Source organism: Ranitomeya imitator, chromosome 4, assembly GCF_032444005.1.
Source record: "Ranitomeya imitator isolate aRanImi1 chromosome 4, aRanImi1.pri, whole genome shotgun sequence".
NCBI classification, from domain to species: domain Eukaryota; kingdom Metazoa; phylum Chordata; class Amphibia; order Anura; family Dendrobatidae; genus Ranitomeya; species Ranitomeya imitator.
This window is the reverse complement of record NC_091285.1, coordinates 290934828-291006916: the sequence shown is the minus strand read 5'-3', so window position 1 is coordinate 291006916 and position 72089 is coordinate 290934828.

Genomic DNA, 72089 nt, shown 5'->3' with positions numbered 1-72089 from the left:
CAAAATTGTAGCCCTGCACCAGGCTGGGAAGACTGAATCTGCAATAGCCAACCAGCTTGGAGTGAAGAAATCAACAGTGGGAGCAATAATTAGAAAATGTAAGACATACAAGACCACTGATAATCTCCCTCGACCTGGGGCTCCACGCAAAATCCCACCCCGTGGGGTCAGAATGATCACAAGAACGGTGAGCAAAAATCCCAGAACAACGCGGGGGGACCTAGTGAATGAACTGCAGAGAGCTGGGACCAATGTAACAAGGCCTACCATAAGTAACACACTATGCCACCATGGACTCAGATCCTGCAGTGCCAGACGTGTCCCACTGCTTAAGCCAGTACATGTCCGGGCCCATCTGAAGTTTGCTGGAGAGCATTTGGATGATCCAGAGGAGTTTTGGGAGAATGTCCTATGGTCTGATGAAACCAAACTGGAACTGTTTGGTAGAAACACAACTTGTCGTGTTTGGAGGAAAAAGAATACTGAGTTGCATCCATCAAACACCATACCTACTGTAAAGCATGGTGGTGGAAACATCATGCTTTGGGGCTGTTTCTCTGCAAAGGGGCCATGACGACTGATCCGGGTACATGAAAGAATGAATGGGGCCATGTATCGTGAGATTTTGAGTGCAAACCTCCTTCCATCAGCAAGGGCATTGAAGATGAAACGTGGCTGGGTCTTTCAACATGACAATGATCCAAAGCACACCGCCAGGGCAACGAAGGAGTGGCCTCGTAAGAAGCATTTCAAGGTCCTGGAGTGGCCTAGCCAGTCTCCAGATCTCAACCCTATAGAAAACCTTTGGAGGGAGTTGAAAGTCCGTGTTGCCAAGCGAAAAGCCAAAAACATCACTGCTCTAGAGGAGATCTGCATGGAGGAATGGGCCAACATACCAACAACAATGTGTGGCAACCTTGTGAAGACTTACAGAAAACGTTTGACGTTTGTTGTCATTGCCAACAAAGGATATATTACAAAGTATTGAGATGAAATTTTGTTTCTGACCAAATACTTATTTTCCACCATAATATGCAAATAAAATGTTAAAAAAACAGACAATGTGATTTTCTGGATTTTTTTTTCTCAGTTTGTCTCCCATAGTTGAGGTCTACCTATGATGTAAATTACTGACGCCTCTCATCTTTTTAAGTGGTGGAACTTGCACTATTGCTGACTGACTAAATACTTTTTTGCCCCACTGTATATATATGTCAGTGAGAATCATATATGTATATATATATATTAATATTTCATACCGCGCTAGATAGACATGGTTTACCTACAGTAAACCATGTCATATCCCTTTTTTTTGCATATTCCACACTACTAATGTTAGTTGTGTGTATGTGCAAAATTTGGGCGCTCTAGCTATTAAATTAAAGGGTTAAATTGCAGAAAAATTGGCGTGGGCTCCCGCGCAATTTTCTCCGCCAGAATGGTAAAGCCAGTGACTGAGGGCAGATATTAATAGCCTGGAGGGGGTCCATGGTTATTGCCCCCCCCTGGCTAAAAACATCTGCCCTCAGCCACCCCAGAAAAGGCACATCTGGAAGATGCACCTATTCTGGCACTTGGCCACTCTCTTCCCATTCCCGTGTAGCAGTGGGATATGGGGTAATGAAGGGTTAATGTCACCTTGCTATTGTAAGGTGACATTAAGCCAGATTAATAATGGAGAGACGTCAATTATGACACCTATCCATTATTAATCCAATAGTATGAAATGGTTAAAAACACACACACACACACACATTATTTCAAAGTATTTTAATGAAATAAAAACACAGGTTTTTGTAATATTTTATTATACTGGTAATCCACCTGAAGACCCTCGTTCTGTATAAAAGGTAAAATAAAAAAACAACAATGTCCCATACCTTCCGATGATCAGTCTCGTCCCACGCTGTAAATCCATCTGAAGGGGTTAACTAATTTTACAAGCAGAAGCTCTGCAGCAACTGTACTCCTGCCTGTAAAACCCTGGGGAATGAATGGAATGTAGGTCAATGACCTGTAGTTACCTTTAGTCGCGGTGATGCACCCTCTGCTGGATGTCCTCATAAGAACTCGAGCGTGGGAAAATATTCAGAAAAGTTCCCAGGCTCGAGTTCATATGAGGACATCCAGCAGAGGGCGCATCACTGTCTCATATCATGTCAGGTTTGAGAAGGAGATAGGAAAAGCCAGCAATTGAATTACCGGCTTTTAAGCTATCTAGTGCTGTATGATATAAACTGATATATACTGACATATATATATACAGTATATACATATATATATATATACATATATATATATATATATATATATATATAGACAGTATATATGTTTTTACGATTTTTTGATTTTTTGAGCACATGGATCCATTGTATGTCCGTATGTCGGTTTTGCAAGCCTGCGAGAAAATCTCGCAGCATGGATGCCATACGGATTACATATGGAGGATGCCATGCGCAAAATACGCTGACACACCCTGCCTACAGAGTACTTACGGCTCACCATTTTTTGAATTTTGTGGCATATTATGGCCGTAAAATATGGACCGTATTTTTATACGCTGAGTGTGAGGCCGGCCTTACTCTAAGATTGAAGTTACTCATTTAGATGAACTATTGCAGTAATGTTAAATAGCATAAATAATAATTATAGTTATTAATTAATTATTGTTTTCAATCTAATATAAAGTTTTTGTTTTCTTTTATGCTATAGAAATGGATTTTATCATACATTCATGCAGTGCCGTAACTATAAACTTCGGGGCCCCGGGGCAAAACTTCATAGTGGGGCCCCTCAACATTTCAATCACTAGAGGTTGGGCGGAACGTGGTGAAGCCTGCTACGGATTGTTGTATACAACACACAGGCTTCACCACGTTCCGCAAGACCTTTAATAGATTTTGTTTATGATGCAAGTTTTCGAAGTTAAAAATTCAGTGTATATGTTTTAAAATTAATAAGGTGAATAATTCCAAATATTGCACAATTTTCAAATAACTGTATATGTTTATTAAATATTAAGCAGTTTTAAACAGTTTATATTTAAACTTGGTTCACTTAAGCATAACATTACTTAACCCCTTCACGACATGCGCCGTACTAGTACGGCGCATGTTGTGTCTCCCCCTTTGATGTGGGCTCCGGCAGTTAACCCACAGCAAAGTCACGACAAGTCAGCTGTTTTGTACAGCTGGCATGTGAACGCAATAGCGGCGGGTGAAATCGCGATTCACCCGCCGCTATTAACCTGTTAAATGCCGCTGTCAAACGCTGACAGCGGCATTTAACTACCGCTTCCGGCCACGCGGCCGGAAATGAGCGCATCGCCTAGCCCATCACATGATTGGGGGTCGGCGATGCATCAGGATGGTAACCATAGAGGTCCTTGAGACCTCTATGGTTACTGATGCCGGCCTGCTGTGAGCGCCCCCTGTGAGCCTGCATTTCAGCTACATAGCAGCGATCTGATGATCGCTGCTATGTAGCAGAGCCGATCAAGTTGCACCAGCTTCTAGCCTCCCATGGAGGCTATTGAAGCATGGCAAAAGTAAAAAAAAATGTTTTTAAAAATATGAAAAAAATAAAAAAAAATATAAAAGTTTAAATTACCCCCCTTTCGCCCCATCCAAAATAAAACAATAAAAAAAATCAAACCTACACATATTTGGTATCGCCGCGTTCAGAATCAGAATCAATAAAAAAAAGCATTAACCTGATCGCTAAACTGCGTAGCGAGAAAAAAATTCGAAACGCCATAATTACTTTTTTTGGTCGCCGCGATATTGCATTAAAATGCAATAATGGGCAATCAAAAGAATGTATCTGCACAAATGTGGTATCATTTAAAACGTCAGCTCGGCACGCAAAAAATAAGCCCTCACCCGACCCCAGATCACGAAAAATGGAGACGCTACCGGTATCGGAAATGGCACATTTTTTTAAAAAATTTTTAGCAAAGTTTTGAATTTTTTTCACCACTTAGATAAAAAATAACCTAGACATGCTAGTTTGTCTATGAACTCGTAAGGACCTGGAAAATCATAATATCAGGTCAGTTTTAGCATTTACTGAACCTTCACTTTTTTTGCAATTTCACCATACATGGAATTTTTTTCCCGTTTTCTAGTACAAGACATGGTAAAACCAATGGTGTTGTTCAAAAGTAAAAAACAAAAGGGTCGAGGCGTGAAGGGGTTAAACATTACCAATTTGTTCAGTTTTAAACAGCTACTTAAACATTTGTTTCCTAAAGGTACCTTCACACTAAGCGACGCTGCAGCGATACCGACAACGATGTCGATTGCTGCAGCGTCACTGTTTGGTCGCTGGAGAGCTGTCACACAGACAGCTCCCCAGCGACCAACGATGCCGGTAACCAGGGTAAACATCGGGTTACTAAGCGCAGGGCCGCGCTTAGTAACCCAATGTTTACCATGGTTACCATCGTAAAAGTAAAAAAAACAAACACTACATACTTACCTTCAGCTGTCTGTCCTCCGGCGCTCTGCTTTCCTGCACTGACTGTGAGCACAGCGGCCGGAAAGCACAGCGGTGACGTCACCGCTCTGCTTTCCGGCTGGCCGACGCTGACACAGGATGCAGGAGTGCAGAGAAGCAGAGCGCCGGGGACAGACAGCAGAAGGTAAGTATGTAGTGTTTGTTTTTTTTACTTTTACGATGGTAACCAGGGTAAACATCGGGTTACTAAGCGCGGCCCTGCGCTTAGTAACCCGATGTTTACCCTGGTTACCAGTGAAGACATCGCTGAATCGGCGTCACACACGCCGATTCAGCGATGTCTGCAGGGAGTCCAGCGACAAAATAAAGTTCTGGACTTTCTGCAGCGACCAACGACATCACAGCAGGATCCAGATCGCTGCTGCATGTCAAACACAACGATATCGCTAGCCAGGACGCTGCAACGTCACGGATCGCTAGCGATATCGTTGTGAAGTTGTTTAGTGTGAAGGTACCTTTACTTTCAGAGAAGCGAATTTGTCTATTACTTTGTCAAAGTTGATCTGTTGAGCTTGATCATTTTCAGTTGAAAGTAAAGCTAAGCCAACTCTCTGTGATCTCCAGACTAACATATTGTTACAAATCTTGTGCTAGGAGACTCTCCAGGTCAGTGCTGGTTTCCATTCATTGACAGCTGGCAGAGCTCCTGGAAATTATTGAAATGATAGTCTCTCCTGTCCTCCGGGTGACATTGTCTGACAGGAATATAGGAGCTGGGTATATTATGAGAAATTAAAGTATTAAAATATAATTTTTTACCATCAGTATGGGGCCCCTTGGGTGGTTGGGGCCCCGGGGCAGTGCCCCGGCTGCCCCGATTGTAGTTATGGCCCTGCATCCATGTTTTATGCAGTGTTGAATTCTTTAGTGATTTTTTCTTTCACAAGTATCACACAAAGCAACACAAACAGAATTTAAAGGGTGTACTACAAAGATAAGCAACATCGCCACCTTGTGATAATCATTTACTAAAAGTAAAAGCTTCTTTTATATAGAGATAAGTGTGACAAGGTGGTTTTGCAGGGTTTTTTTGTGTGTAACTCAAACTATGAATACCCACTACATGCATATATGCTGACTATGGGGACATTACAAGAGGGGCTGGCTGTGGGGACATTGCAACAGGGAACTGGCTATGGGGACATTACAAGAGTGTTTGTGGGAGCATAACACGAGGGTGCTGAATTGGGTGCTGAAGGGACCTTATATTTGGGCTGCAGTGAACATACTGTATAGGGGACTGTGCGGGACATTATTACTATATTGGGTGGATGTGGTGAATATCATACTGTGTGGAGTGCTGTGGGGGACATTATACTGTATATACACTGATTAGCAAAAGGGTAACAATGTTTTGAACTTTTGATTTTCAGGCTCCATATCTCTCCATCCACTACAGCTTTGAATGTGAGGCTAACATCATTTTATAGGCAATCATCTCACCAATCTCATACATAAATTTGACATGCAGCTATTTAGCATATGATTAGTTATGCAGATACTTGTCATGTCACTGCATTGTTACTGTTTTGCTCATAAAGATCTAAATTTTCATTTTGATTATTTTGTTAGTATTTTATAAATCCACCTTTGGCTTTTAACACTGCCTGAATCCTTCTGGGCATGCTCTCAATCAGATTCAATGAAAAAACTGGAGAAGAAATAAGCACAAAATAGGGTCTTATCCGGAGGGTATTCAAGATATATATTTCAGATGGTGCTCACCTGGTGCTGCTCTCATTGAGGCATGAAAATTCAGACAGATTATCAGCTGCAGCAGATCCATGGTCTCCTAACCTGGAATACCCACTGCACCCCTGAATCCATGCACCTCTCTCCCTCTGTTCTACCTTACCTGCTCTTCAACTTCAAACCTCACCTAATAACATATAATATAAGCCGACTGCTCTTCTTCACCCACCTGCTTTCCCTTTTTCTTCTCATTCTCACTGCTGGCGACATATCCCCCAATCCTGTCTCCCCGCCTCATACATCCCACTAATCCTCACTCCCTATCCTTCTCACACTAAGAGAAACTACCACAACCCTTCACACTTAAAATCTGTGCCACTGACCCCCACCCCTGCTTCCTCTCTCTGGGGCACTTTGGAATGCCCGCTTTGTCTGCAACAAGCTCCACGTGATCCACTATCTCTTTACTTCCTGCAACCTTTCCTTCCTAGCCCTCACTGAGACCTGGCTGATGCCCCCTGACACGGCCTCCCCAGCTGCACTGACTTACGTGGCTTCGACTTTACCCACACTCCTCGCTCTGGCAACAGACATGGTTAGGGTTTCTATCTTTCCAAAAACTATTACTTCAACTCTATCCAACCCCCACCCTCCCTTATCCTCCCTTCTTTCGAGGTTCACTCTGTCCGTATCTACTCTCCCTTTAATCTCCAAATGGCTGTCATATACTGACCACCGGGCTCAGCCACTGCCTTCATTGACCAATTCTCCACCTGGCTTCTTCACTTTTTCTCTGCTGACATCCCCACCATCACTTTAATATCCCTGCTGACACCCGCCAGCCAGCAGCCTCCAAGCTCCTGGCCCTTACTTCATTGTTTGGACTTACTCAGTGGTCCTCCACAGCCACCCACACAGACAGACATACGCTAGACCTCATCTTCACCCTCCTCTGTTCTTTATCTAATCTCACAACCTCTCCCTTCCCCCATCTGACCACCATCTACTCACCTTCTCATCCTTGTCCTCCTCACCCGCCCCCCATGTCCAGCCGCTACCACATCCTCGCAGAAACCGTGCACACCTAGACATTCACAGACTCTCAGACTCTCTCCTACCCCTGTCCTCCATATCTTCACTCCATGACATGGACAGCGCCACCACTTTCTATAACTCCACCCTCACATCAGCCATAGACTCAGTTGCTCCTCTCATGCATGGCAAAGTGCTACAAATCAATAGGCAATCCTGGCATAACAACCTCACAAAAAAACTCTGCCAAGCATCCAGGGTCGCGGAGGAGCGGCGTTGGAAAAAAACACGCCTGCCAGACGACTTCAATGCTTTCAAACAAGCTACATTTGCCTTCAAACTAGCCCTCACTTCTGCTAAACAGACCTATTTCACAAACCTTGTATCTTCACTATCCTACAACCCAAAACAACTGTTCAGCACATTTATCTTTCTCCTCTGCCCACCACTGCCAGCTCCAACTCCCCTCATCTCTTCTGAGGACTTTGCCACCTACTTCAAAAACAAGTTCGACCAAAGAAGGCAAACCTTTACTGTTCCAACACCCCAACCACTCCATATACCAGACCTCTACCCTTCCCTCATAACTTCCCTCTCCAACATCACTGAAGGAGAACTTACTTGCCTCCTTTCCAAATGACACCTCACCACTGCGCACTTGACAGCATCCCTTCCCACCTGCTCCCCAACCTCACTAACATGCTCATTCCAGCCCTAACCCATCTCTTCAACCTATAGCTCTCTTCTGGTACATTCCCCTCTGCCTTCAAACATGCCACCATCACACCCATCCTCAAAAAAGCTAACCTTGACCCAACTGCTATGCCCAGCTATCGCCCCATATCACTGCTCCCGTTTGCTTCCAAACTCCTTGAGCAGCATGTCCATGCTCAACTTTCCTCCCACCTCTCATCTAACTCTCTCCTTGACAACCTCCAATCTGGCTTCCGCCCCTCTACTCCACCGAAACTGCTCTGACCAAAATTACTAATGACTTACTGCCTTACTTACTGACTTACAGCCAAAGCTAACAGACAGTTCTCCATCCTCCTCCTTCTCGACCTGTCCTCTGCTTTCGACACAGTCGACCACTGCCTACTGCTACAGATTTTTTCTTCCCTTGGCATCAAAGGCCTTGCCCTGTCCTGGATTGCCTCATACCTTTATGACCGCACATTTAGCGTTTTACACTACCGCCTCACCCCACCCTCTCTCTGTTGGGAGTCCCTCAAGGCTCTGTCCTAGGGTCCCTACTTTTTTCCATCTATACCCTTGGCCTAGGACAACTCATAAAGTCCCATGGCTTCCAGTACCACCTATATGCGGATGACACTCAGATCTACCTCTCTGGCTCAGATGTCACCACTCTGCTGTCCAGAATCCCAGAGTGTCTGTCAGCCTTATCCTCCTTCTTCAACTCTCGCTTCCTAAAACTCAATATAGACAAAACCGAACTCATCATCTTTCCCCATCTCACATATCCCCCCTACCTGATCTATCTATTATGGTAAACAGCATCACTCTCTCTTGTACATGCCCTCATCATCTCCCACCTCGATTACTGCAACACCCTCCTCTGTGGCCTCCCCACTAACTCCCTTCACCACTCCAGTCTGTCCTCAACTCTGCTGCTTGGCTAATCCACCTCTCTCCTCGCTACTACCCTGCTTCTCCCTTCTGCAAATCCTTCCACTGGCTCCCAATTCTCCAACAAATCCAGTTCAAACTACTAACACTTATCTACAAAGCCATCCACAACCTGTCCCCTCGCTATATCTCTGAACTAAACTCCCACTATCTTCCCTCATGTAATCTTCGATCCTGCTAAGACCTTCTACTCTCCTCCACATTTATTCATTCCTCACACAACCGCTTCCAAGATTTCTTCAAAATATCCCCCATTCTCTGGAATTCCACGCCTCAACACGTCCGATTATCCACCACCCTTGGATCCTTCTGATGGAACCAGAAAACCCATCTCTTCAAGAAAGCCTACAGCCTGCAATAACCATTCTGCCACCTCACAAACCACCCAAGCTGCCGCCTCACCAACCATCCGAGCTGCCGCCTCACCACCACCAGAGCTGCCGCCTCACCACCACCAGTGCTGCAGCACCCCTGACTTCCAGTCTCTTCCCCATTATCCTGTAGAATGTAAGTCCACAAGGACAGGGTCCTCTCCCCTCTGTACCAGTCTGTCATTGTAAATTTGTTTACTATTAACAATATCAATAACCTGGTATGTAACCCCTTTTCTCATGTACAGCACCATGGAATTAATGGTGCTATATAAATAATAATAATAATAATAATAAATAATAATAATCACAGGAGTATGAGCAACATTTAGCCTGGCATGGTTAAATAATGGCTCCAGGAACATTATATAGAAATGATCCTACCACTGGTTTCACGTTTCATCCATCCAGTACTACAAGTGAAATTGGATGTCACATAAGACATCAATATTGTCTACAATAGAGTTGAGCGACTCTTACTTTTTTAGGATCGAGTTGGGTTTCGCGAAACCCGACTTTGTCAAAAGTCGGGTCTGGTGAAGTCGGCCGATTATTTCGAAAAGTTGTGGGCCGACCGAAACACGAAACCCAATGCAAGTCAATGGAGAATCAAAGTCGGCAGTGAGTGGAGGACAAGAAAACACGTACAGTGCCCATTTTAATGCCAAAAACATCAATTCTTATTTCTTAAGCTTGTCAATCTTAATTTACTTTATAATAATAGTTAGGCATTGAAAACAGGGGGTCATTTGGCTAAAGTTGTGGGGGAGTAAGGCTGGCTCAAGATTTTCGTGGGCCCAGGAAACGTGGGATACATCATGGCAGTGGAGCAGGGAGAGGTAAGTATTTCAACTTTTCAAGTGCTATGATCCTGAGCAAGCAGGGGGGGCCCACTCGTTAGCTCTTGGCACTGGCACAGGGCCCCTCATAGTACGGCGGTGTGTTTGATGGCGGGTGGCGCCTCCCACTGCCAGAGACACGTTTGCGTGCTATGAGGGGCCCTGTGCCAGTGACGTCGCCAATGAGTATGCCTCCCCACCTGATGAAGGAACCTGCACTTTCATCTGCACCTTCCTCTTTGTCCCCGTGTAAGGTAATATAGTATGCGGGAAGGGGAACCTGACTTTCAGCAGGGTCAGATTCAGGCTGTGTAGAGTGCAAGGGGAATGTAGTGGTCTGGGTCAATGTACCAGCAGACTCATCTAGCAGTGGCTGGGCAATGGGCAGGATGAGGAGGAAACACAGATATAGGCCCAAATTATAAAGTAGGCTAAATGCAGTTCAAAATTGGTAACAGGACTAAACAGGCGGCATAGCTTTGTTCAGTGGAGGACAACTCTAATGAGTGGCGCAGACACAGTTAGTAGGCCCAAAATAAAAACATAGGCTAAAAGCAGTTCAAAATTGGTAACAGGACTAAACAGGCGGCATTGCTTGGTTCAGTGGAGGACAACTGTAATGAGTGGTGCAGACACGGTTAGTAGGCCAAAGTACAAAAGTAGGCTAAAAGCAGTTCAAAATTGGTAACAGGACTAAACAGGCGGCACAGCTTTGCTCAGTGGAGGACAACTGTAATGAGTGGCGCAGACAGGTTGTAGGCCCACAATAAAAACGTAGGCTAAATGCAGTTCAAAATTGGTAACAGGACTAAACAGGCAGCATTGCTTTGTTCAGTGGAGGACAACTGTAATGAGTGGCGCAGACACAGTTAGTAGGCCCAAAATAAAAAAATTGGCTAAATTCAGTTCAACATTGGTAACAGGACTAAACAGGTGGCCTAGCTTTGTTCAGTGGAGGACAACTGTAATGAGTGGCGCAGACACGGTTAGTAGTTAGTAGTTAGTAACAGGACTAAACAGACGGCATAGTTAGGTACTGAGGTGGGCTCCTCTGCTGAGTAGCAGACAGTGGTAGTAGGTGCAACGTATTAACTGGTCAAAATGGAGGCCAGGGCCCCTGTATATTTTAGCTACCTCAGCCTTTGTGCAACGAGGAACAGGAAGAGCACTGCCAGAGCCCTGCAAAATGACCTCCAGCAGGCCACAAATGTGCATGTGTCTGCGCAAACGGTTAGAAATCGACTCCATGAGGATGGGCTGAGTGCCTGATGTTCACAGATGGGTGTTGTGATCACAGCCCAACACCATGCAGGATGCATGGCATTTGCCACAGAACACCAGGATTGGTAAATTCGCCACTGGCACCCTGTGCTCTTCACTGATGAAAGCAGGTTCACACTGAGCACATGTGACAGACGTGACAGAGTCTGGAGATGCCATGGAGAGCGATCTGCTGCCTGCAACATTCTTGAGCATGACCAGTTTGGCAGTGAATCAGTAATGGTGTGGGGTGGCATTTCTTTGAAGGGCCGCACAGCCCTCCATGTGCTTGCCAGAAGTAGCCTGACTGCCATTAATTACCGAGATGAGATCCTCAGACCCCTTGTGAGACAATATGCTGGTGTAGTTGGCCCTGGGTTCCTCCTAGTGCAGGACAATGCCAGACCTCATGTGGCTGGAGTGTGTCAGCAGTTCCTGCAAGATGAAGGCATTGAAGCTATGGACTGGCCTGCCCATTCCCCAGACCTGAATCCAATTAAACACATCTGGGATATCATGTCTCGCACCATCCACCAACGTCATGTTGCACCACAAACTGTCCAGGAGTTGGTGGATGCTTTAGTCCAGGTCTGAGAGGAGATCCCTCAGGAGACCATCTGCCGCCTCATCAGAAGCATGCCCAGGCATTGCAGGGAGGTCATACAGGCATGTGGAGGCCACACACTACTGTGCATCATTTCCTTGTCTTGAGGCATTTCCACTGAAGTTGGATCAGCCTGTAACTTCATTTTCCACTTTGATTTTGAGCATGATTCGAACTCCAGACCTCCGTGGGATATTAGTTGTGATTTACGTTGATAAATTTTAGGCTTTATTGTTCTCAACACGTAATGAATAAAGATTTACAACTGCAATATTTCATTCAGTGATATCTAGGATGTGGGATTTTAGTGTTCCCTTTATTTTTTTGAACAGTGTAAAATTTGGGCATTAGTGTACATGCTTATATAACATGACATGTACCTGTCATGTAATTCAAATAAAGGCATTCTCCCGATGATGCCAGTCACACTGGCGAAACATGTTGGGGAGGCTTAGGGCAATTTTTAGATAGCACTATGCAGTGTAGTTTGTGATGGAAAAAAATATGTTGTATGGGTAGCTGCTGCACCTTGAACCGTATGCTTTTATTTGAATATACTATTGTGACAAAGATAACCTTATAGGACGTTAGTTCAATTATCCAATGATGCATTAATGTCCCTATACACTACAATGACATTTGCAACTTTTAATGTTATCCTTTAGTAGTTCAATAAAAGTTAATATTTTGGTCTTTAGTTAAGGATTATTTGCCTTTTGGCAATTTGTTACTTATATTTGTTACCCTACGCTGGCTTTGGACAGCATTTTGTGTGTTAATGTACAGTTGCCCACACATGAACTTGGGATTTTTTCCACAACAGTGGTATTAATTATAGAATCAAAGACAGTCTATAATATATGTTACAAATACTTAAAAACTTATTAATGTAATGCACATTTTAATAAGTATTAAAGTATTAGTCAAATACATAACTGACCATCTGTGATTCTATACCGACGCTGTATGTTCCTTTCTAGAATACTTAAGAATTCAATGGTATGGTGCTTACTGATTCAGCAGAAGATCATTCTTAAATTTACGGTATTTTGTATTTTGTCTAATCTTTACATATTTCACTCTTGCAGGTAATGACATGGCCTCCTCACGAAGACAGTGTTTGAATCAACCCGATTGCTTTTGCTACATTTGTTGAGAGTATACATTGAGGAAACAAACAAAATCCTTTTCTGATTGTGAAAAGGGCATACCTAAGCTATTTCAAAGTAAAACTAGAGGACTAAAATAAGACATGGGCTCCTCAGTGGCCTGTAAAACTAGTATGGAGCACCTTTGGCAGTGAACAAATGGTACAAAGAAATGTCTGAAATTCAGTATATCTACGGTTGATATCTTCTTTCTGTCTCCTTGGCTGTACAATGAGTATCAAGGTGCATTTTCTCCACGGTCACTTGGATTGTTTTCCAGAAAAAGATGATTCTGGATTACTGCTTTTCTATTAAAAGTGTTTGTCCTGGTGCAAGTCGCTGTAAGAAATCTTACTATATACGGTTTGTGTCCTAAGGAAGAAGTCTGGAATGACTTTGAAATGTGTTTAATGAAAAACCTGGAATAAAAAATTCTTTATTATTATATTTCCATCTGGATCTTGATTTCCTACCAGCAGCACGGATAAACGACATTTAGCTCCTTTTTTTCCCCTCTTTCCAGGTTTGAAGACCTGCGTATTCATGGTTCTGTGTCACAAAACCTTATCAGATTAGCATAGTTTTATTTGACATAATTGTTTTTCTCAGATAAAACTCTATTTGCTCGTTTTATGGTTCTAGCTTCCTCGGAAGAATAATAAGGGCAGATTTAGCATCAGCGCCAAAAACTGACCAAAAATCAGGTTAAATATCTCAGGCACCAATTTCTTGTTCTCTTATCGATCTGCTCACCTCTAGTGTCTACACCACTAGGCATTTATATGATACTAGATGGTGGCCCGATTCTAACGCATCGGGTATTCTAGAATACAGTGGGGCAAAAAAGTATTTAGTCAGTCAGCAATAGTGCAAGTTCCACCACTTAAAAAGATGAGAGGCGTCTGTAATTTACATCATAGGTAGACCTCAACTATGGGAGACAAACTGAGAAAAAAAAATCCAGAAAATCACATTGTCTGTTTTTTTTTAAATTTTATTTGCATATTATGGTGGAAAATAAGTATTTGGTCAGAAACAAACAATCAAGATTTCTGGCTCTCACAGACCTGTAACTTCTTCTTTAAGAGTCTCCTCTTTCCTCCACTCATTACCTGTAGTAATGGCACCTGTTTAAACTTGTTATCAGTATAAAAAGACACCTGTGCACACCCTCAAACAGTCTGACTCCAAACTCCACTATGGTGAAGACCAAAGAGCTGTCAAAGGACACTAGAAACAAAATTGTAGCCCTGCACCAGGCTGGGAAGACTGAATCTGCAATAGCCAACCAGCTTGGAGTGAAGAAATCAACAGTGGGAGCAATAATTAGAAAATGTAAGACATATAAGACCACTGATAATCTCCCTCGATCTGGGGCTCCACGCAAAATCCCACCCCGTGGGGTCAGAATGATCACAAGAACGGTGAGCAAAAATCCCAGAACCACGCGGGGGGACCTAGTGAATGAACTGCAGAGAGCTGGGACCAATGTAACAAGGCCTACCATAAGTAACACACTACGCCACCATGGACTCAGATCCTGCAGTGCCAGACGTGTCCCACTGCTTAAGCCAGTACATGTCCGGGCCCATCTGAAGTTTGCTAGAGAGCATTTGGATGATCCAGAGGAGTTTTGGGAGAATGTCCTATGGTCTGATGAAACCAAACTGGAACTGTTTGGTAGAAACACAACTTGTCGTGTTTGGAGGAAAAAGAATACTGAGTTGCATCCATCAAACACCATACCTACTGTAAAGCATGGTGGTGGAAACATCATGCTTTGGGGCTGTTTCTCTGCAAAGGGGCCAGGACGACTGATCCGGGTACATGAAAGAATGAATGGGGCCATGTATCGTGAGATTTTGAGCGCAAACCTCCTTCCATCAGCAAGGGCATTGAAGATGAAACGTGGCTGGGTCTTTCAACATGACAATGATCCAAAGCACACCGCCAGGGCAACGAAGGAGTGGCTTCGTAAGAAGCATTTCAAGGTCCTGGAGTGGCCTAGCCAGTCTCCAGATCTCAACCCTATAGAAAACCTTTGGAGGGAGTTGAAAGTCTGTGTTGCCAAGCGAAAAGCCAAAAACATCACTGCTCTAGAGGAGATCTGCATGGAGGAATGGGCCAACATACCAACAACAGTGTGTGGCAAATTGTGAAGACTTACAGAAAACGTTTGACCTCTGTCATTGCCAACAAAGCATATATTACAAAGTAACATAGTAACATAGTAACATAGTTAGTAAGGCCGAAAAAATACATTTGTCCATCCAGTTCAGCCTATATTCCATCATAATAAATCCCCAGATCTACGTCCTTCTACAGAAAAGGGGGGGGGGGGGGGAGAAAAACTTCCACTCAACAATCGGGTCTAGAAAGTGCAAAAAATACTTTATTTGGAAATACATAGAAGTGGTGGCAGCAGCAGAAAACCACCAATATAACAAACACCAGGCACTAGGTACCCACACTGGCCACAATGATTAATTCACAGATGTACATATATATGTAAAGAGAAAAGTGGAGATGTCCTGACCACATACTACTCCACGTACATAAGTACAAGAAAAGGGGAAGAGTGTAACCTCTTAGTACCATTCCCGGCTCACAGTGGAGCTACACGTATAAAGAAATAGAGATGGCAAGAAGCAGACAGAATACATCACCGTATGGTATGAGCAAGTGCTGGCCAGTGAGGGTCCCGGCGCCCGCCCCAATGCGCGTTTCGGAACACCTTCGTCAGGGGGCACGCAAGACAGAAGAAGTGCGGGGATTAAAAAGGCCACAGACCGGAAATGGAGGGTACGCTAAAAACCGGAAGTGCTATGCAGTCACTAGGCAACCATAGAGCGTCCACAGCTTACACAAGTGAGTACGAGGAGGAGTCACATGATAACACTGGGGCCGGAAAGGCTATGCAGTAACTAGGCAACTATACAACGTGCAGAGAACAACATACACACATGAATACGAAAAGGGGTCACATGTAAATATACGCGACCCACCGGCACCGTTCACTATGGGGACCACCGCTACAAATAGAGCGTGCATACATAGGCTAGATTAACCGATGCGGATCGCCATGTGAACAAGGGGCACAGAAGAATAGCAGCCCAGGGGCCGAAACAGAAAGGAATACTATTAGAGACTCAAGAGTCAAAGGGCAGTATGAAACTGGAAGTGTGCAGGGGAATCACGTGGGGCCCCACGTGATCTTACCAGCAACACCCACCATGAACACCGCTGCCCCAGATGGAAATAATATAGACAAGGGACAGAAAAAAATAGAGAATCAGCAGACATAAGGGAAAAGTACGGACCACAAAAACCCCCAATACCACTATGGCACAGAATACATCCGATGACAAGTCAATATATGGCGAATTAAGAAAAAAAAAGTATATGCATCACAAAATATATATAATACTAAACGCCATAACGATAACACATCCATTGATGAGAACAAATAATGTAATCATTCTATGCACACTAGCTTATACAAAAAAGGGGGAATATAAGATCCAAAAATACCCCATTATCGAATATCATATAGCTGACTACATTCCATATCTTAGGACTAATAATATTTCACTTTTTCAGAAGTCCATGCGGTAACAGTATATCTATTATAAAGAAAAAAAGAAAAGAAAAAGAAAGAAAAGTAGGCAGTTGGTATATGTCCCAGAAGGTAAGTGTGGTATCTTGAAATACTCCATTATCCGGCACCAAAGTTCATGTAGCTGGCACACTCCCATATCCTAGGTTGCACGGTATCAAGCATGTCACTTCAGATAGCGATCCATAAAGTGGAACAACACCAGTCATCAGGCCAACGTGATAAACACTAAGTCTAAAAGGTATAAAACGAAAATTAAAAACAAAAGACAGGTGGCTGTCCGCAAAGGACATACACATTCACATTACTGAGGTAGGAAAGGAGCAAAACTTAGATGCTCATTGAGCCCGAGGGGGCAAACAGTCCGAAGTGTCCATATCCACCTTGATTCGAGGCATGCCAGCCTCACGGAGAGTTTTCCCCCTCGAATCCCAACATTAAGGGAATCGATGCCCCTGAACCTAATAAGGTTCCCATTACTTCCATGAAAGAGTTTAAAATGTTTTGGAAGGGTGTTTAAAGTAGAAATATCCGTGCAGCTAGCAGCAGCCTCGATCCCACGGACGTGTTCACGTATCCTGATTTTAAACGGGCGAGTTGTTAAACCAACATAAATTAGGCCACAGGGGCATGTGGCGTAATATATGACGTACCGTGTATTACATGTAATCACTTTCTTGATCTTATATACTTTGCTATTCCCCGAATCGGAAAAGACATCAGTCCGATCCATGTTGGGGCATGCCACACATTTGCCACAGGGGGCGGATCCACATCGACGGGTGGCATTATCCAGAAATGTGGTTCTGGGAATCCCCTCATAGTGACTACGTGTCAGGTGGTCCTTGAGGTTCCTAGCCCGCCTAAAGGACATAAGTGGATGTTCCGGCAAAATTTTAGAGATGGTGTTATCAACTTTAAGTATAGGCCATGACTTCAGAAGGGCCTCACGAATCTTGGATGCTTGAGAACTAAAATTAGTTATAAATCGTAGTTTCTGACCAGAACGTGAGGCATCCCTCATAGAGTTATCATATAGAAGAGATGTACGTGTAGTGGCCTTAGCTCTATTGTATGCCTTTTTTATGGATCTCCTGCTGTAACCACGATTAAGAAATCTGGTTTGTAGTTCTTCAGCCTGTCGCTCAAAATCTATCTCAGATGAGCAGATCCGGCGCAAGCGAAGAAACTGCCCCGTGGGTACAGCCCCGATAACATGCGACGGATGGCATGACGACGCATGTAGCACGGTATTGGTTGATGTGGGCTTACGGAAAAGATCAGTTTGGACGAGACCAGAGGGATCCCTCCTAACTATGACGTCAAGGAAGTCAACCTGCTCAGCGTCCCACTTAAAAGTCAAATGAATGTTAAGATGGTTGTCATTCAGAGACGTCATGAAGGCGAGGAGGTCCTCAGATGCCCCCTGCCAGATCAAAAATACATCGTCGATGTACCGGGTCCAAAAAAGGACCCGGTCCATCGACGCGTATCGATCAGACAGGAAGAGGTCCCTCTCCCACAGCCCCAGGAACAGATTAGCATAGGACGGTGCGAACGCCGCCCCCATGGCTGTTCCCTGGAGCTGCAGGAAGAAGGACCCCTTAAAAACAAAAAAATTGTGCGTCAAAGCAAACTCAAGTAACGCCAAAATTAATTTACAAAAATCAGGAGAAGAGCCGGATAGGCCAAGGAAAAAACGAACAGCATTAAGCCCATCTAGATGTTTAATACTGGTATATAATGATTCTACGTCTGCTGTCGACAAAATGGTATCATCGTCCAAATGGACTGAATCTACCTTTTTGAGCAGCTCTCCAGTGTCCTTCAAAAAAGATGGCAAATTTTCAACCAGAGGTTGTAGATGGAAATCGATCCACTGGTTGACTTTTTCAAGGAAGTTTCCATTCCCTGAGATGATCGGTCGACCAGGTGGCACCCTGGCATTTTTATGTATCTTGGGAAGAAGATAAAAGGTTGAGACTGCCGGTTCGGACACACGAAGTGCCAATGAAAGTTCCTTAGTAATAGTCCCGCTATCAACGGCAGAGTCCAGGATGTTGTTTAACTCAGAGCAAAAAGCCGACAAGGGGTTAAAGGTCAATTTGCGATAGCATACGGTGTTATTCAATTGCCGAAAGGCTTCTTTTTCATACATCGATTTTGGCCAAATGACCACATTACCCCCCTTGTCGGCTGGCTTGAGGACAACATCCTGGATACTCTTTAGATGTTGCAGCCTCAACCTTTCCTCACGATTGAGGTTATCTCTCCCAAGATGTTGCGGTATTTTAAGAAGGTCCTGGGTGACCACCTGGACGAACAGATCAATGTGAGAACATGTAGACAGGGGAGGAAACTTCCTTGAACGTGGTCGAATAGAAGATGGGATCTTACCTCCCTCAGATATGTTCTCACTGGAGAGCTCCTCAAGCACCCTTAGCGCATCCTGCTCTTCTTCTGTAGGAAATAAACGGTGTAAATCATTATCAAAAAAGTGGCGTTTAAATAATAATGAGCGAGCAAAAAGGTGCAAATCTTTAATAACCGAAAAAACATCAAAACCCGCCGTAGGGGAAAATGATAGACCTCTACTCAACAAAGAGATATCAGCAGAGGAAAGCGTATGGCTACTAAGATTAATCACCTTGTTGTCCTTCCCTGTGTGGTCTGGTGAACGTGGAACATGTCTCTTATATGGATGGTAACCCCGTGTTCTATTCAAGGTTGTCCCGGAGCGTGTTGTCATAGAGGAGACATCCGACTGCCCACTCAGAGAGGACAAGGAAGTAATAGATGGTGCTTGCTTCAATGGATAGCCCATTTTTGCCTTCTTCCAATGATATACCATATTCTGTTGGTAATCCCTCTGGTCGCGTCCAAATTTACTGATTTGCGTATCATGAATATTTTTAACCGTGGAATCGAGGATTTTCTCTAAGCTGGAGTCAAACGCACGGATTTTCTCAGGCGGGCAACCCATACGTAATTCGTCCTGAGAGGAATCAATAAACTTGTCCAATTCTCCGATACTTGTAGTGTTGTAATCAATTAATAATTTCATCAGTGAAGATGAACAGATGTTACACGTTTCCTCCCAATTTGAGACAAATTTAGTATCCTCTACAGGAAAGGTGGGGATCACTCGGACTCGTAACCCCCTGGGGATCATGTTACCAGCAAGGTATTTCTCAAGGAACGCTCTGTTCCACCATAGTTTAGTACGTTTCAATAATGCATCTTGAATAGAGGAACAGAGATCGTCCCATTTATGATCCTCAGAACGTGAAGCACTACCACCACCACCATATACTTGTTCCATTTGGCCTAGCCAGGTTTTTTCTTTTGCTTTATAATCCATTTTGTCACCGTAAAAACCTGTGCAAAACACAGCAAACATACAATAATAAAGAAGGAGAACGGTGACTGGCGGCAGACAGTACCAGTGCATGGTCACAATCATTGTGACCATGCACTGGTACTGTCTGCCGCCAGTCACCGTTCTCCTTCTTTGTCCTTCTACAGAACCTAATTGTATGATACAATATTGTTCTGCTCCAGGAAGACATCTAGGCCTCTCTTGAACCCCTTGACTGAGTTCGCCATCACCACCTCCTCAGGCAAGCAATTCCAGATTCTCACTGCCCTAACAGTAAAGAATCCTCTTCTATGTTGGTGGAAAAACCTTCTCTCCTCCAGACGCAAAGAATGCCCCCTTGTGCCCGTCACCTTCCTTGGTATAAACAGATCCTTAGCGAGATATTTGTATTGTCCCCTTATATACTTATACATGGTTATTACATCGCCCCTCAGTCGTCTTTTTTCTAGACTAAATAATCCTAATTTCGCTAATCTATCTGGGTATTGTAGTTCTCCCATCCCCTTTATTAATTTTGTTGCCCTCCTTTGTACTCTCTCTAGTTCCATTATATCCTTCCTGAGCACCGGTGCCCAAAACTGGACACAGTACTCCATGTGCGGTCTAACTAGGGCTTTGTACAGAGGCAGTATAATGCTCTCATCATGTGTATCCAGACCTCTTTTAATGCACCCCATGATCCTGTTTGCCTTGGCAGCTGCTGCCTGGCACTGGCTGCTCCAGGTAAGTTTATCATTAACTAGGATCCCCAAGTCCTTCTCCCTGTCAGATTTACCCAGTGGTTTCCCATTCAGTGTGTAATGGTGATATTGATTCCTTCTTCCCATGTGTATAACCTTACATTTATCATTGTTAAACCTCATCTGCCACCTTTCTGCCCAAGTTTCCAACTTATCCAGATCCATCTGTAGCAGAATACTATCTTCTCTTGTATTAACTGCTTTACATAGTTTTGTATCATCTGCAAATATCGATATTTTACTGTGTAAACCTTCTACCAGATCATTAATGAATATGTTGAAGAGAACAGGTCCCAATACTGACCCCTGCGGTACCCCACTGGTCACAGCGACCCAGTTAGAGACTATACCATTTATAACCACCCTCTGCTTTCTATCACTAAGCCAGTTACTAACCCATTTACACACATTTTCCCCCAGACCAAGCATTCTCATTTTGTGTACCAACCTCTTGTGCGGCACGGTATCAAACGCTTTGGAAAAATCGAGATATACCACGTCCAATGACTCACCGTGGTCCAGCCTATAGCTTACCTCTTCATAAAAACTGATTAGATTGGTTTGAGATGAAATTTTGTTTCTGACCAAATACTTATTTTGCACCATAATATGCAAATAAAATGTTAAGAAAAACAGACAATGTGATTTTCTGGATTTTTTTTTCTCAGTTTGTCTCCCATAGTTGAGGTCTACCTATGATGTAAATTACAGACGCCTCTCATCTTTTTAAGTGGTGGAACTTGCACTATTGCTGACTGACTAAATACTTTTTTGCCCCACTGTATGTATTTATGAATGTATATAGCAGCCACATAGTATATAGCACAGGCCACATAGTAAATAGGAGCCATGTAGTATATAGCAGACAAATACTACGTGGCCTGTGCTATATACTATGTGGCTGCTATATACATACATATTGTAGAATACCCGATGCATTAATACAGGCCACGCAATATATAGCAGTGGTTACGCAGTATATAACACAGCCACGTACTATATATCACAGCCCACGCAGTATATAGCAGCCACGCAATATATCACACAGGCGACGTAGTATATAACACAGGCCACGTAGTATATAACACTGGCCACGTAATATATAGCACAGCCCATGCAGTATATAGCAGCCACGTAGTATATAACACTGCCCACGCAGTATATAGCAGCCACGTAGTATATAACACTGCACAAGAAGTATATAACAGTGGCCACGTAATATATAGCACAGCCCACGCAGTATATAGCACAGCCCACGGAGTATAGAACACAGCCCACATAGTATATAACACTGCCTATGTAGTAGATAGCAGCCACGCAGTATCTAGCACAGCCCACGTAGTATACAGCAGTGTGGGCACCATATCCCTGTTAAAAAAATAATTAAAAAATACTTATATACTCACCCCCTGGGATCCACCGAAGCTCCGGCGATACGCGCGCGGCTGCCGCCATCTTCCGTTCCCAGGATGCATTGTGAAATTACCCAGATGACTTAGCGGTCTCGCGAGACCACTAAGTCTTCTGGGTAATTTCGCAATGCATCGCCGGGAACGGAATATGGCGGCAGGCGCGTGCGGCTCAGGCGGACTACGGAAGGTGAGAATAGCAGGTTTTTTGTTTTTTTATTATTTTTAACATTACATTTTTTTTACTATTGATGCCACATAGGCAGCATCAATAGTAAAAGTTGGGGACACACAGGGTTAATAGCAACGGTTACGGAGTGCGTTACCAGCGGCATAACGTGGTCCGTTACCACCAGCATTAACCCTGTGTTAGCGGTGACCGGAGGAGAGTATGCGGGCGCCGGGCACTGACTGCGGGGAGTAAGGAGCGGCCATTTTCTTCCGGACTGTGCCTATCGCTGATTGGTCGTGGCTGTTTTGGAGAGCATGGGAGAGCTAGTGCCGACACCGCGTGAGTGGATCCAGCAAGGGAGGTGAGTATAGGCTTTATTATTTTATCTGGGCCAAGCGTGGGGTATGGCAAGAAGTTGCCCAAGTAGTGGATAACTTCTTTAAAGGGAACCTGTCAGCATTTTTTGCCGATATAAGATATGGCAATCACCTTTCAGGGCATATATACAGCATTCTATAATGGTGTATACAAGCCCCCAACCAGACCTGCAAGAGAAGAAAAAGAACTTTTATTATACTTACTTAAAGGGTGGCCCAGTCTGAGGAGTGTCACTGGTCTTGATCCATGCGCCTCCTATCTTCTTGCGATGCCAACCTCCTGCTTGATTCATGTGGATGATGTGTCCCTGCATCATCCACACTGTCTCCTCGGCAATGCGCTCTTGCGTTGTTGAGGGCAGAGCAAAGTACTGCAGTGCACAGGTGCTGGGGCTCTTTGACCTTTTCCGGCACCTGCGCTCTGCAGTACTTTGCAGCCTTTTTCTGGACAACTCCATTTTGCCATGTGATTATCGAATCTCTCCTGATGAACCCGTGTTTGGAGGAAATGCGTCGAGAGTCTCTCTGTTTCATGTGAGGTGTCATCCCATCGGGACCCTCAGCCGCCTTTGTACCACAGATTAGTAGATAAGTATAACTTGCTTTTTATCAAAGGGGCACATTCTGTACCCCTTGGCCTACTTCTGTGAGTTGGTTATATGTCGCCATATTATGACATCTGAATTTTGGCTAGTATCTTTTGAGCATGTTGTTCTAGAGGAGTACCAGTTAAGTTCCAATATTTATATGTGGCTAATGATATGGTGTTAAGATGATACCACTGAGTACCTAGACACTTATTATGTATGCATCTGGTAGTATGCACATGGGGGTTGAATGAAATACCCTGTCTCCTTACTTACATCACATGTTTTGTGGTTAGTTCCAATATGCATATGATATCATATATTATTACATGATTGTGACAAGCCGCCTGGCCTTCTATTTCTTACTATCATCTTATAGGGCTTGTTAGGAGATTAGGGACAGCCATCACACGAGCGGGGGTGCCATTCTCTTGTTTCTTTGGGTGCCAACCTCCGCAACTCTATAGGAGTTCTCTGTAGTGTCTAGGGAAATATCACCCATATCTGCACTTCTATTGACTGAGTGAATGGCAACACTGTGTTGTCACTGGTCCAAGTGTTATGAAAGGCAATTCAGTACCACAATGGACATAGCGGTCAGAGCACATACAGTGATCTGACAATAACCCAAAATCATAGAACGAGCTCTGAGACGTGGGAACTCTGCAGACCACAATCCCTAATCCTCTCCAAACAACACTAGAGGCAGCCGTGGATTGCGCCTAACTCTGCCTATGCAACTCGGCACAGCCTGAGAAACTAACTAGCCTGAAGATAGAAAATAAGCCTACCTTGCCTCAGAGAAATACCCCAAAGGAAAAGGCAGCCCCCCACATATAATGACTGTGAGTTAAGATGAAAAGACAAACGTAGAGATGAAATAGATTCAGCAAAGTGAGGCCCGACTTTCTTAACAGAGCGAGGATAGGAAAGATAACTTTGCGGTCTACACAAAACCCTAAAGAAAACCACGCAAAGGGGGCAAAAAGACCCTCCGTACCGAACTAACGGCACAGAGGTACACCCTTTGCGTCCCAGAGCTTCCAGCAAAACAATTAGACAAGCTGGACAGAAAAAATAGCAAACAAATAGCAAAGAAGAACTTATCTATGCAGAGCAGCAGGCCACAGGAATGATCCAGGGAAAAACAAGTCCAACACTGGAACATTGACAGGAAGCCAGGATCAAAGCATTAGGTGGAGTTAAGTAGAGCAGTACCTAACGACCTCACCACATCACCTGAGGTAGGAAACTCAGAAGCCGCAATACCACTTTCCTCCACCAACAGAAGCTCACAGAGAGAATCAGCCGAAGTACCACTTGTGACCACAGGAGGGAGCTCTGCCACAGAATTCACAACATCCAAGGTACTACTATATGATATTTGAAGGTGGGCTTACCGGTCTATTTTTTATAGAGGCTATTAGTGGTTTGGCAGAGATTATCCTAGCCTTGTTAGGGGAGGATATCCCCCTATCATCTTTTATAACCCAAAACCATATAGGCTATTCTACATTAGAGTGTTTTTACCTATTTGTTCTATTTGTTCTTTAATGATATTTAATAAAGATTATACAGTTTTACGGGTTTTCTTTTCTATAAACTGGTTCTTTCCCTTGGTAGTTATTTAATTTGTTAGAAGATTCTGCCCTCAACAGGACAGAGAAGTACACTTGCTCAAGAGCATGGTGCGGAGGAGACTGTGGATACGTCATCAACATGAAGCAAGCAGGACGGAGATTGTAAGAAGATGGGAGGTGCCGGACCAAGAAGAGCGACACCCCTCAGATTGGATCACCCTGCAGGTGAGTCTAATAAAAGTTATTTTTCTTCTCCTACAGGTCCGGTGGGGGGCAGATATACAGCATTATAGAATGGCGTATATCTGTCCTGAAAGGTGATGGCCGTATGTCTTATCGGCCAAACCTGGTGACAGGTTCCCTTTAACCATTCTATTAATTCATATCAACTATTTTAAAAACATTATCATGTTCTCCCTGTAGAGCATCTGCAGTGTTTTGGCTAGAAATTCCTAAGACCTAAGCTATTCCACATTATTTCATCAAGACCTTGATTTATACTCTAATAGTTTTTACTTTAAGTGATGCCTTCTTATGGGACCTCTGTTCTGATGTGTTTCAAACAAGTTATCTGCCAAGAAGCAAGGCATTCCAGGATAAATATAAAATGTGATTCCCACTTTTGTAGAGCTATTAAGTGTTACTTGTAACAATGATTTAAACATGTATGAAGTCCCATAAAAATCCCACAGAATAATCATTGGGTCTTATTAGCGTTGTATATAATTACTCACTTTTGCTGTTGCATGGGTTTCAGCTTTCTTCATTTGCTACATTGTGCTGACTTCAGTAAAAAGCTATTTCCACCAGAAGGCATTCATTTTAATTCTATTAGGAGTAACTATTTCCATAATAATTATGACAGGCATTTTAATAGATGTTACAAAACTTATGATTAAACAACTTTAAAGAGGATGTCTGAAACCTAACTGAATTTAATATGATTCTCTATCTATTTGATATGAAAAACTAAGCAGTTTTCTAAAACACTTTAATTAAAATATCCCTACCCTTCTCTCTCTACTCTAAGTTTCTATCTGAGTTTTTTCTTAATCTGACATTTCATTTGAAGTTCCTGGCGTGCAATGAGGATTCTTAATTGAGACGTCATCAGAGGTCTGGCGTTGCGGTCATAGTAACATAGTAACATAGTAACATAGTTAGTAAGGCCGAAAAAAGACATTTGTCCATCCAGTTCAGCCTATATTCCATCATAATAAATACCCAGATCTACGTCCTTCTACAGAACCTAATAATTGTATGATACAATATTGTTCTGCTCCAGGAAGACATCCAGGCCTCTCTTGAACCCCTCGACTGAGTTCGCCATCACCACCTCCTCAGGCAAGCAATTCCAGATTCTCACTGCCCTAACAGTAAAGAATCCTCTTCTATGTTGGTGGAAAAACCTTCTCTCCTCCAGACGCAAAGAATGCCCCCTTGTGCCCGTCACCTTCCTTGGTATAAACAGATCCTCAGCGAGATATTTGTATTGTCCCCTTATATACTTATACATGGTTATTAGATCGCCCCTCAGTCGTCTTTTTTCTAGACTAAATAATCCTAATTTCGCTAATCTATCTGGGTATTGTAGTTCTCCCATCCCCTTTATTAATTTTGTTGCCCTCCTTTGTACTCTCTCTAGTTCCATTATATCCTTCCTGAGCACCGGTGCCCAAAACTGGACACAGTACTCCATGTGCGGTCTAACTAGGGATTTGTACAGAGGCAGTATAATGCTCTCATCATGTGTATCCAGACCTCTTTTAATGCACCCCATGATCCTGTTTGCCTTGGCAGCTGCTGCCTGGCACTGGCTGCTCCAGGTAAGTTTATCATTAACTAGGATCCCCAAGTCCTTCTCCCTGTCAGATTTACCCAGTGGTTTCCCGTTCAGTGTGTAATGGTGATATTGATTCCCTCTTCCCATGTGTATAACCTTACATTTATCATTGTTAAACCTCATCTGCCACCTTTCAGCCCAAGTTTCCAACTTATCCAGATCCATCTGTAGCAGAATACTATCTTCTCTTGTATTAACTGCTTTACATAGTTTTGTATCATCTGCAAATATCGATATTTTACTGTGTAAACCTTCTACCAGATCATTAATGAATATGTTGAAGAGAACAGGTCCCAATACGGTCACTACCATCTGCTTTTGTTTCCATCCTCCATCATGGACAACCCCTTCAGCGGATTGGCTATTCTCTGATATACTAAACATGCGCCAGTTTTCCATACTGATGCCTGCTCAGTACGCTGTCTCTTCTCGATGCTTTGTTACTTTAATTGCGCACTGACACTTGCCAGCTATAAAGAGAAGAGACCAGCCAGCAAGAGAGAACTTTGTTGAGGGTTTGTAACTTCTATTTAGAGTTGGCAAGTGAGTGCACTGTCAATGACGAGCCATTAAGAGAATGCTCTCTTGCCAACTCATCACCTCTGGCATGGGAGCGCACTGTTAGTACACAATGATTATAACAGCAGTGAGCAGGGGAGCCCAGCCCCGTAGGATGGCTTGTTTGAGAATCCCCAGTGCATGCTGGAATACGTAAAATAAACATTAACAGATGGTCAAAAAACACTAATAAGTAATTAAAGTAGAGAGGGAAGTATAGGGATTTTTAATTGAAGTATATGGGAAAATTTCTTTGTTTTTGCATTAACTAGAGATTAATATTAAATTCAGCTGTTTCAGAGAACTCCTTTTATTCACAGTTGTACTGGGCAAAATACATAATAAATAGTAAAGTTTTAGTAATACCAGTTCTTATTGGTGGCTGAAATTGATCAGTGAGAACCACAGAATGGTACAATTAAAAGTCTACCCTTGAAGCTTATCAAAGAGTATCTGTTTGATACTGTGAAAAAAATTACCATAATAGTTCTTAAAAAGAGTGTAAAAGACACAACGTTATAGCAAAGTCAGGTCTGAACTTCTGGTCGTAAGATACCAGCAGGCTTTATGGGATACTATTACCTTTTGTGATCCCCCTTACTGTTATGGAGAGAACATATGCTTTTAACTGACTAATAACTATAATAACAATTATATCAATAATTAACTGATTTGCAAATAATGCTATACTGATGTTTTATTTAAAAAATTCAGTATATCTCGATAGCATGTATTATCTCGAGCTTTGACATTAAGGCTAGTTTCACATTTGCGGTAGGATCCGCAGCGTTTAATTCGCATCCGCAAGTGCAGGAAAAAAACGCATAGAAACACGTACAAATGCGGCATTTTTTAGATGCATGTGGGGAATGCATGCAGTTAAAAAACGCCGCGTTTGTACGTGTTTCTATGCGTTTTTTTCTGCGTTTGCGTTTTTGGTGCGCATGGTGAAAAATTTAGCAGGAGAAAAATCTAGATAACCAGACAGCGCCAATGGGACTACAGAGGGCGTGTATTATGGGATCTCTATATATAGACCCTTGAACAGCTGAAATCTTCAGATTTTGCTCCTGTATGCTGTGTCATACTGGATCTTCGCATGGAGAGCTTTTATTTCAACCTAGATTTAAGCATCAAGCTGTTTATTGCCTGTGCGTTTGCTTGGGAGCAAGACAGAAATCGCTAAAGATTGAGAAGGAGACGGCGTAGGCGTTTTTGGAGACACCCCATTATTGAATTACGTGAGAGACGTGGAGCCTACCACACGCTGTATGGCGAGCTTAATGCCAACCCAGAGAAATTCCATGAATATACAAGGATGTCGCAAGACTCGTTCCGGGATTTGCTTGCTCGTGTCCAAGGAACCATACGGAGACAGGACACCCAGCTCCGTAGAGCGATTCCACCAGAGGAACATCTGCTAGTTACATTAAGGTGCGTTCCAAATCCAAACCAATGACAGTCCAAATTTTGGGTGTTCTGACATGTATTTTTGGGGTATTTTCCTTTCTGTCTTTAGCATAACCAGAATATAATAGATTGTAAAAAAAATTTTCTTACAGATTTCTGGCAACCGGAGAGAGTTTATCATCCCTCCACTTCCAATACCGGCTTGGAATTTCCACCCTGTCTGGAATAGTTGCGGACCCCTGTCGGGCTTTGTGGAATGTTCTCCGGGATGAGTTTATACCCCTACCCACTTTGGACATGTGGCTTGTAATTGCAGGAAAATTCTGGAGTGTGTGTGATTTCCCCAACTGTTTGGGAGTGGTTGATGGAAAGCACATCCGCATTATAAAACCAGCCAGAACAGGATCGGAGTACTTCAATTACAAAAAATATTTTTTTGTTGTGCTCATGGCAATAGCCGATGCAGACTGTCGCTTCATCGCCGTGGACATTGGAGCTTTTGGCCGTGGCAATGATTCCCAGACTTTTAAGAACTCTGATATGGGCCGCCGTGTGTATGGCAAAAATTTTAATTTTCCACGGCCACGACCTCTTCCCAACACTCAAGGTCCACCGATGCCATTTGTTATGGTTGGGGATGAGGCCTTTCAGATGTGTGAAAACCTACTGAAGCCATGTTCCAGTCGGGACTTGAACCAGACTAAAAGTATCTTTAACTACAGACTGACCAGGGCCCGAAGAACAGTAGAGTGTACCTTTGGCATTCTAGTCTCAAAATGGCGCATTCTTGCATCAGCCATTAATCTAAAAATGGAGACAGTCGACGAGGTGGTCAAAGCCTGTGTGGTTCTGCACAATTACATAATGGCTAAAGGTACTGTCACACTAGACGATATCGCTAGCGATCCGTGACGTTGCAGCGTCCTCGCTAGCGATATCGTCCAGTGTGACAGGCAGCAGCGATCAGGTCCCTGCTGGGAGATCGCTGGTCGGGGAAGAAAGTCCAGAACTTTATTTGGTCGCTGGACTCCCCGTAGACATCGCTGAATCGGCGTGTGTGACACCGATTCAGCGATGTCTTCGCTGGTAACCAGGGTAAACATCGGGTAACTAAGCGCAGGGCCGCGCTTAGTAACCCGATGTTTACCCTGGTTACCATCCTAAAAGTAAAAAAACAAACACTACATACTTACCTACAGCTGTCTGTCCTCCAGCGCTGTGCTCTGCTCTCCTCCTGCTCTGGCTGTGAGCGTCGGTCAGCCGGAAAGCAGAGCGGTGACGTCACCGCTCTGCTTTCTGGCTGCCCGGCGCTCACAGCCAGACCAGAGAAGCAGAGCGCCGAGGACAGACAGCAGAAGGTAAGTATGTAGCGTTTGTTTTTTTACTTTTTAGGATGGTAACCAGGGTAAACATCGGGTTACTAAGCGCGGCCCTGCGCTTAGTTACCCGATGTTTACCCTGGTTACCGGGGACCTCGGGATCGTTGGTCGCTGGAGAGCTGTCTGTGTGACAGCTCTCCAGCGACCAAACAGCGACGCTGCAGCGATCCGGATCGTTGTCGGTATCGCTGCAGCGTCGCTATGTGTGACGGTACCTTTAGGAGCGACCCAACATTGAACTCGATGAACCAGTTGCACACCCACTGCCCGACTACCATCATCACCCGCTGCGGTCAACTGCTGAAGTTGGTCACATGCGGGACCAATTTGCTGCCTTTTTTGATTCTGATATTGGACGTGTGCCATGGCAGGACAATGTTGTGTAAATGTCCTGTTGTAATTTTATCTGTACCATTAATTTTCTTAAATGTTAATAATATTTCTCATTAATAAACTTTATTTTTTGTTGTCTTGACCATGTCTCCTATGTACAGTACAGACCAAAAGTTTGGACACACCTTCTCATTTAAAGATTTTTCTGAATTTTCATGACTATGAAAATTGTACATTCACACTGAAGGCATCAAAACTATGAATTAACACATGTGGAATTATATACTTAACAAAAAAGTGTGAAACAACTGAAAATATGTCTTATATTCTAGGTCTTTCAAAGTAGCTACGTTTTGCATTGATGACTGCTTTGCAGACAGTGGCAGATGACTCAGAAAACCGGGACATGTATAGGGGCTTAAGGAGGGACACATGAAAGGTGTCGGTGATACCTAGGCGTGGAGGAAGGGCTAGACGGTAAACCACAGGATTAACCTGTTAGAGGACCTTGAAGGGACCCAAGTAGTGAGGTGCAAACTTAGTGGACTTAACACGCAGCCTGATGTTACAGGCGGAGAGCCACACTGAGTCACCAGGAGCAAAGTTCGGGGCAGGACGCCGATGTGCATCGGCGGAGGACCTCATTCTCTCCTTGGAGGCCCGGATGGCATCCTGAGTGCGGTCCCAAATGTCCCGTGCCTCCACTGCCCAGTCTGCCACCCTGTAGTCAGCAGAGGACACGGGCATAGGCACAGGAACCCGCGGATGCTGGCCGTAATTAAGGAGGAAAGGAGTCTGACTGGTGGAGTCGACTACAGCGTTGTTAAAGGCAAACTCTGCCCACGGTAACAAGGATGCCCAGTCATCCTGCCTGGCAGAAACAAAATGTCATAAATATGTGACCAGAGTCTGATTGGCCCTCTCAACCAACCCATTCATCTCGGGATGATAAGCTGAGGAGAGATTCAACTCAATACTGAGTAGACGACAAAGCTCTCTCCAGAATCGAGACGCAAACTGGGGACCCCGGTCACTGATAATCTTGTCCGGCATACTATATAGGCGAAAGATATGCTTGATGAACAACGCTGCCAGAGCCCATGCAGAAGGTAGCCATGGAAGAGGCACCAAATGAACCATTTTGGAAAAATGGTCGGTGATCACCCAGATAATGGTGCAGCTACGAGACTTGGGTAAGCCCACCACAAAGTCCATTCCGACCATCTCCCAGGGCCTGTCCGCCACCGGTAGGGGGTAAAGCAACCCAGCTGGCCATTGCCAAGGAGATTTGTTCAAGAGACACATGCACGAACATAGTCTGTGACATCACGAGCCATATGCGGCCACCAGTATGTCCTCGCCAGTAACTCAGATGTCCTTTTGGAACCAAAATGTCCACCCACCCTGGACAAGTGAGCCCAAGAGAGAACCTCCGGTTGCAAACTGGATGGTACAAAAGTCTTGTCCGGAGGCACAGACTCTAGCGAAACCGGGGCCACAGTTCTCAGGCTCTTGGTGGGGACAATAAGCCGAGGCTCCTCTTCCTCCTCCACAGATGATACAACGGAGCGAGAGAGAGCATTGGAACAAATGTTCTTCTCCCCAGAAAGAAAATGGAGGGTCAAATGAAAGCGGGAGAAGAACAAGGACCATCTGGCCTGGCGAGAATTTAACCACTGGGCTGTCTGCAGGTATACCAAATTCTTGTGATCTGTGAAGACTTGGAAGAGAAAACGAGCTCCCTGCAAGAGATGTCTCCACTCCGAGAAAGCCAACTAAATGGCTAGCAACTCCCTGTCCCCAATGGAATAATTCCTTTCTGCTGGTGAGAAGGTCTTAGAGAAGAAGAAGCAAGGATGCTTCCGACCTTGAGAATCCTTTTGGAAAAGGACTGCTCCAGCACCAACAGATGAGGCATCCACCTCCTTTATAAATGGCTTATCTACATTGGGGTGATGTAGGATGGGAGCGCTAGTGAAGTGACTTAATGGAGTTAAAGGCCTTGGAGACCTCCTCAGACCACAATTTAGGATTTGCTCCCTTCTTGGTGAGGACAACCAAGGGAGCTACCAAAGTTGAGAAGTGTGGAATGAAATGGCGATAGTAGTTAATGAACCCCATAAAGCGCTGCACCGCTTTAAGAGAATGGGGTTCCTGCCAGTCGATCTCAGCCTGTAATTTGGCAAGATCCATAGCCAATCCCTGGGCGGAGATGATATAGCCCAGGAAAGGTAAGGACTCCTGCTCAAACACACACTTCTCCAACATTGGATAGAGGGAGTTTGACCGTAGGAGGTCGAAGACTTTGCAAACATCTCTCCGGTGGGAGTCAATATCTGGAGAGTAGATGAGAATATCATCCAGATAGACTACGACCGAGTTGGAGAGCATATCCCGGAAGATGTCGTTCACAAAGTCTTGGAAAATGGCTGGGGCATTACAGAGCCCGAAGGGCATCACCAGATATTAATAGTGCTCATCCATGGTGTTAAAAGCCATCTTCCATTCGTCCCTCTCACGGATGCGAATCAGGTTGTAAGCACCCCGCAGATCTAATTCAGCAAATACCCTTGCTTCCCGAAGCCTATCAAAAAGCTCAGATATCAGGGGCAAAGGATACTTATTCTTAACGGTGATGGCATTAAGACCCCTATAATCTATGCATGGACGTAGTTCCCCATTCTTCTTCTGCACAAAAAAGAACCCTGCCCCAGCAGGTGACACTGACTTCCTGATGAACTCTCTTGCCAGATTCTCTCGAATGTACTGAGACATTGCCTCCGTCTCCGGGAGAGATAACGGATAGACTCGACCCCGGGGAGGCTCAGCACCAGGAAAGAGATTAATAGGACAGTCATAGGGGTGATGGGGCGGAAGGGTCTCTTATTTGGAGAACACATCCGCATAGGACCAATATTTCTTGGGGAGAGAGGATAGATCTGCGGGTACATCTGTAGTAGCAACCTGAACGCACTCCCTCTTACACCTACCCCTACAAGATTCACCCCATCCCAGAATTCTGCCTGAGGACCACTCGATATAAAGAGAGTGGTACCGTAGCCAAGGTATGCCCAACAGGAACTCATCAATTCCCTCAGGAATGACGAGCAGATATATAATCTCCTGATGGGATGGCGACATGGACAGAGTAAAAGGGATGGTCTGGTGTGTTATCTATTAGGGCAGTGTCGACCCATTCACCACTCGTACCGTTACTGGTTGAGCTAGCATTACCAGGGGTATTGCCTGATGTTGGGCGAAGGCAGAAGACACAAAATTTCCCTCCGCCCCAGAATCAACGTGAGCTCTACCGAGTGGGAGGATGAGCCTATAGTAATTGTCCCCTTAAAGGACAATTTGGAGGCAAACGTCGCAATGTCTAGTGTACCTCCACCTACTACCACTAGACGCTGACGTTTCCTCGACCGCTGGGGACATCTGGTGGCAAGATGCCCTGACTGCTGGCAAACATGACAGACCTTGAGTGCACAAGTGGTCCGGGACTTAGATCCCTCTCGTGACACTTCCATGGCCTCATGTGACTCAGGGACCAGGACCGGAGATTCCAGAGGCTTAGCGAAGGTGGGAGCCAGCCAAAACCTCTGCCTACACTGGGCTCGCTCTAACCTCCGCTCGTTAAAACGGAAGTCAATACGAGTGGAGACAGCTATTAAATCCTCCAGTGTGGCAGGAATCTCCCTAGTGGCCAGAGCGTCCTTCACGTGATCAGCCAGCCCCCTCCAAAATATGGGGATAAGGAAATATCCGACCACTCCAGCTCAGATGCTAAGGAACGGAAGTGAATGGCAAAATGTCTGACCAAGTACAAACCCTGAGTCAATGCCAGCAGTTGGAACGCCGTGTCATGGGTGACTCGAGGTCCTAAAAAGACCTCTTTCAGAGTGCTCAGGAACAGCGGAGCACTCTGCACCACATGATCACCACGCTCCCACGGTGGCGTAGCCCATTCCAGCGCCCTGTCCGACAAGAGAGACACAATAAATCCCACTTTTGTGGGAAAACATGCAGCCAGAAGCTCGAGGTAAATAGAGCACTGACTCACGAATCCACTACAAGATTTTACTATCTCCAGAAAATTTTTCTGGCAGCGGGAGGCGAGATAATGAGAGCTCTTTCATCTGTCTGATGTTTTTCTGTCCCGGAATCCTTAATGGAATTTTAATGTTTTTTCGAATAAAGAAATTTGGAAATTTTATCCCAGGAGCTGGAGGTGAATTTTTTTCAAGCTCTACCCTCCAGCTGCTGGATATACCGCAAGGATTGCTGAATGTCCGCCATTTACTAGCCAGACCGTGGCGCTATAATTCTATTAGGGCTAGCGGAATGCACCGAGTAAATATAGATGTTTTATTGTTATTGATGCGTTCGCAGCCTGGGGTCCACCGTACAGGAGAACCTGCTGCTAGCATACGGCAGCACTATATGGCAGTATGAACTAACTCTGTTATTTCACAGAGTAGCCGTGAAAGCAAAGCACTGTGCCCTGTTAGATTTCACAGAGGCACAGGCTAACTACCCAACTGAGAGCAGACAGTGGTCATGCATGCACACAAAACTCCTCGCCGGAGGTGCCAGCATTCTAGGGGCTTATTTCAACCAGGTCCCTGAGTACATACAAACACAATCTCCTCGCCGGAGGTGCCAGCATTCTAGGAGATTATTTCAGCCAGGTCCCTGAACACAATCTTACATGACCACATTGGCGCATAGCACATAACTTAGAAAAATACTAGCGCATGGCCGTGCGGCCATGCGAGCCTTAAATAGTTGCAGCACGTACAGGACCTTCCTAGAAGGACCAATGAGAAGCTGCCACAGAGCCTGAGCACCTACAGCACCTTCTTGAAGGACCAATGGATTTAGCTGCAGTATCTGAACATGTGCCCCTTGATCTCCACTGAGAGATCTTACTCTGGGCATGCTCAGAACGAGAAGAGCAGGACTTATTCCCAGAAGTATCTGCTCGCCGTTGCCCAGCACTGGCTTCAATGGCAGAAGCAGGAAAAGCAGCAGTAACTCTTTGTACAGAGTCAGACTGAGTGAGACGCTGGAACTGATGTCTCCGCTGAGCAGGCTCCACTGCGGCAAGAAAAGAATGGGAGACCCCAGCGGAGGTGGCCTGAGATTCCCCCTGTGCAGAGACGGGAACTCGACCCCTAACACACATGGTCAAAATTGTTAGTACTCCTCATTTAATGACAGAAAAACCAACAGTGGTCACAGAAATAACTTAAATCTGAAAAAAGTAATAAAAAATCTATGAAAATAAAAATAAAGTCAGACAATGCTTTTCAACCATGCTTTCACAGACTAAAAAAAAAAAAACTCATGAAATCCTGCTCCCAAGTCTCCCATCCTGTCTTCCCCCCTGTGTCTCCATTCTTTCCTTCTGTGTCTCCATTCTTCCCCTGTATTTCAATTCTTCCCTTTGTGTCTCTATTGCTCCCCCCATGTCTCCCATCCAGCTCCCGTGTCTCCCATCCTGCCCCCCTTCCACTTTCAATAAAAATAAGTAAATCATTCTTCTTACCTGGCTGCGTTCCTGCTGCAAAGGTCCCTCAATGCAGTCCAGGTGCGCTGATATCAGCTGCCAACCTCTGATTGGCTGGCAGCTTTTAACTATTGCCGTGCAGGTCCGGGCCCGCACGGCAATAGAGTTTAACTGAACCTGAGTCTAGGAATCCTGTCGCTGGGGCCCGATGACCAGAAGAGAGGGGGCCCGATGCAGGACCCCTCTGGCCATTGGGCGCCATACACCAGTCAGGGCAGTAATGCCCTGATGGCGACCCTGCATGAAATAGGCCTGGACAGAAGTGATGGTACCCCTAAAAAAAAAGTGACAAAAGGGACATGTTAAATCACGGTGTGTCCACTAATTAGCATCCCAGGTGTCTACAATCTTGGAATCAGCGAGTGGTCCTGTATATAGGGCTACAGATACTCATTGTGCTGTTTGGTGACATTGTGTGTATCACACTCAACATGGACCAGAGGAAGCAAAGGGAAGAGTTGTCTGAGGTGATTAGAAAGAAAATTATAGAAAACATGTTGAAGGTAAAAGTTATAAGACCATCTGTTAGGAGTCGAGTTTCCTCTGCTGCACAGGGGGAATCTTGATCCGTGTCTGCTGCGGTCTCCCATTCTGCATCAGCCGCAGTGCAGCGGAGACGTCGCTCCCAGCGTCTCACTGAGACTGATACTGTGTAAAGGGTTACTACTGCCTCTCCAGGCTCTGCTGTTGTACCCTGCACTGATCTGCGGCGAGCAGGCATTTCTGGTTCTAAGTCCTGCTTTGCACACACTGAGCATGCCCAGGGCAGGATCTCTCAGTGGAGATCTAGGGTCACATGCTCAGGTACTGCAGCAATTCCATTGGTCCTTCTTTGAAGGGTCCTGTACGCGCTGCAGCTATTTAAGGCTTGCATGGCCGCACGGCTATGCACTAATATCATATGTGTTTTGGCTTATGCCAGTGGATACTATACCACTCTGTTCTATGTGGTGTGAAGCTGTTAGCATTGGGACTGTACACTCAGGCAGGCAGCTAGCATCAGTGGGGGCAATTAGCCTAGTTAGGGCATTAGCTCCGTGTACAGCGTGACTCTGTGAGGCAACAGAGTTCGCTACCAGTTCACACGGGGTAAAGCCTAACCCACGTGTGAGCTCAGAGTCCTTCCGCCTTTACTTAGCAGCAGATATCTCTGCACGGTGGATCCCGGGCTGCGAACGCACCTTGTAGCTATCTACCTATTACTCGGTGCGTTCCACTAGCCGTAACACCATCTCCAAGCAGCTTGATGTTCCTGTGACTACAGTTGAACATATTATTCAGAAATGTAAGACCCATGGGACTGTGGCCAACCTCACAAGAAATGGCCGCAGGAGGAAAATTGATGGCAAATCAATGGATGATACGAATGGTAACAAAAGAGCTCAGAAAAACTTCTAAACAGATTAAAGATGAATTTCAAGCTCAAGGAACATCAGTGTCAGATTGCACGATCTGTCGTTGTATGAGCCAAAGGGGACTTCATGGGTGATGATGACCAAAAAGGACACCATTGTTGAAAAAAAAATCATAAAAAAGCCACACTGCAATTTGCCACAAAGCTTCTGGGAGAATGTCCTATGGATAGATGAGACAAAAATTGAACTTTTTGGCAAGGCACATCAGCTTTATGTTCACAGACGGAAAAATGAAGCATATCAAGAAAAGAACATTGCCCCTACTGTGAAACATGGAGGAGGCTCTGTTATGTTCAGGGGCTGCTTTGCTGCATCTGGCACAGGGTGTCTAGAATCTGTGCAGGGTACAATAAAATCTCAAGACTATCAAGGGAATCTAGAGAGAAATGTGCAGCCCAGTGTCAGAAAGCTTGGTCTCAATTGCAGGTCATGGGTCTTGCAACAGGATATTTATATAAGAAGAACCTGGCTCTCAACTTAAGTTTATGATGCACTGAATTTATTTGTGGTACCAATAAAAAATTCGGTCATAGGGAACCTTCATCAGTTACATTCTATATTAGTTGATAGAAATACGTGAGGATTAATCCTCACATATTTATATCAACTACGCTAGTATGTAACTGATGAAGGTTCCCTGTGATCAAAACGTTTATTGGTACTACCAATAAATTCAGTGCATCATAAACTTAAGTTGAGAGCCAGGTTCTTCATATATATATATATATATATATATATATATACAGTGGGGCAAAAAAGTATTTAGTCAGTCAGCAATAGTGCAAGTTCCACCACTTAAAAAGATGAGAGGCGTCTGTAATTTACATCATAGGTAGACCTCAACTATGGGAGACAAACTGAGAAAAAAAAATCCAGAAAATCACATTGTCTGTTTTTTTAACATTTTTTTTGCATATTATGGTGGAAAATAAGTATTCGGTCAGAAACAAAATATCATCTCAATACTTTGTAATATATCCTTTGTTGGCAATGACAGAGGTCAAACGTTTTCTGTAAATCTTCACAAGGTTGCCACACACTGTTGTTGGTATGTTGGCCCATTCCTCCATGCAGATCTCCTCTAGAGCAGTGATGTTTTTGGCTTTTCGCTTGGCAACACAGACTTTCAACTCCCTCCAAAGGTTTTCTATAGGGTTGAGATCTGGAGACTGGCTAGGCCACTCCAGGACCTTGAAATGCTTCTTACGAAGCCACTCCTTCGTTGCCCTGGCGGTGTGCTTTGGATCATTGTCATGTTGAAGGACCCAGCCACGTTTCACCTTCAATGCCCTTGCTGATGGAAGGAGGTTTGCACTCAAAATCTCACGATACATGGCCCCATTCATTCTTTCATGTACCCGGATCAGTCGTCCTGGCCCCTTTGCAGAGAAACAGCCCCAAAGCATGATGTTTCCACCACCATGCTTTACAGTAGGTATGGTGTTTGATGGATGCAACTCAGTATTCTTTTTCCTCCAAACATGACAAGTTGTGTTTCTACCAAACAGTTCCAGTTTGGTTTCATCAGACCATAGGACATTCTCCCAAAACTCCTCTGGATCATCCAAATGCTCTCTAGCAAACTTCAGACGGGCCCGGACATGTACTGGCTTAAGCAGTGGGACACGTCTGGCACTGCAGGATCTGAGTCCATGGTGGCGTAGTGTGTTACTTATGGTAGGCCTTGTTACATTGGTCCCAGCTCTCTGCAGTTCATTCACTAGGTCCCCCCGCGTGGTTCTGGGATTTTTGCTCACCATTCTTGTGATCATTCTGACCCCAAGGGGTGGGATTTTTCGTGGAGCCCCAGATCGAGGGAGATTATCAGTGGTCTTGTATGTCTTCCATTTTCTAATTATTGCTCCCACTGTTGATTTCTTCACTCCAAGCTGGTTGGCTATTGCAGATTCAGTGTTCCCAGCCTGGTGCAGGGCTACAATTTTGTTTCTGGTGTCCTTTGACAGCTCTTTGGTCTTCACCATAGTGGAGTTTGGAGTCAGACTGTTTGAGGGTGTGCACAGGTGTCTTTTTATACTGATAACAAGTTTAAACAGGTGCCATTACTACAGGTAATGAGTGGAGGAAAGAGGAGACTCTTAAAGAAGAAGTTACAGGTCTGTGAGAGCCAGGAATCTTGATTGTTTGTTTCTGACCAAATACTTATTTTCCACCATAATATGCAAATAAATTGTTAAAAAAAACAGACAATGTGATTTTCTGGATTTTTTTTTCTCAGTTTGTCTCCCATAGTTGAGGTCTACCTATGATGTAAATTACAGACGCCTCTCATCTTTTTAAGTGGTGGAACTTGCACTATTGCTGACTGACTAAATACTTTTTTGCCCCACTGTATATATATACACGGTGTGGGAACTTACCTGCCCACCCTTCTCAGTAGTGCTCACGTTTTGTCTTTTCTTGCAACAGGATATTAACCCAAAACGCACAGCTAAAAACACCCAAGAATGGCTAAGAGGAAAACATTAGACTATTCTGAAGAGGCCTTCTTTGAGCCCTGACCTAAATCCTATTGAATATCTTTGGAAAGACCTGAAACATTATTAAACGAGGGGTAATAACTATTTTGACGATGTATGTATGCACAGAAAGTTGTTAGTCATGGGTGTGGGCAGAGCTATAAACAGAGCAGAAGCCATACCTCCGCTACATCTATACGAGACAAAACTTGGATTCTATCAAAACAATACCGAGCAGTCTAGTAAGTGATACATCACTAGAATTAACCTCTCTGTCTCTACATTATGTTTCTATCAGATTTCAGAGCAAAAATCTGCTGACAGATTCCATTTAAGATAGGTCCAGGAGGGTTGTGGGGTCCAACAGAATATATTTGGCACTCAACTATCTCTTGTGAATTAGACAAGTTTGTTCTGACACAATCCAAGAATACAATGTAATTTCAATAATCTCATGTCATCTAATGTGACCTTCATCAAACACCAGATTGCAGATGAATAAGTGGTAAGCTGGCCTAAGCGCATGTGGGATGGTGGATATTCCTTTACAAAGTAATGGCCCCATTACTTTTTAAGGTATAATAGCCATCCTTGAGACACTAAGATTGATAGACCACCAATCCAGGGTTTGGTCAGGTGAGAAGACCAAAACATCACATGTTATATTAGTTTATTGTTGCAAAATACAAGTATATAATTTACAAGTGTTAATTAAGCGAAAAGTTCATTATATTGTATTAGAATGGATAAAAACCCTACTCAAGCCTCAGAACTTATTTTTCACACTGTCATATTCTATGATCCACCAGGATGCGGGATCCCATGCAGAAGACCAGAATCTCATAACATGGAAGTTCAACCCAACTTTTTATTTGCTATGAGCTATTTGTTGTAATACTGTATATACTCGAGTATAAGCCGAGATTTTCAGCCCATTTTTTGGGGCTGAAAGTGCCCCTCTCGGCTTATACTCGAGTCATACCCAGGGGTCGACAGGGGAGGGGAGTCTAATAACACTCACCTGCTCCTGGCGCGGTCCCTGCAGGTCCCTGGTTCTCCCGGCATCGCAGCTTCTTCCTGTACTGAGCGGTCACATGGTACCGCTCATTACAGTAATGAATATGGACCCGACTCCACTCCCATAGGGGTGGAGCCGCAAATTTATTACTGTAATAAGCGAGCGGTACTGGTGACCTCTCAGTACAGGAAGAAGCTGTGGCGCCGGAGAACCAGGGACCACGCCGGGAGCGGTGAGTATAATGGGGAGGGGGAGCGTTGTGCGATATTCACCTCTCCTCTTTCCGGGCGCCGCTCCATCTTCAGCGTCTTCTGCAGTGATGCTCAGGTCAGAACATCAGTGCAGAAGACACTAAAATGGAGCGGCGCCCGGAACGAGGAAAGGTGAATATTGAAAGTGCTGGGGGCTTGAGCGACGAGAGGTGAGTATGTGATTTTTTTTTATCACAGGAACAGCATATGGGGCAAATATCTCTATGGAGCATCTTATGGGGCCATTATCAACGTTTGTGCCATACTATATGGGGCAAATGTGTCTGTATGGAGCATCTTATGGGGCCATAATCAACATTTGTGCAGCACTGAATGGGGCAAATATCTTTATGGAGCACCTTATGGGGCCATAACGATTGGACCACATTATATGGGGCACATATCTATATGGAGCATCTTATGGGGCCATAATCAACATTATATGGGGCAAATGTGTCTATGGAGCATCTTATGGGGCCATTATTAACCTTTATGCAGGATTATATGGGGCATATTTTAATATGGAGCATCTTATGGGGCCCATCATGAACTGTATGGAGAATTATATGGGGCTCCTGATTCAATATGGATATTCAAAAACACTTAACCTACTGATGTCTCAATTAATTTTACTTTTATTGGTATCTATTTTTACTTTTGAAATTTACCGGTAGCTGCTGCATTTTCCACCCTAGGCTTATACTCGAGTCATTAAGTTTTCCCAGTTTTTTGTGGCAAAATTAGGGGTGTTGGCTTATACTCGGGTCAGCTTATAGTCGAGTATATATGGTAAGCTTTAGTATTAGTTTTCTTAAAAAAAAGGCAGCTTCAAACTGATGAAACTAATTTTTATTTCTTTTATCGCCAACATATTCCACAGCACTTTACATTTCAGAGGGAACATGTACAGACATTAACCCCTTTCTGACATTAGTCGTACTATTCCATCGAGGTGGTATAGGTCCGTATGACCACCGACGGGATAGTATGTCTAACGCGATCAGCCACGCTCACGGAGGGAGCGCGGCTGATCGCGGCCGGGTGTCAGCTGACATCTGGCACCATGTGCCAGGAGCGGTCACAGACCACTCCTGGCACATTAACCCCTGGAACACTGCGATCAAACATGATTGCAGCGTTCCAGCAGCATAGGGAAGCATCGCGTAGGGAGGGGGCTTCCTGCGTGCTTCCCTGAGACCCTCGGAGCAACACGATGTGATCGCGTTGCTCCGAGTGTCTCTTCCATCCTCCTCCCTGCAGGCCCCAGATCAAAGATGGCCATGGAGCTCCTTCCGGGTCCTGCAGGGAGGTGGCTTGCAAACCTCCTGCAGTGCCTGTCAGATCGCTGATCTGACACAGTGCACTGCAAAGTGTCAGATCAGCGATCTGACACTATAAAATGATGTCCCACATTGGGACAAGTAAAAAGTAAAAAAAAAAATATTTCCATGTGTAAAAAAAAGAAAAAATCCTATAGAAATAAAAAAAATATATATTGCTCCAATAAATACATTTGTGAACACCATAAAAAAACTAGGCAAAAAACAATACTTTATCATCATACCGCCAAACAAAAAGTGGAATAACACACGATCAAAAAGACGGATATAAATAGACATTGTACCGCCGAAAACGTCATCTTGTCCTGCAAAAAACGAGCTGCCATACAGAGTCCTCAGCGAAAAAATAAAAAAGTTATAGTCCTCAGAATAAAGAGATGCAAAAATAATTATTTTTTCTATAAAATAGTTTTTATTGTATAAAAGCGTCAAAACATAAAAAATTATATAAATGAGGTATCGCTGTAATCATACTGACCCGAAGAATAAAACTGCTTTATCAATTTTACCAAACGCGGAATGGTATAATAAACGCCCAATTCACGAATTGCTGGTTTTTGTTCATTCTGGCTAACAAAAATCAGAATGAAAAGCAATCAAAAAATGTCATGTGCCCGAAAATGAAACCAATAAAAATGTCAACTCGTCCCTCAAAAAACAAGACCTCACATGACTCTGTGGACCAAAATATGGAAACATTATAGCTCTCAGAATGTAATAACGCAAAAAATATTTTTTGCAATAAAAAGCGTCTTTTAGTGTGTGACAGCTGCCAATCAAAAAAACCTGACATAAAAACCTGCTATAAATAGTAAATCAAACCCCCCATTATCACCGCCTTAGTTAGGGAAAAATAATAAAATAAAAAAATGTATTTATTTCCATTTTCCTTTTAGGGTTAGGGCTGGGGCTGAAGTTAGGGTTGGGGCTAAAATTAGGGTTGGGGCTTAAGTTAGGGTTAGAGTTGGGGCTAAAGTTAGGGTTGGGGCTAAAGTTAGGGTTAGGGTTGGGGTTAAAGTAAGGGTTAGGGTTTGGGCTAAAGTTAGGTTTGGGGCTAAAGTTAGGGTTGGGGATAGAGTTGGGGTTAGGTTTTGGATTACGTTTACAGTTGGGTTAGGGGTGTGTGAGGGTTAGGGGTATGGTTAGGGTTGGGATTAGGGTTAGGGGTGTGTTGGGGTTAGGGTTGTATTGGGGTTGGGATTAGGGTTAGGGGTCTGTTCAGGTTAGGGGTGGGGTTAGGGTTGGGGTTAAAGTTGGGAGTGTGTTGGGGTTAGGGGTGTGGTTAGGGTTGGGATTAGGCTTAGGGGTGTGTTGGGGTTAGGGTTGGAGTTAGAATTGGGAGGTTTCCACTGTTTAGGCACACCAGGGGCTCTGCAAATGCAACATGACGTCCGATCTCAAGCCATACAATTCTGTGTTGAAAAAGTAAAACGGTGCTTCTTCCCTTCCGAGCTCTGCCGTGCGCCCAAACAGTGGTTTGCCCACACATATGGGGTATCAGCGTACTCAGAACAAATTGGACAACAACTTTTGGGGTCCAATTTCTCCTACTACCCTTGAGAAAATGCAAAACTTTTTAATTTTCACGACTGTACATTATAATCTTCTGTGAAGCACTTGGGAGTTCAAAGTGGTCACCACACATCTAGATAATGTCACGGGGCTGACAAGAGAGACTAAGGCTGGTAACCCGGGCCCCTGTGTTATCCCTCAGACTAGGGGAAACCCTGTCTGTCCTTCTCCCAGAATTTACACTGATGGTGTGCTTGTCTGGGCCGCCAGGCCTGGCCCTAACTCCTGTTTCAGCCCTATGTTGAAACCACCACCCGCCACGCAGTGAAGAGACCACACACCAATCCCCCACAGAAAGCACAGACAGTGAAAACCAAAAACGCACCACGCCGCAAGCACACAGGAAAATACGATAATGTGCACAGGGCAAAACAAATACAAACATAGGAAGGAGAAATATAACAACGGATAAACACCACCAGATACGATATCACTTCTCCAAGACCACCACTCCAGACCGGAATCACTAGGCACGAGGCACAAGCTATAATCGGCGACGCCCAAAGTCCAGCAAGACTATTTAAAGGCCATGGGCGTAACCCAACCTCCAACCCGATTACCAACTAAATTAACCCCGTGAAACCAGGATAAAGTCTAGCCGGCGCCACTGAGCATATAGTGGTCGTAAATGGAAGTACCGCTCTCTGTCGGACGCCTTAGTGTGAATAGCGTCCCAACATGACAGATAAGTTCTTCAGGGGGTCTACTTTCCAAAATGGGGTCAATTTGGGGGGGTTTCCACTGTTTAGGCACTTCAGGGGCTCTCCAAATGAGACATGGCATCCCATCTCAATTCCAGCCAATTTTGCATTGAAAAGCCAAATGGCGCTCCTTCCCTTCTGAGCTCTGCCATGCGTCCAAACAGTGGTCTACCCCACATATGGTATATCAGCGTACTCAGGGCAAATTGTGTTAAGGACTGGCGGAACACACCAAGTACAAGATGAAATGGAACTAGGTGCGTTCGCAGTCCGAGGTCCACCGTGCAGCTAAAAACCCTGCTGCTAGTAAGACGGACTATATGCGGTACTATAAGTATACACGCACGGGTTAACTTCACCCTGCGTGAAGGAAGCGATCCTGTTGTGTCACAGGACCGAGGTACCGCACATAGAGCGCGAGCAAGAAGTCAGCGAACTCAACCCCAACTAGGATTGAAGTCCGATTAGACACTTGCTGGCACAACACCGCAACTGGGTGTGTAAGGAAACTAAATAATAATATAAAGGCACAAGAGTGCGTGCGGTGCCGCACTGACGGATGCCACTAACCACCCAGGCTTGGGTCAGGAAAGCGCAGAGCAAGCGCACGGCACCGTACAGGCGGACACAGCAACTGGTAGCTGTAATGTGTGTTACGTGCTGTTGGATAAGTCGGGCGCTAGATAGCAAACATACACCTTCCGCGAACAATCATTCAATAGGGAGGGTTATTTAAAGAGCGACTTTCACTCACAACACACACACATATTTACAAGACAATACTAGCGCATGGCCGTGCGGTCATGCGCAGTTTATATAGCTGCAGCACAGGAAACAGCTACAGAAGTTTTGCCCTTTCAGGACCTGCCAAAAGGACCAATGGGATGTGCTGCAGTACCTGAGCATGTGACCCTCGATCTCCAACAGGAGATCCTGCCCTGGGCATGCTCAGGCAGAGAAAAGCAGGACTTAGATCCAGAAACGTCCACTCGCCGCTGCCCAGCACTGGCTTCAATGGCAGAAGCAGGAAAAGCAGCAGTAACTCTTCGCACAGAGTCAGACTGAGCGAGACGCTGGGATCGACGTCCCTGCTGAGCAGACTCCACTGCGGCTGGAGAAGAATGGGAGATCGCAGCGGAGACGGATCGAGATTCCCCCTGTGCAGCAGAGGAAACTCGACTCCTAACATTCCTAACAAATTGTACAACAACTTTTGAGGTCCAATTTCTCCTGTTACCCTTGGGAAAATACAAAACTGGGCGCTAAAACTCATTTTTGTGGAAAAAAAAGATATTTTATTTTCACGGCTCTGCGTTATATACTTCTGTGAAGCACTTGGGGGTTCAAAGTGCTCACCACATATCTAGATAAGTTCCTTGGGGGGATCTAGTTTCCAAAATGTTGTCACTTATGGGGGTTTCTACTGTTTAGGTACATCAGGGGCTCTGAAAACGCAATTTCACGCCCGCAGACCATTCCATCAAAGTCTGCATTCCAAAATGCCCCTTCTTCTCCTCCGAGCTCTGCCATGCACCCAAACAGTAGTTTTCTCCCACATATGGAGTATCAACGTACTCTGGACAATTTGCGCAACAACTTTTGGGGTCCAATTTCTGCAGGTACCCTTGGGAAAATACAAAATTGGGGGCTAAAAGATCATTTTGGTGGAAAAAATAGATTTTTTAATTTTCACGGCTCTACATTATAAACTTCTGTGAAGCACTTGGGAGTTCAAAGTGCTCGCCACCATCTAGATAAGTTCCTCAGGGGGTCTGCTTTCCAAAATGGGGTCACTTTGGGGGGTTTCCACTGTTTAGGCACATCATAGGCTCTCAAAATGAGACATGGCGTTCCATCTCAATTCCAGCCAATTTTGCATTGAAAAGTCAAATGGCATCCTTCCCTTCTGAGCTCTGCCATGCTCCCAAGCAGTGGTTTCCCCCCACATATGGTGTATCAGCGTACTCAGGACAAATTGTACAACAACTTTTGGGGTCCAATTTCTCCTGTTACCCTTGGGAAAATAAAACATTGGGGGTGAAAAATAATTTTTGTGAAAAAAATAAGATTTTTATTTTTCTGGCTCTACATTATAAACTTCTGTGAAACACTTGGGGGTTCAAAGTGCTCACCACACATCTTGTGGGGGATTTCAATGTTTAGGCACATCAAGGGTTCTCCAAACAAGACATGGCATCCTATTTCTATTCCAGCTCATTTTGCATTGAAAAGTCAAATGGCTCTGCCATGCGCCCAAACAGTGATTTACCCCCACATATGGGGTATTGGTGTACTTAGGACAAATTGTACAAGAACTTTTGGGGTCCAATTTCTCCTATTACCCTTGGTAAAATAAAACAAATTAGATCAGAAGTAAATTTTTTGTGAAAAAAAGTTAAATGTTTATTTTTGTTTAAGCATTCCAAAAATTCCTGTTAAACACCTGAAGGATTAATAAACTTCTTGAATGTGGTTTTAAGCACCTTGAGGGGTGCAGTTTATAGAATGGTGTCACACTTGGGTATTTTCTATCATATACACCCCTCGAAGTGACTTCAAATGTGATGTAGTCCCTAAAAGTTTGTAAAAATGAGAAATTGCTGGTCAATTTTTAACCATTATAACTCCCTAACAAAAAAAAATTGGTTCCAAAATTGTGCTGATGAAAAATAGACATGTGGGAAATGTTACTTATTAAGTATTTTGTGTGACATATTTCTGTGATTTAAGGGCATGAAAATTCAAAGTTGGAAAATTGCGAAATTTTCAAACTTTTTGCCAAATTTCCGTTTTTTTTCCACAAATAACATAGTAACATAGTAACATAGTTATTAAGGTTGAAGGAAGACTTTAAGTCTTTGCCATGTGGCAAAGAGTAAGCTCCACAACCTGTAACATTATAATTTTCAAGAAAGGCATCCAGTCCCCTCTTAAATTTAAGTAATGAATCACTCATTACTCATATGTCATGAGAAAACAATGTCATAATCACCAGGATCCATTGAAGCGTTCCAGAGTTATAACCTCTTAAAGGGACAGTGGTCAGAATTGTAAAAATTAGCCCGATCATTAACATGCAAACCATCCTTAGGGGAAAAGGGGTTAAAGGCATCACAGTGTAAACACATATTACAACAAATACCAAGAGAAGTGAGGGCCCTGCTCGCAAGCTTACAATCTATGAGGAAATAGGGGAGACACGAAAGGGAAAAGGGAAAAAGTGCTTGTGCTAGTAAGTGAATGGAGGCTGTGTAAACAGATGCTATGAGGGACCAGATTTGGGAAAAATTTTGAAAGGGTAAAACTGGAATATTTACATAAGTGAGGTGAGGTCATAAGCCAGTCTAAAGAAGTGCATTTTTAGTGCACACCTTAAACTTTGGGTATTGGAATTAATCAAATTGTCCTGCGTAGTTCATTCCAGAGAATTGGCAAAGCTTGCGAGAAGTATTGGAGACAGAAGTGGAAGGTTCAGATTATTGAAGATGTTAATTTAAGATCATTATCGGAGCAGAGATTACGGGTAGGGTGATAGATAGCGTTATCTGAGAGATAGCAGATAAGATGGGAGTGGACCAAACATTCCATAAGTTTAAAAATGAAGGGAAGTTTTCAGTCAGGTCTGTAATTAGCAGCCCAGTTGTGATTGTAGGTTTTTTAAGTAATTGGTGTATGCTGGTGTGTTTGAAAGAGGAGGGAAAGATACCAGATGAGAAAGAGAGGTTAAATACTTTAGTTAGTTAAATGTGGACTGAAAAAAAATGATGAGGGAATAGGGTCACTGGTACAAGAAGTAGGGTAAGTAGATGTGATGAGCTTAATAACTTTGCCTTCTATAACCAGTTCAAAGACAGAAAGTGAGCTAGATGAAGTGATGATATGTTGGCTTTAAATACTTCTTGTCTACTTGAAATAATGTTAAATCATCTTTGCTTGTGACTCGGTATTGTGCTATTTTTCCCAATGGAAATATGTGACTAACTGGATAAGCCTGTGTCACCATTTCCTGCGTGTAAAGGGGGGAGGATTCTCCGACAATGTTAGCACAAATTGGTTTGTGTTAGAGTGTACAGGGACACCAAACCCAGCTAGTAACACTTAGTTGAAAAACTATTCCTAATTTTTTTGTAGAACTAATAGAAGAACAAAAAGTTCTAAACAAATACGCCTCAGTATTATTCTTACATGTTGAATACAAGTATTTCCTAAGGTAGACATACAGTATAAAAAAAATTGTAATAGGAACATTAAATATACAAAAAGCATATACAATAAAAAAAACACATATTCTTCTCCCTCGCATATTTTTACTGTGACTATTTCTATTGTAATATTTCCACTAATAAAACTGATATATTGAAATATAATATTTGTCTGGAAACCTTACGGAAATGCTCAATTTATGTTGGAATCATATTTGCAATATAGTATTGGCTTATAGGATTAGACAGATTCAAGTAATATTTTTTGAATTGGAGGCGACATGAGGTAGAGTGTCATGATTCCAATGGCAGGGAATCACAAAAGGACAAGCACAAACGAGCTCTAGGGTGATGGAACCTGAGCTGACCGCGACCCTAAACCTGAACACACAAATAACAATAGCCGGGGAACATGCCTACGTTGATCCTAGACGTCTCGCACCAGCCGAAGATCTAACTTCCCCTATTAGAAGAAACACAGACCTCTCTTGCCTCCAGAGAAATACCCCACAGAAATAGCAGCCCCCCACAAATAATGACGGTGAAATGAGAGGAAGGCACATACACAGTATGAAATCAGATTCAGCAAAATGAGGCCCGCTAAAACTAGATAGCAGAGGATACAAAAGTAAACTGCGCGGTCAGCAAAAAACCCTTCAAAAAAGCATCCTGTAATTACTTGAACTCATGTTCCAACTCATGGAACATGAGGAGCAATTACAGCCCGCTAGAGCAACCAGCAGCAAAGAAACAATTATATGCAAGCTGGACAAGACAAAAACAAATCAAAACGTGGAACAAGAAAATCAAAAACTTAGCTTGTCCTGAAGATTACTGAAGCCAGAAGCTGAGGTAACAAAACACTCTGATAACCTTGATAGCCGGCGGGGAAATGACAAGAAAGCCCGGTTAAATAGGAAACTCCCAAATCCTAATAGAACAGGTGGACACCAGAGACAGCAGAACACAAATCACCCAGTACCATCAGTAACCACCAGAGGGAGCCCAAAAACAGAACTCACAACAGTACCCCCCCCTTGAGGAGGGGTCACCGAACCCTCACGAGAACCACCAGGGCGACCAGGATGAGCCCTATGAAAAGCGCGGACCAAATCATCAGCATGAACATCAGAGGCAACCACCCAAGAATTATCCTCCTGACCATAACCCTTCCACTTGACCAAATATTGGAGTTTCCGTCTGGAAACACGAGAATCCAAGATCTTCTCCACAACATACTCCAATTCTCCCTCCACCAGCACCGGAGCAGGAGGCTCAGGCGAAGGAACAACAGGTACCTCATACCTCCGCAACAACGACCGATGGAACACATTATGAATAGCAAACGATGCCGGGAGATCCAAACGAAACGACACAGGGTTAAGAATTTCCAAGATCCTATAAGGACCGATGAACCGAGGCTTGAACTTAGGAGAAGAGACCTTCATAGGAACAAAACGAGAAGACAACCACACCAAGTCCCCAACACGAAGTCGAGGACCCACGCGGCGACGGCGATTAGCAAACTGCTGAGCCTTCTCCTGGGACAACTTCAAATTGTCCACCACATGACTCCAAATCTGATGCAACCTATCCACCACCATGTCCACTCCAGGACAATCAGAAGGCTCCACCTGACCAGAGGAAAAACGAGGATGAAACCCCGAATTACAGAAGAAAGGAGAAACCAAGGTAGCAGAACTAGCCCGATTATTAAGGGCAAACTCGGCCAACGGCAAAAAGGTAACCCAGTCATCCTGATCAGCAGAAACAAAACACCTCAAATAAGTTTCCAAGGTCTGATTAGTTCGCTCCGTCTGGCCATTCGTCTGAGGGTGGAATGCAGACGAAAAGGACAAATCAATGCCCATCTTAGCACAGAACGTCCGCCAAAATCTAGACACAAACTGGGATCCCCTGTCAGAAACGATGTTCTCCGGAATCCCATGCAAACGAACCACGTTCTGGAAAAACAGAGGGACCAACTCAGAGGAGGAAGGCAACTTAGGCAAGGGTACAAGATGAACCATTTTAGAAAAGCGGTCACACACAACCCAGATGACGGACATTTTTTGAGAGACAGGGAGATCCGAAATAAAGTCCATGGAAATGTGCGTCCAAGGCCTCTTCGGGATAGGCAAAGGTGACAACAATCCACTGGCTCGAGAACAGCAAGGCTTAGCCCGAGCACAAACCTCACAAGACTGCACAAAAGAACGCACATCCCTAGACAAGGAAGGCCACCAAAAAGACCTGGCCACCAAGTCTCTAGTACCAAATATTCCAGGATGACCTGCCAACGCAGAAGAATGGACCTCAGAGATGACTCTACTGGTCCAGCTATCTGGAACAAACAGTCTCTCAGGCGGACAACGATCAGGTTTACCCGCCTGAAACTCCTGCAAAGCACGTCGCAAGTCTGGGAATACGGCCGACAAAATCACCCCATCCCTAAGGATACCAGTGGGCTCAGAATTTCCAGGGGAGTCAGGCACAAAACTCCTAGAAAGAGCATCCGCCTTCACATTCTTTGAACCTGGCAGGTATGAAACCACAAAATTGAAACGAGAGAAAAACAGTGACCAACGAGCCTGTCTAGGATTCAGACGCCTGGCAGACTCAAGGTAAATCAGATTTTTGTGATCAGTCAAGACCACCACAATAAAAGCACAACCCATTTTTCCGCCTATAGTTTTGCCGTTCACTTCTAGACTGAACTCTATCACATTGCATTGTCTCAAGTGCCTGTTCAGAAGACACCGCCAAATGGTGCACAGGTTTGCGCTCCCGTAAACGCCGATCAATCTGAATAGCCATAGTCATAGACTCATTCAGACCCGTAGGCGCAGGGAACCCCACCATAACATCTTTAATGGCCTCAGAAAGGCCATCTCTGAACTTTGCAGCCAGGGCGCACTCATTCCACTGAGTAAGCACTGACCATTTCCGAAATTTTTGACAATATATTTCTGCTTCATCTTGCCCCTGAGAGAGAGCTAATAAAGCTTTTTCAGCCTGAATCTCTTGGTTAGGTTCCTCATAGAGCAAACCCAATGCCAGAAAAAACGCATCCACATTAAGCAACGCAGGATCCCCTGGTGCCAATGCAAATGCCCAATTTTGAGGGTCACCCCGCAGGAAAGATATAATAATCTTAACCTGCTGAGCAGGGTCTCCAGAAGAGCGAGATTTCAAAGAAAGGAACAGCTTGCAATTGTTCCTAAAATTCAGAAAACTAGATCTATCTCCAGCAAAGAACTCTGGAATAGGAATTCTAGGTTCAGACATAGGAGCATGTACAACAAAATCTTGTATATTTTGAACCTTAGCAGCAAGATTATTCACGCTGGAAGCTAAACTCTGGACGTCCATGATAAACAGCTAAGGTCAGAGCCATTCAAGGATTAAGAGGAGGAAAAAAAATCAGCCAGGCTGCAATTAGGGCTAGACAGCAACCTCAGAGGAGAAAAAAAAAAAAAAAAAAAAACTTCCTCAGACTACTTTTCCTCCTACTTTAGCCCAAACATTTTTGGCCGGCTATACTGTCATGATTCCAATGGCAGGGAATCACAAAAGGACAAGCACCAACGAGCTCTAGGGTGATGGAACCTGAGCTGACCGTGACCCTAAACCTGAACACACAAATAACAATAGCCGGGGAACGTGCCTACGTTGATCCTAGACGTCTCGCACCAGCCGAAGATCTAACTTCCCCTATTAGAAGAAACACAGACCTCTCTTGCCTCCAGAGAAATACCCCACAGAAATAGCAGCCCCCCACAAATAATGACGGTGAAATGAGAGGAAGGCACATACACAGTATGAAATCAGATTCAGCAAAATGAGGCCCGCTAAAACTAGATAGCAGAGGATACAAAAGTAAACTGCGCGGTCAGCAAAAAACCCTTCAAAAAAGCATCCTGTAATTACTTGAACTCATGTTCCAACTCATGGAACATGAGGAGCAATTACAGCCCGCTAGAGCAACCAGCAGCAAAGAAACAATTATATGCAAGCTGGACAAGACAAAAATAAATCAAAACGTGGAACAAGAAAATCAAAAACTTAGCTTGTCCTGAAGATTACTGAAGCCAGAAGCTGAGGTAACAAAACACTCTGATAACCTTGATAGCCGGCGGGGAAATGACAAGAAAGCCCGGTTAAATAGGAAACTCCCAAATCCTAATAGAACAGGTGGACACCAGAGACAGCAGAACACAAATCACCCAGTACCATCAGTAACCACCAGAGGGAGCCCAAAAACAGAACTCACAACAGTAGAGAGAGCTTGGATGTGTGGTTTGAAGGACAGGGAAGAGCCAAGAGTTACTCCGAGGCAGAGGATTTCTGGTACAGGGGAAAGTGTGCTGTCATAGTGTGGGATTGCAAATCCAAGAAAAAGAAAAAGTAGAAATGCACTCACCATTCTCTTGTGCGATAGTCCTTTATTCAGAACATGTGCAGGCACACTTGGGGAGAACGTGGACAAAAGACGACTGCCGTTTCGCGCTGCCGCGCTTCTAAGGGTTTCAATCTAATAGTGTGGGATTGGTAGACACTAAATGTGCAATTGGAAAGGTATGAAGAGATCCGGGATAGGGCAAAGTCTTTGACACCAAAGAAAGATAGGATCTGTAGTAGACGGCATTGGTCAACTATGTCAAAGGCCAAGGCTTCTATACCAGGAAAGATCTTTGAACAAATTATTAAACAGCATGTATGTAAGTACTTGGATAAGAATACAGTAATTAACCAGAGTCAGGATGTTTTTGTAGGAAACAAGTCATGCCAGACTAATCTCATTTCCTTCTAGGATGGAATCACTAACTGGGTGGATCAGGGAAATGTGGTAGATATAGTAGATCTCAACTTCAACAAAGCATTTCAAAAAGTATCTCATATTATCCTTATTGAAAAAATGACCAAGTATGGGACTGACAAGGTTACAGTTAGGTGGATTCATAACTGGCTCAGTGATAGCACTCAAAAAGTGGTAATAAATGGTTGCACATCCAATTGGAAGAGTGTTTCAAGTGGGGTTCCACAAGGCTCTGTCCTGGCCCCAGTGTTGTTCAACATTTTTATAAATGATCTAGATAAGAGAACTGAAGGTAATATGATCAATTTTGCAGTCTATGCAATGCTTGGAGGGATAGCTATTACTAGAGAAGACAGAGAAAGGATTCAGAACGATCTAGATAAGCTTGAACAATGGGCAGCAACTCATAGAATGGTATTTAACAAGGAGAAATGGAAGATACTACATCTGGGCAAGAAAATGAAAATTACATCTACACAATGAGAGGAATAGAACAGAGTAACAGCGTGTGTGAAAAAGACTTGGGTATACTACTAGATCACAGACTGCACATGAGTCAGTGTGATGCAGCAGCAAAGAAGGCAAACACAGTTTTAGGATGTACTAAGAGAAGCATAGAGTCTAGATCATGTGAAGTAATTATGCCCCGTGACTTCTCCTTGGTCAGGCCTCATCTGAAATTCTGTGTCAAGTTCCTTGCACCACATTTTAAAAAAGACATCGAAAAACTGGAGCAAGTTCAGAGAAGAACTGCCAGGATGGTGAGTGGACTGCAAAGTATGTCCTACGAGGAACAATTAAAGGATCTGGGAATGTTTAGCTTGTAAAAAAGAAGGCTAAGAGGAGATTTAATAGCTGTCAACAAATATCTGAAGGGATGTCACAGTCTAGAGGGATCATTTTTATTCTCATTTGCACATGGAAACAAGAGTAGCAATGAAATGAAACTGAAAGGGATAAGACACAGATTAGATATTAAAAAAACCTTTTTGACAGTGAGGGTGATCAATGAGTGGAATACGCTGCCATGAAAGGTGGTGAGTTTTTCTTCAACGGAAGTCTTCAAACAGAGGCTGGACAGACATCTGTCTAAGATGCTGTAGTGAATCCTGCACTACCTTGAGCAGGGGATGATTGGACACGGTGACCCTTGAGGACCCTTCCAACTCTAACATTCTATGACAGGTCCAGAAGGAGTATAGATAATTAGCTTTGGCTGAATTACTATAAAAGAATTACAGGAAATTACAACCATGAAACCATACTGGTAAAAACAGATACACAGGTGTGAATTGGGTACTGTGATTATGAAGGATATTACAGAAATTGACAAGCAAGAATTAATAACATTAGTTTACTGATACACAGCAGGAAAGGGAACTCGAACACGCACACAACAGACAGTTGTGAGACAATGATCAGTAAACATGACGGATGATATTAGTCATGTGACAGAAGTCGTATCTAAAGCCGCCATGTAGCCCTATGATCACAACATTCAAAAAGCCAAACTAGTCATTCAAATTTAATGTAAATCTGTAATTATTGAAGGTTGTGGTTCAGTAACACCATTACTTACCAGGTTTAGAAACCGTTTCTATTGTTCCATATTCCTCTTTTTCCCACAATCCTAGTTTTATAGAATTATAAAGGTTCTTTCACTAGGTTAAACCCTGTACAAATATATGTAGGCATGGGCTACTTCTGCAAAGAAAGAGATGGAAACTGATTGATTGCTATGTGCAGTTCATCCTCTTCACCAAGTAGTTTTGATAAATCTCCCTAGATTTTTTTCCCCTTTATATTTTTCCTAAAAATATTTTAGGGCATTAGAAAAAATAAACAAAAGCAGAGTCCATTACCAGTGTTGTATCTCCAGAAAAGGTCAAACATGTATGCAGTGCTGTAAGGCCACATTCAGATTGCCCTCAATCTGCCTGTGAATACTGATATAAAATACTGACCAAAAACTGACAGTGTGAATGTGACTTAATAAGTCCTGCATACTACTTCTAAATACACTAACTGAAGTCAAGGAATCTCTTCAGAGCTTTGAATAAATAGTCTACATTATGCCATAACTCTACGTTGAGGAGCAAATGTTTCTAAGCCCTGATGTTCTGTTAAATATTTTTCAGGGGAAATGGCTGTATATTTCCTCTCGTGTGCCACTTTCAAGCAGAAAATACCATCTGTAGACTTTTTTTTTCTGAAGTATTGAATTTTTCCTTTTTCTTAACCACCATGAAACATACTAAAATAATTTAGATTTTAATTCTCATTGAAACCTTTTGGTTTCTTTCTGTACCGTTAAATGAGGGAACATTTACTTGTACAGATAAATAACTTGCAGCATGGAAGAAACAGTTATGATAGAACTGACTGTGATGCAATGCACTGAGGCCATAACCTTAGGCTTTCTCATTTATCGTGCCTTTGATGTGAGAGTATGTGTATTTTAATCTATTATATTTTGCGTTTTGAATGTTTATCATTTGTGTCAGCATTACTCAAGACTCTACCAGGCAGAATAAAGCTAAAGGAGTCCCATCTGTTTTCTTCCAATAAAATCAAGAGCATTTCCATCTTACTAACATCCAAAATGCTAGAAATTAAGTATTCTGTAGATACCCTGGCAATTTTTAAAATTAATTCAAAAACTTTCTTTGAAGCTCGTGTAGCATTGACAATGTGAACCCTAATTGGAAAAATGTGCTTAGCTTCACTATTATTACCTAAGCATGTTGTATTTCAGTGTTCATTAATGGAAAGTCACACAGACTGGACAAGTCTAACACTTTACGAATGAAAATGAAATAATTTGCTAATAGGCTGTTCATTATGTTACCACACTACTGTAAAAATAAACAATGCTAAATCACAGATGAATTGCTTAAAAATGTTTTTCTTTATGTTAAGTGAAATTAAAGATGATTTCCATTCAAGACATAAAATTGTCCATTGATCTGCTTTTGTTTCAACCAAGTTCAAAGAGTAATAAAGTTGTACCTGGATACTCTGGTTGACAAAAGACTATGAAATCCAATAAGGGAGTACATATTCTGCACTAAACAAATATATGCATGTAAGAAAATCCTTAAATGTAAATTGTCTAAACATTAAAAAATCTTCTCAAATGCATATTTTTGGAGTGGGGAGTTTTTTTTTTTACTTATCGTTCCTGGATCCCCAACCCAAGCACCAAAGACATTGCATACAACTATATCTAATGGTGGCATATTATGAGGGATCCATATACTGTACACATTGGGTCTTATAAAAAAGCTGATCATGATCCAAAAAATCATTGGATCACACCAAAGTTCCTATTACACGTACAGCTATTGAATGACGTGATATTTTACTCTTTTTATGGTGACCTGAAAATTATCGTTTGTGAGATGCCATACATTGGTGTCAACAGGCAAATGATCGTTCTTTGTACTGAAAACAGCGGTAGAAAAGGGAAGACAACAATATGATAATTACTATGAAAATAAACATGATTATTGTACCGTATAATTTCTTGTCTTGCAATTGTTAAAAATTTGCAATTTTGGCAATTGATCCTTGTTTAAGAAATATATATTTCTGTGCTTAAGGAACTTTAGAAAATAATATACTGGATTTTGGCACAACCAATCCTTTGTGATGCCAGATATAAGTTTGTGTTAGAAGTGTCTCCTGCTCCCCACCGAAGTAAGTATGCACTCTCAAAAGAGCAGTCGGCAGACTGCTATCTTATGTATATCTTTTTACCCTTCTTTTCTTGTGAGGCTGGGTGAATTTTTGTTCTTCAAACTTTATAATCTCCTATTAAATAATTTTTCAGTGAACTTTTAACTGATCTTGATTTTTTTTTTTTTACAATTCCAAAGAGAACATATGTGGAAAACCGGTGTAAAACGGTAGTTGACTAATTGTCTCTGTAAATGGTAAAATGTCATGACCGCATAATTTGATATTTCTGTCCAAACTGAGAACATAAATTAGAAACACCATCAGTTAACATTTCTATTTTAAATAATTAGTGACTTGCATATATTATTTTATAGCCATTATGAGTCCTGAAATATTTAGAGAGATTTCTTGTGAGGCTGGGTGAATTTTTGTTCTTCAAACTTTATAATCTCCTATTAAATAATTTTTCAGTGAACTTTTAACTGATCTTGAATTTTTTTTTTTTACAATTCCAAATATGTTTTGCAAAAAATCATTAATATGCTGAATAAAGAGAACATATGTAGAAAACCGATGTAAAACGGTAGTTGACTGTCTCTGTAAATGGTAAAATGTCATGACCGTATGATTTGATATTTTTGTCCAAACTGAGAACATAAATTAGAAACACCATCAGTCAACATTTCTATTTTAAATATTTAGTGACTTGCATATATTATTTTATAGCCATTATTAGTCATGAAATATTTAGAGAGATTGTATTGTCTTATTATTTAGGATCTGCCTCCGTTCTGCCCCATGTTGTCTTCATTCTGCCCTATGTCTCTCCATTCTGCCCCAGGTCTCTCTATTCTGCCTCCATGTCTCTGCATTCTGCCCCATGTCATCTCTATTCTGTCCCATGTCATATCTATTCTGCCCCATGTCTCTCCATTCTGTCCCGTGTCTCTCCATTCTGCCCCATCTCTCTCCATTCTGTCCCCATGTCTCTCTATTCTGCCCCAATGTTTCTCAATTCTGCCCCAATGGCTCTCCATTCTGCTACATGTGTCTCCATTCTGCTCCATGTCTCTCCATTCTGCCCCATGTCTCTCCATTCTGTCCCATATGACCTCCTATCCTGCCCCATAGTGCAGATTTATGACAAAAAGTAAAAAAAAAAAACTTTCTCCTTACCTGGTTGAGGTCCAGCAGTGTCCTCTTCCTACATCCATCTGAGATATGGATGCATGGGTGCACAAGTGATGTCATGTGTGTGCTGACATCAGCTGCCGGAATGTGAGGATGCATGTTCAGTTACTGAACAGGTAGAATCCTGCCCTTGGATTCTGGTGAGCAGAAGCAGAAAGAGGGAGGGCCTGGTCCAGATTCCCCTCTGCTCATGCTCACTGGGCCCCATATGCCAGTAAGGTCAGTAATGCCTTGATGGTGGACCTGGTTGTACTGACTTGCTACTGAGCTCATGCAAGGGCTGCGCACTTCAAATTGGTGTTTTCAATGATTGGGAGTGTCAAGACCCAGATACCCAACAATTTGCAGCGCATTGCTGTCAATAGAACATATAAGAATTATATTAAACTATACAGTACAGGCCAAAAGTTTGGACACACCTTCTCATTTAAAGATTTTTCTGTATTTTCATGACTATGAAAATTGTACATTCACACTGCAGGCATCAAAACTGTGAATTAACACATATGGAATTATATACTTAACAAAAAAGTGTGAAACAACTGAAATTATGTCTTATATTCTAGGTTCTTCAAAGTAGCCACCTCTTGCTTTGACAACTGCTTTGCACACTCTTGGCATTCTCTTGATGAGCTTCAAGAGGTAGTCACTGGGAATGGTTTTCAGTCTACACAGGTGTGCCCTGTACTGTATACACCTTCTAAAACATGGATATATTACCCATGCAATTTTAAGAATTTTAAAGTTAAATAGCACTATTTATTTAGAATAAAAATAAATTATGTTTATACTTCTAAAACCTATAATGTTCCCAAAGTTTGTATTTTAACCCATACTTAATCCATTTAAGTTATCTTATAAAGAAAAAAGATAAACCTGCAATTCTTCAAATTATAAGTATCTCTTCTAACAAAAAATTAAGTTTGAAATGAATACTTATCTGTAAATGAGATATGTTTTAAACCTTGCACTTTTTCCCAAGTACATAATAAATAAATCTGCTGTGAGATAGATTCTGATTAAGATTTAACGAGGAAGAGACACAGCACTAAACAGCAAATTGGGCCAATAACTTTCTTTAGTCCTCACCGCTCAAAGGGCTCACACTTAATGATTGTAGTACAGAGGCTCAGAGACTTTGTGTGCCAACATACAAAAGGATTTCACAGTTTTGACGATGCTACAGTAGGTGTTTTATTAAAGAGAACCTGTCAGCAGGATTGTGCTCCGTATCCTATAGAAAGTATCAGGCTGATACTGTGATACTGAATAAAATGATACCTTGGTTGGTGAAATTCGTCTTATGGCTATTATTTAATCTTTATTTTCAGTTTTGAGTTAATTATATGCTCGTGCTTCGGGGCGGGATCTTCATGTGGTGCTCTGCTTATCTATTCATAATGAAGACTGCTGAAAGGTTACTGATCCCTCAGTGACCAGCTCCCTAGTTTACATAATGAATATTATATATACATATTGAAAAAAAAACCTTCTGCAGGCAGGCGCCTGACCCTGCTCTACTGCTGACTGGCCTTGCCTTGCCTTGGAGGTTGACACCCTACAACAGCGCAATTGTGCCATTGCTGTTGACCACATGTGTATGCTGGTACCAGTGCTTAATACTATCTTTGAATCTGACCTTTTGCTATATGTGGCATTTTGGTTGATATTGTGTCAACAATTTTGCCTTGCAATTTGTCTCTGAACCCCTTCATTTCAGAATGGGGAGCCACTGGTGTGTGCCAAAATACCCAACTCCAACAAGTGAAGTATGATCCCTTACAATTAATGTATCTAAGGGAAAGTATAGCTCTATATATTTGAGATGTGATGGAGTATGCTACAGTATGGAGTCAGTTTCATACACAGATACACTAGGGTTCCATGCACCTCTGTGGATGCACAATTACACTGACTAAAAAAATGATTTGTAAAATGACCATGTGACAAAGACTTTATTTACATGGGAGAGAGAGATTCTTCCAATCTTACAGAGGTCATGTTATTGTAGCAGTCCATGAAGTATCGGCAACTTTATAACTTTAAGTGAAAAAATGTTTGTTGCGTTTCATGTATTTCCTCCCTTATGTGTTTACTATATTTGTGAAAAAAAGTCTACTAATGTCATAACCCTCTCCAGACATTTCCACTTGTAAGTCAATCTTAACTAAACATTTTCTCCCAGTGGAAGTCTACAACTTTTAAATAATGTTTAAGATACCGGGAAGTTTTATTCAAAACATGACTTTGCATGTAAAGATCTAGACTTTGAACATATAACCAAAACATGTGTGAACAAGATGTCAATGCCCAAAGCTGTGCCCCATTAAAATAAAATTGGCCTAGCATACATATAACAGAGCCCCCAGGTCTTTCAGGTGTAGCAGTGGTCTAGAAATAAATCAGTTACTATCTAAAATAGGTAACACAACCACCTCCACGTCAAGTAAAAATAAAGCAGATGTCAGTGTCTGAAGCAATATGTTCAACTAATTATTGAGATAAGAAAATCACAGTCATGTGTTTGTACTTTCATCTCAGATACTGCTAAATGCGAGCAAATAAACAGGTGGACATAAAGTTTCTATTAAAACATTACATGGCTGAAAGTGACAGACAATTCCAATGGGAGCAAACATGGTAATGCAAGACTACACAGGAAAGTAAGGGCGTAGCTTTCCTAAATTGACCTCCTGGCTCAAAAAGAATTTAATAGCAGGCTGAATTGAATATGAAATAACACCCTTTTATTTTCTTTGCAAATATTTTTGACAGGAGACATGATGTTAAAACCTCTACCCCAGCGGTTTTCAACTTGTGACTGTCCAGCTTTTAAGAAATTACAACTCCGAGCTGTAGCCTTAGGTCTATACTAACAGTCATTACAGAGAATTATCACAGACAAAAGAACCACATAAAAACGGCTAAGGGCATGTACACAGATCCTTTTTTTAGGTGGTCAAAAATATAGAGTCTTCTATTGGAAATGACTAGTGATGAGCGAGCATGCTCACCACTATTCGGTGCTCGCGATGCTCGGAGCCCACCGAGTATTTCTGGGTTTGCTTGACGGGAGCTCGGATCCCTGCTCTGCATGGCTGTCACTCTTTAGATAGCAAATGAACATGCAGGGATTGTCTGAGACACACTATAATGCCACAGAAATGTTGGTTGTGGCATTACAGAGATTGGCTGGCAGCACAGCATCATCAGGTCTCTATCAGACCTGGCACTTCCCTGCTCGTCACAATGAGCTCCGGAATCACGCAGTGTAGGGAGAGTTGCTGATGAGCTAGGGAGAGATTTGTTTATTTCGTAGTTAGTGTGCGTATACCACATATAGTACACATCCATCTCAACTAATAGTCCTTATGAGGACTAATAGCTGCATAGATATCAGTGCTAGGCAGGCAGGCAGTATATGTGGAGACTGCAGTGCATATAGCAATAGGGTCCATTCCAGCTCTGTCTGCTGTTGCTGCCTATCACAGATATTTAACCCCTTAACGACCGCCAATACGCCTTTTAACGGTGGCAGTTACAGGTACTTAAACCACAGCGCCGTTAATTATTGGCGCTGTGGAAAAAGCGAATAGCGCCCCCCAGAGTCAGATTTTCTCTGGGGTCTTCGGGGGGGGGTTTACTGACCCCCGAGTTGCGATCGCCGGTAATTAACCATTTACCGGCGGTCGCAAAAAAAACAAACCGTGTGTTAGGGGTCGAGTTCCTGCCTCTGCACAGGGGGAATCTCGATCCGTTTCCGCTGCGGTCTCCCATTCTTCTCCAGCCGCAGTGGAGTCTGCTCAGCAGGGACGTCGATCCCAGCGTCTCGCTCAGTCTGACTCTGTGCGAAGAGTTACTGCTGCTTTTCCTGCTTCTGCCATTGAAGCCAGTGCTGGGCAGCGGCGAGTGGGCGTTTCTGGATCTAAGTCCTGCTTTTCTCTGTCTGAGCATGCCCAGGGCAGGATCTCCCATTGGAGATCGAGGGTCACATGCTCAGGTATTGCAGCACATCCCATTGGTCCTCCAGGAAGGTCCTGAAAGGGCAAAATTTCTGTAGCAGCTTCCTGTGCTGCAACTATATAAGCTGCGCATGACCGCACGGCCATGCGCTAGTATTGTCTTGAAATTATGTGTGTGTGTAGATGGATGTATGTCGAAGGATGAAAGCTCCTAAATATCCCTCCCTAGTGTTGTTGACTGTTTGCGGATGATGGTAACTATCTAGCGCCCGACTAGCCATCAGCACGAAACACACATAACAGCGTCTAGTTGCTGTGACCGCCTGTACGGCGCCGTGCTCTTACCTGACCCAAGCCTGGGTGGTTAGCGGCGTCCGTTTGTGCGGCACCGCACGCACTTTTGTGCCACTTAAATTATATTATTTCTGTCTCTCTGACACCCCTGTTATGGTGTCGTGCGCATGAGGTCTTTTGAACTCAAATCCTAAGTCTTGGGATTGAGTTCTGAGACTCTTTGCTTGCGCTCTTTGAGCGGTACCGCGGCCCTGTGACGCAACAGGGTTCGCTTCCTCCACACTGGGTGAAGTTAACCCATGTGTGTATCTTTATTGTACCGCCGTATCATCCTCTCTACTAGCAGCAGGGTTTTCACCTGCACGGTGGACCTCGGACTGCGAACACATCTAGCACCATAACATCTTGTACTTGGTGCGTTCCGCCAGTCGTAACATAATACTAGCGCCAAGGTCTGGCTAGTAAAGGATGGACGATCAGCGTTCACAGCGGTACATCCAGCAGCTGGAGGGAAGGTTGGCGGCTCTTGAGCATTCAACCTGAGCTGTGGATGTCACTGCTGTCGCTGTTCAGGCTGCTAGTGTTGCTGCAGCCACCTTGTCCACTGCCGCTCCTGTCCCGACTCTAACCCGCCTCCCGCTACCAGAGAAATTCTCTGGTGACAGTAAGTCTTGTAGGGGTTTCGTGAGTCAGTGCTCTATCCATCTCGAGCTTCTGGCCTCTCGTTTCCCTACAGAGCGGGCTAAGGTGGGGTTTATGGTGTCTCTTCTATCGGACAGGGCGTTGCAATGGGCTACGCCGCTATGGGAGCGTGGCGATCATGTGGTGCAGAGTGCTCTGTTGTTTCTGAGCACTCTGAAACAGGTCTTTTTAGGACCTCGTGTCACCCATGATACGGCGCTCCAACTGTTGGCATTGACTCAGGGCTCGTCCTTGGTCAGCCATTTTGCTGTCCACTTCCGCACTTTAGCATCTGAGCTGGAGTGGTCAGATAAAGCCCTCATTCCTATATTTTGGAGGGGGCTGGCTGACCACGTTAAGGACGCCCTGGCCACTAGGGAGATTCCCACCACACTGGAGTAATTAATATCTTTATCCACTTGTATTGATCTCCGTTTTCACGAGCGGAGGTTAGAGCGAGCCCAGTGTAGGCAGAGGTTTCGGCTGGCTCCCACCTTCGCCAAACCTTTGGAATTCCAGACCAGGCTCCTGAGTCCCATGAGCCTGTGGTAGTGTCACGAGCGGGATCTAAGTCCCGGACCGCTCGTGCACTCCAGATTTGTCATCTTTGCCAACAGTCAGGACATCTTGCCTCCAGATTAGGGTTGAGCGAAACGGGTCGTTCATTTTCAAAAGGCGTTTCAATGACGCGAAAAGCGCCATTTCTCAGCCAATGAAGGTAAATGCAGAGTGTGGGCAGCGTGATGACATAGGTCCTGGTCCCCACCATCTTAGAGAAGGGCATTGCAGTGATTGGCTTGCTGTCTGCGGCGTCACAGGGGCTATAAAGGGGCGTTCCCGCCGACCGCCATCTTACTGCTGCTGATCTGAGCTTAGGGAGAGGTTGCTGCCGCTTCGTCAGAAGCAGGGATAGCGTTAGGCAGGGTCCATTAACCCCTTTACCCCCAAGGGTGGTTTGCACGTTAATGACCGGGCCAATTTTTACAATTCTGACCACTGTCCCTTTATGAGGTTATAACTCTGGAACGCTTCAATGGATTCTGGTGATTCTGACATTGTTTTCTCGTGACATATTGTACTTCATGACAATGGTAAAAATTCTTTGATAGTACCTGCGTTTATTTGTGAAAAAAACGGAAATTTGGCGAAAATTATGAAAATTTCGCAATTTTCCAACTTTTAATTTTTATGCAATTAAATCACAGAGATATGTCACACAAAATACTTAATAAGTAACATTTCCCACATGTCTACTTTACATCAGCACAATTTTGGAACCAAAATTTTTTTTTGTTAGGGAGTTATAAGGGTTAAAAGTTGACCAGCAATTTCTCATTTCTACAACACCATTTTATTTTAGGGACCACATCTCATTTGAAGTCATTTTGAGGGGTCTATATGATAGAAAATACCCAAGTGTGACACCATTCTAAAAACTACACCCCTCAAGGTGCTCAAAACCATATTCAAGAAGTTTATTAACCCTTCTGGTGCTTCACAGGAATTTTTTGAATGTTTAAATAAAAATGAACATTTAACTTTTTTTCACAAAAAATTTAATTCAGCTCCAATTTGTTTTATTTTACCAAGGGTAACAGGAGAAAATGGACCCCAAACATTGTTGTACAATTTGTCCTGAGTATGCCAATACCCCACATGTGGGGGTAAACCACTGTTTGGGCGCATGGCAGAGCTCGGAAGCGAAGGAGTGCCATTTGACTTTTCAATGCAAAATTGACTGGAATTGAGATGGGACGCCATGTTTCGTTTGGAGAGCCCCTGATGTGGCTAAACATTGAAACCCCCCACAAGTGACACCATTTTGGAAAGTAGACCCCCTAAGGAACTTATCTAGAGGTGTGGTGAGCACTTTGACCCACCAAGTGCTTCACAGAAGTTTATAATGTAGAACCGTAAAAATAAAAAATCATATTTTTTCACAAAAATTATCTTTTCGCCCCCAATTTTTTATTTTCCCAAGGGTAAGAGAAGAAATTGGACCCCAAAAGTTGTTGTACAATTTGTCCTGAGTACGCTGATAGCCCATATGTGGGGGTAAACCACTGTTTGGGCGAATGGGAGAGTTCGGAAGGGAAGGAGCGCCGTTTGACTTTTCAATGCAAAATTGACAGGAATTGAGATAGAACGCCATGTTGCGTTTGAAGAGCCACTGATGTGCCTAAACATTGAAACCCCCCACAAATGACACCATTTTGGAAAGTAGACCCCCTAAGGAACTTATCTAGAGGTGTGGTGAGCACTTTGACCCACCAAGTGCTTCACAAAAGTTTATAATGCAGAGCCATAAAAATAAAACAAAATTTTTTTCCCACAAAAATTATTTTTTTAGCCCCCAGTTTTGTATTTTCCTGAGGGTAACAGGAGAAATTGGACCCCAAAATTTGTTGTCCAATTTGTCCTGAGTGCGATGATACACCATATGTGGGGGGGAACCACTGTTTGGGCGCATGGGAGGGATCGGAAGGGAAGGAGCTCCATTTGGAATGAGGACTTAGATGGAATGGTCTGCAGGTGTCACATTGCATTTGCAGAGCCCCTAATGTACCTAAACAGTAGAAACCTCCCACAAGTGACACCATTTTGGAAACTAGACCCCCTAAGGAACTCATCTAGATGTGTTGTGATAGCTTTGAACCCCCAAGTGTTTCACTACAGTTTGTAACGCAGAGCCGTGAAAATTAAAAAAAAAAATCTTTCCCCCCAAAATTATTTTTTAGCCCCCAGTTTTGTATTTTCCCGAGGGTAAGAGGAGAAATTCGACCCCAAAAGTTGTTGTCCAATTTGTCCTGAGTATGCTGATACCCCGTATGTTGGGGGAAACCACCGTTTGAGCGCATGGCAGAGCTCGGAAGGGAAGGAGCGCCATTTGGAATGCAGACTTAGATGGAATGGTCTGCAGACGTCACATTGCGTTTGCAGAACCCCTAATGTACCTAAACAGTAGAAACCCCCCACAAGTGACCCCATATTGGAAACTAGACCCCCCAGGGAACTAATCTAGATGTGTTGTGAGAACTTTGAACCCCCAAGTGTTTCACTACAGTTTATAACGCAGAGCCGTGAAAATAAAAAATCTTTTTTTTCCCACAAAAAATATGTTTTAGCCCCGAGTTTTGTATTTTCCCAAGGGTAACAGGAGAAATTGGACCCCAAAAGTTGTTGTCCTATTTGTCCTGAGTACGCTGATACCCCATATGTTGGGGTAAACCCCTGTTTGGGCACACGGGAGAGCTCGGAAGGGAAGAAGCACTGTTTTACTTTTTCAACGCAGAATTGGCTGGAATTGAGATCGGACGCCATGTCGCGTTTGGAGAGCCCCTGATGTGCCTAAACAGTGGAGACACCACAATTATAACTGAAACCCTAATCCAAACACATCCCTAACCCTAATCCCAACAGTAACCCTAACCACACCTCTAACCCAGACACACCCCTAACCCTAATCCCAACCCTATTCCCAACCGTAAATGTAATCTAAACCCTAACTGTAACTTTAGCCCCAACCCAAACTGTAGCCCTAGCCCTAACCCTAGCCCTAACCCTAATCCTAACCCTAGCCCTAACCCTAGCCCTAACCCTAGCCCTAACCCTAGCCCTAACCCTAGCCCTAACCCTAACCCTAGCCCTAACCCTAGCCCTAACCCTAATCCTAACCCTAGCCCTAACCCTAGCCCTAACCTTAGCCCTAACCCTAGCCCTAGCCCTAACCCTAGCCCTAACCCTAGCCCTAACCCTAACCCTAGCCCTAACCCTAGCCCTAACCCTAGCCCTAGCCCTAACCCTAACCCTAACCCTAGCCCTAACCCTAGCCCTAACCCTAACCCTAACCCTAGCCCTAATGGGAAAATGGAAATAAATACATTTTTTTAATTTTTCCCTAACTAAGGGGGTGATGAAGGGGGGTTTGATTTACTTTTATAGCGGGTTTTTTAGCGGATTTTTATGATTGGCAGCCGTCACACACTGAAAGACGCTTTTTATTGCAAAAAATATTTTTTGCGTTACCACATTTTGAGAGCTATAATTTTTCTATATTTTGGTCCACAGAGTCATGTGAGGTCTTGTTTTTTGCGGGACGAGTTGACGTTTTTATTGGTAACATTTTCGGGCACGTGACATTTTTTGATCGCTTTTTATTCCGATTTTTGTGAGGCAGAATGACCAAAAACCAGCTATTCATGAATTTCTTTTGGGGGAGGCGTTTATACCGTTCCGCGTTTGGTAAAATTGATAAAGCAGTTTTATTCTTCGGGTCAGTACGATTACAGCGACACCTCATTTATATCATTTTTTTATGTTTTGGCGCTTTTATACGATAAAAACTATTTTATAGAAAAAATAATTATTTTGGCATCGCTTTATTCTCAGGACTATAACTTTTTTATTTTTTTGCTGATGATGCTGTATGGTGGCTCGTTTTTTGCGGGACAAGATGACGTTTTCAGCGGTACCATGGTTATTTATATCTGTCTTTCTGATCGCGTGTTATTCCACTTTTTGTTCGGCGGTATGATAATACAGCGTTGTTTTTTGCCTCGTTTTTTTTTTTTTTTTCTTACGGTGTTTACTGAAGGGGTTAACTCGTGGGCCAGTTTTATAGGTCGGGCCGTTACGGACGCGGAAATACTAAATATATGTACTTTAATTGTTTGTTTTTTTTATTTAGATAAAGAAATGTATTTATGGGAATAATATTTTTTTTTTTTTTCATTATTTTGGAATATTTTTTTTTATTTTTTTTTTACACATTTGAAAATTATTTTTTTTTACTTTTTTACTTTGTCCCAGGGGGGGACATCACAGATCAGTGATCTGACAGTTTGCACAGCACTCTGTCAGATCACTGATCTGACATGCAGCGCTGCAGCCTTCACAGTGCCTGCTCTGAGCAGGCTCTGTGAAGCCACCTCCCTCCCTGCAGGACCCAGATCCGCGGCCATCTTGGATCCGGGGCTCAAGCAGGGAGGGAGAGAGGTAAGACCCTTGCAGCAACGCGATCACTTCGCGTTGCTGCGGGGGGCTCAGGGAAGCCCGCAGGGAGCCCCCTCCCTGCGCGGTGCTTCCCTGCACCGCCGGCACATCGCGATCATCTTTGATCACGGTCTGCCAGGGGTTAATGTGCCGGGGGCAGTCCGTGACCGCTCCTGGCACATAGTGCCGGATGTCAGCTGCGATAGGCAGCTGACACCCGGCCGCGATCGGCGGCGCTCCCCCCGTGAGCGCCGCCGATCGCGCTGGACGTACTATCCCGTCCATGGTCATAGGGGCCCACCCCACATGGACGGGATAGTACGTCCGATGTCAGAAAGGGGTTAACCACCAAACCGCTTGTGCTGTAGCGATTTGCACTGTCCAACACCACCTTCGGTGTGCAGGGACAGTGGAAGCTACATTTTTTTTTTCCTCAGCGCTGTAGCTCATTGGGCTGCCCTAGAAGGCTCCCTGATAGCTGCATTGCTGTGTGTACGCCGCTGTGCAAACCAACTGCTTTTTTCAAAGCACAAATCCTCTTGTTCCTTCCTTTCTGCACAGCTATCTTGTTTGTTTGTCCACACTTTTTATTTAATTTGTGCATCAGTCCACTCCTTATTGCTGCCTGCCATACCTGGCTGAGATTACTGCAGGGAGATAGTAATTGAAGGACAGTTCCTTTTTTTTTTTTTTGTGGGAGATTAAGATTGGCATTTCTGCTAGAGTGCCATCCCTGTCTGTGCCATCTCTCACTCAGTGGGCCATAGAAAGCCTATTTATTTTTTTGCTTGATTTGGGTTCTAAAATCTACCTGAAAAAATCACTACGTCAATCAGTGGGAGAAAAATATTGGCCTCAGGGCTTGTGTGCCACTCCTGACTCCTGTGTGCATCATCACTCACTCAGTGGGCCATAGAAAGCCTATTTTTTTTTTTGCTTTATTTGGGTTCTAAATTCTACCTGAAAAAATCAATAAATCAATCAGTGGGAGATTAATATTGGCCTTTGGGCTTGTGTGCCAGTCCTAAGCGTGCCATCTCTCTCACAAATAGTGGGCCATAGAAAGCCTATTTATTTATTTTTTTTTGGTTTTATAAATTCTCCCTGAAAAAAAAAGGGAGATTAATATTGGCCTTTGGGCTTGTGTGCCAGTCCTAAGCGTGCCATCTCTCTCTCTCAGATAGTGGGCCTTGGAAAGCCTATTTATTATTTTTTTTATTGGGTTTATAAATTTTCCCTGAAAAAAAAAAAAAAAAAAGTGGGAGATTAATATTGGCCTCTGGGCTTGTGTGCCAGTCCTGAGCGTGCCATCTCTCTCACAAATAGTGGGCCATAGAAAGCCTATTTTTTTTTTTTTTGGTTTTATAAATTCTCCCTGAAAAAAAAAAGGGAGATTAATATTGGCCTTTGGGCTTGTGTGCCAGTCCTAAGCGTGCCATCTATCTCTCTCAGATAGTGGGCCATAGAAAGCCTATTTATTATTTTTTTTATTGGGTTTATAAATTTTCCCTGAAAAAAAAAAAAAAAGTGGGAGATTAATATTGGCCTCTGGGCTTGTGTGCCAGTCCTGAGTGTGCCATCTCTCTCACAAATAGTGGGCCATAGAAAGCCTATTTATTTATTTTTTTTTGGTTTTATAAATTCTCCCTGAAAAAAAAAAAGGGAGATTAATATTGGCCTTTGGGCTTGTGTGCCAGTCCTAAGCGTGCCATTTCTCTTTCTCAGATAGTGGGCCATAGAAAGCCTATTTATTATTTTTTTTATTGGGTTTATAAATTTTCCCTGAAAAAAAAAAAAAAAAGTGGGAGATTAATATTGGCCTCTGGGCTTGTGTGCCAGTCCTGAGCGTGCCATCTCTCTCACAAATAGTGGGCCATAGAAAGCCTATTTATTTTTTTGGTTGATTTGGGTTCTAAATTCTACCTGAAAAAATCAATAAATCAATCAGTGGGAGATAAATATTGGCCTCTGGGCTTGTGTGCCACTCCTGACTCCTGTGTGCGTCATCTCTCACTCAGTGGGCCATAGAAAGCCTATTTTTTGTTTTATTTGTTTTCTAAATTCTCCCTGAAGAAATCATTTTATTTTATTTGGTTTCTAAATTCTTCCTGAAAAAATCATTTTATTCTATTTTTTTTTCTAAAGTCTCCCTGAAAAAAAAAAAAAAAAATCAAATCAGTGGGAGATTAATATTGCCCTTTCTGCTTGTGTGCCAGTCTTGACTCCTGGGTGTGCCATCTCTCTCTCTCTCTCCAATTGTGGGCCATAGAAAGCCTATTATTTTTTTAGCTTGATTTGGGTTCCAAAATCTACCTGAAAAAATCACTACATCAATCATTGGGAGAACAATATTGGCCTCTGGGCTTGTGTGCCACTCCTGACTCCTGTGTGCGTCATCTCTCACTCAGTGGGCCATAGAAAGCCTATTTTTTGTTTTATTTGTTTTCTAAATTCTCCCTGAAGAAATCATTTTATTTTATTTGGTTTCTAAATTCTTCCTGAAAAAATCATTTTATTCTATTATTTTTTCTTTCTAAAGTCTCCCTGAAAAAAAATCAAATCAGTGGGAGATTAATATTGCCCTTTCTGCTTGTGTGCCAGTCTTGACTCCAGGGTGTGCCATCTCTCTCTCTCTCCAATTGTGGGCCATAGAAAGCCTATTATTTTTTTTGCTTGATTTGGGTTCCAAAATCTACCTGAAAAAATCACTAAATCAATCAGTGGGAGATAAATATTGGCCTCTAGGCTTGTGTGCCACTCCTGACTCCTGTGTGCGTCATCTCTCACTCAGTGGGCCATAGAAAGCCTATTTTTTGTTTTATTTGTTTTCTAAATTCTCCCTGAAAAAATCATTTTATTTTATTTGGTTCCTAAATTCTTCCTGAAAAAATCATTTTTTTTTATTTTTATTTTTTTCCAAAGTCTCCCTGAAAAAAAAAAAAAAATCAAATCAGTGGGAGATTAATATTGCCCTTTCTGCTTGTGTGCCAGTCTTGACTCCTGGGTGTGCCATCTCTCTCTCTCTCTCCAATTGTGACCATAGAAAGCCTATTATTTTTTTTGCTTGATTTGGGATCCAAAATCTACCTGAAAAATCACTACATCAATCATTGGGAGAAAAATATTGGCCTCTGGGCTTGTGTGCCACTCCTGACTCCTGTGTGCGTCATCTCTCACTCAGTGGGCCATAGAAAGCCTATTTTTTGTTTTATTTGTTTTCTAAATTCTCCCTGAAGAAATCATTTTATTTTATTTGGTTTCTAAATTCTTCCTGAAAAAATCATTTTATTCTATTATTTTTTCTTTCTAAAGTCTCCCTGAAAAAAAAAAAAAAATCAAATCAGTGGGAGATTAATATTGCCCTTTCTGCTTGTGTGCCAGTCTTGACTCCTGGGTGTGCCATCTCTCTCTCTCTCTCCAATTGTGA